The following is a 72089-nucleotide window of genomic DNA, read 5'->3' as shown; positions in this document are numbered from 1 at the left end:
CAGACCCCCAGCAGCCCGCACGGACCCCCGGCAGCCCGCACAGACCCCCAGCAGCCTGCACAGACCCCCGGCAAGGCGCACAGGCCCCCGGCAGGCCTGCACAGACCCCCGGCAGGTCCGCACAGACATGCAGTCTCCGCCCACGTACCGCCCACACTCCATTATAACGCATCATGATGACATCATAGTTCCTCAACGGGCTCATTGCATTATGGGAACTTCCGATTCCGGTATTCGATATTGTAAAAATATCGGAACTCAGTATCAGAATTCCGATACCGCGAATATCGGCCGATACCCGATATTTGCGGTACCGGAATGCTCAACACTAATCATTGATCATTATATTTGACTTTTTGAAGAATGATTCTCATTCTCATAAGTAATGATGACTGAACCCTTGAATATTTGTGTTCGCTGAGTTTTCAGAATATACAGTAAAAAGTTTGGTTCAGATCCGAAATTGACCCCAGACTTGAACCCAATCGAAATCAATGGGGACCCGAGCTTCAGTGCTTTAAAATGGCTATGAAATGGTGATAGTAGGGGCTAGGGGGCTGCAAAAATAATCTAAATGGGGAAGAAGCAGGACAATTGCCCTTCAAACAAATGTGAATAGGGAAATTACTTAAAGAGGTTCTGTCACCATAGTAATCATGGTAAAATAGGAAGTAAATTAATATCATAAAAATTTGTGCCCTCACAGAGACTGAGGCTTGCTACTGCCAGTCCAGTTAAAAATTTCACCCACAAAGCATGGGGCAGAGTACCTCAACTGAAGCAGCTTACAAACTTCGCCCACAGAGCATTGGGCACAATATCCCTTGTAAGGTCACTACACATAGTTCCTGGGAGGTATGTATCACAGAGGTGGTTGTCATCTGTGATGTAAACCTGGCATATTTCTCTAGCGCATAGTACTAAGAGGCTTATTTGGTGCTTCTGGGCCAGGTTTTTTGGGCAGCCTGAAAGATGGCCTGGTCTGGCTGCCCACATACCCTATCTCTGGGTGTGGTTCAGATGTTAAAATGGAGTCTGTTGTTCAGTACATGGTCTGTGTGGCTGCACGGGAGCGATTCAGACATGTTTCAGGTACATTTGCAATAGATATGGTCTTGCTTTTAAAATATTCAGGAGGCCGTAATGGCACAGTGAGTAATAAAAAATGTAGAGTAGGACCCCCCACATGAGATTGCCTTGGCGCGGCGGGGTGGCTCAATGTATTGATCAATATTTTGCCAAATGTCTCATTTTGATTACAGTTAGATGTCAATATGTGCATTGCACTTCATGTTATGCGTTCTGACCATCGGCAGCGCTGGCTTCTCTCTTTTTATATATGCATATTGCGTCGTGGCTGACCACCACTGTTGCCGTGCGTGCTGGGTTATGTTTGCCATTTTTGCTGTATTGAATGTGATGGATCTAGGCTGCTGTGCACACACACAGCAGCCCCGCCCTGCCCCAGGCTTTATAATTTGTACATCTGTGTCTGAGCCTGCATCGCCCTTCATCTGTGTTTGCTGGTTGGGCAGTGTGTGGAGGTTTAACCTGAGATGTCTGTGTTCAGACCTGGTTGGCCTTTATCTGCACTTGTTTCATCTGGCTGCATGGGAGCGATTTAGACATGTTTCAGGTACATTTGCAATAGATATGGTCTTGCTTTTAAAATATTCAGGAGGCCGTAATGGCACAGTGAGTAATAAAAAATGTAGAGTAGGACCCCCCACATGAGATTGCCTTGGCGCGGCGGGGTGGCTCAATGTATTGATCAATATTTTGCCAAATGTCTCATTTTGATTACAGTTAGATGTCAATATTGTGCATTGCACTTCATGTTATGCGTTCTGACCATCGGCAGCGCTGGCTTCTCTCTTTTTATATATGAAAGATGGGCTGGTCTGGCTGCCCACATACACTATCTCTGGGTGTGGTTCAGATGTTAAAATGGAGTCTGTTGTTCGATACATGGTCTGTGTGTATGGAGGTAGAAGACCTCCTGTGTGTTATCTCCAGACTGAGGTGGTATACTGGATGCTATCCAGCCTGTGTGACCAGTACTGGCTATAAAGAGACTTTGTCAAAAACTGTTTATTTTGTTTTACCTGCATGTTAAGGTCATTTGTTTTTCTTTTGCTTGTGGCTGGTTTAGGAAGCACCAATAAATCTGCATGGACATTAAAATGGAAATGCTTCCTGTGATGCCTCACTACGCACCTAATTGAGTAGCCATCCAGCACCCTACAGAATCTTATAAAAAATTTCACCCACAGAGCATAGGGCAGAGTACTCCTACATTAGAAGCTTACAAATTTTACCCACAGAGCATTTTTGCACATGTGCAGTGGTGACCAAAAGTTTTGTATTTTTTAAAAAAGTGTGATTACTTTGGTTGTTCTGATGCAATTTTCCTGGTTATTTTGGTAAACCGAAAGCAACTGGTTGTCAGCTACAAGGTTGAAAATTGTGTTTGGCATTGCTTTATCCCTTTGTGTTAGTTTTCAACATTTGCTGGACCAAATGTTCCGCATATTTTGACTTGGGTAGTCGAATTTTGCCTAAATTCTTTTTTTGTTGTTATTTATGTGTTTTTTGGTTAAAACATGGCAAATACAAAACCAAATTTATCACCAGATGTCAGGAAGCTTATTTTTCTGAGAAATAAGTCAGGCAAAAGCCAAAAAGAGGTAGCTATGTGTAATATCCACACGTTATGAAGAATTCAAGGTATTAAACTTTAGATATGTTTTATTCTTCGTCCTCCAGCACACAGCATAACAGTTGCATTCCCATGCTACACAGAAGTGAAACCGAAACTTCCCTTCTCATCCCTCTTGTCTCCACCCCCCAAGTCCCATAAGTCTGGCTTGCTTAAAGAGACAGATCTAATTATTATACATTACACTATGGAATTCAACTGCTCTCAGAGTCAAGTGTCACGTATAATAAAGAAAGAATAAGAAGATTATGGAACAGATGACAAACCTAGAAGTGGACGACCACAGAAAACGTCCTCTAAAGTTAGTATCAATATCCATAAATTGCTGTACAGATTTCACTCTAAATGAAAGAAGACTATGGGAACAAAGTAAGATGCCAAATTGTGGTGCGATGGCTAAGAGCAGTAGGGTTGAAAGCACGATTCCAGTCAAGAGGCCTTTCATCTCTGCAAAGAACCGGAAGGTCCGACTTGAGTTTGTCAAAGATCATAGCCAGAAACACAGAAAAACACAGTAAAACAAATGTGTAAAAACACCCTGCTGTAAAAAAGTAACAGTAAGCAGCAAGTGCTAGTAAAAAGATAACAAAACAGGGTATTTGGTTGATACGCTTTTTGCAAAAAATGTATACTAAGCCGCTCTACCAAACATCAAAGCTGATTCAAAATTTTACACGCAGACACTGGGGTACAGTACCCCCACAGACAGGGATGCAGGGTACATACAGCTGCTTAAATGTACAGTACTTACATAGATATGGCTTAAAGAATATACACAGCGGCTTTTGGCATGGTACTATCAAAGACATGGTTGCATAAGATTAGAAAAATATGTTTAGACACATATTGCTCACACCATCACAGTTGAAGATTATAAAATCTTTTTGCATGGTGCTATCAGAAACACGGGTGCAGAGAACACATAGAGAGTGTTTTTTTAAAACGCATACGCAAAGCATAATACTGGCCCTCACTACAGCTGCATCCTGTCCCTATGCTAAGCAGAGAGTAAATAAAAAATAAGAATCTTGAACCAAAAGGAACAGGTCCAAAAGGAGGAGGCGGTGGACAAGGCAGTATAAGTGGAATAGACAGGGCAGCATGGTGGCTCAGCGGTTGGCTTGGTGTAGTAGGGCGTCTGTCCCTGTGTGGTGCATATATTATAGTATTGGGCAGCCCGCCTGATAATACTATGGGAGTCATCAATAGGTTGTAAGCTGGACACATTCCATCGCACATACCTGTGTGACCTACGCAAGCCCTAATAGTGTGCAATTTTTTATACTAGGTAGCCAACCCCTCCATAATCTGGTAGATGTGTGGGTGGCTGTTTTTATCAGTAGTTTGCACCTGTGCTTCCCCTGCCTTTATTAGTGGAGGCCTGCTGCATCTTGCTAGAAGTGCATTTGTCATCAGACAGGTTTTGGAAAGGCTGTATTTTTATGGTATGTGTTTTTTTGAATTTTTCTATGTTAGTCGTTTTTGATATTAGTGTTAGAACTCGCAAGTATGAGGACCCTTGATGCTGGGTTGCGAGCTTATCTATTTTGGCCAAAATATTAACCAATACCTCATTTAATGTATTTATGGTATGCATTAATTTTTTCACACTTTTTATCAATTTTTGAAAGATGCAGCTAGGCCTCTTTTTGTTAGCTTGATGTAGTAGGGTGCCTGTCCATGTGTGGTGCATATATTATAGTGCTGGGCAGCCCGCCTGATAATACTATGGGCGTCATCATTAGGCTGTAAGCCGGACACATTCCATCGCACATACCTGTGTGACTATGAAAATAACTTGGCACTCAACTTCTAGTATTCATGAGATTGGAGAAGAATTTTATTTAGGCAGTCTGCAAAAATGTTTCGGCCAACAACCTGGCCTTCGTCAGTCCGACTGCTTAAGATAATTAGGTAAGGCGGTAGTGTAGTAAAGGATGTGTCAATTCCTTTTGTGAGGACTGTGATGGTGAGCCATCCAGCTCACTATTAAGGTGAGGTTCTATGTAATAGTCTCATATAAAGAAATATCCAACTCACTGTTTAGGCAAAAATAATCTTTACTTATAATTAGAGTTGAGCGATACCGTCCGATACTTCAAAGTATCGGATCGGAATGGATCGGCCGATCTTAAAAAAAAGTATCGGTATCGCCGATTCCGATACCGGAAGTCCCATTCAAGTCTATGGGACTTCCAGTATCGGAATAAGAAAAACCCTGTTTTTGCCTTGTACAGCCTCTCTGGGGTCTGTACGGGCCTTTCGGGGGGCTGTGCCGGCCTGCCAGGGGGTCTGTGCAGGCTCCGGTGGTCTGTGCCGGCCTGCCGGGGGGCTGTGCCGGCCTGCCGGGGGGGCTGTGCAGGCTCCGGGGGGCTGTGCCGGCCTGCCGGTGGTCTGTGCAGGCTCCGGTGGGCTGTGCCGGCCTGCCGGCCTGCCGGTGGACTGTGCAGGCTCCGGTGGGCTGTGCCGGCCTGCCGGGGGGCTGTGCCGGCCTGCCGGGGGTCTGTGCAGGCTTCGGGGGTCTGTGCAGGCATCGTCCGATGGGACTACAAGTCCCATCGGGCGATGCCTGCTACCATGACAGTGATTGACACATTAGCCAATGATGGGACAGTAGTAGTCCCATCATCCGGCTAATGTGTTGAATGTAAAAAAAAAAAAAAAAAAAAATTACATGCTACATACATGCTACATTCATACTACATACTACATACATGCTACATTCATACTACATATATACTACATGCAACATACATACTACATATATACTACATGCATGCAACATGCATACTACATATATACTACATGCTACATACATACTACATATATACTACATGCATGCTACATACATACTGCATGCTACAAACATACTGCATGCTACATACATACTACATGCTACATACATACTACATATATGCTACATACATACTACATATATACTACATGCATGCTACATACAGTCATGGCCAAAAGTATTGACACCCCTGCAATTCTGTCAGATAATATTCAGTTTCTTCCTGAAAATGATTGCAAACACAAATTCTTTGGTATTATTATCTTCTTTAATTTGTCTTAAATGAAAAAACACAAAAGAGAATGAAGCAAAAAGCAAAACATTGATCATTTCACACAAAACTCCAAAAATGGGCCGGACAAAAGTATTGGCACCCTCAGCCTAATACTTGGTTGCACAACCTTTAGCCAAAATAACTGCGACCAACCGCTTCCTGTAACCATCACTGAGTTTCTTACAATGCTCTGCTGGAATTTTAGACCATTCTTCTTTGGCAAACTACTCCAGGTCCCTGATATTTGAAGGGTGCCTTCTCCAAACTGCCATTTTTAGATCTCTCCACAGGTGTTCTATGGGATTCAGGTCTGGACTCATTGCTGGCCACCTTAGAAGTCTCCAGTGCTTTCTCTCAATCCATTTTCTAGTGCTTTTTGAAGTGTGTTTTGGGTTATTGTCCTGCTGGAAGACCCATGACCTCTGAGGTAGACCCAGCTTTCTCACACTGGGCCCTAAATTATGCTGCAAAATTTGTTGGTAGTCTTCTGACTTCATAATGCCATGCACACGGTCAAGCAGTCCAGTGCCAGAGGCAGCAAAGCAACCCCAAAACATCAGGGAACCTCCGCCATGTTTGACTGTAGGGACCATGTACTTTTCTTTGAATGCCTCTTTTTTCTCCTGTAAACTCTATGTTGATGCTTTTGCCCTAAAAGCTCTACTTTTGTCTCATCTGACCAAAGAACATTCTTCCAAAATGTTTTAGGCTTTTTCAGGTAAGTTTTGGCAAACTCCAGCCTGGCTTTTTTATGTCTTGGGGTAAGAAGTGGAGTCTTCCTGGGTCTCCTACCATACAGTCCCTTTTCTTTCAGATGCCGACGGATAGTACGGGTTGACACCGTTGTACCCTCGGACTGCAGGGCAGCTTGAACTTGTTTGGATGTTAGTGGAGGTTCTTTATCCAACATCCGCACAATCTTGCATTGAAATCTCTTGTCAATTTTTCTTTTCCGTCCACATCTAGGGAGGTTAGCCACAGTGCCATGGGCTTTAAACTTCTTGATGACACTGCGCACGGTAGACACAGGAACATTCAGGTCTTTGGAGATGGACTTGTAGCCTTGAGATTGCTCATGCTTCCTCACAATTTGGTTTCTCAAGTCCTCAGACAGTTCTTTGGTCTTCTTTCTTTTCTCCATGCTCAATGTGGTACACACAAGGACACAGGACAGAGGTTGAGTCAACTTTAATCCATGTCAACTGGCTGCAAGTGTGATTTAGTTATTGCCAACACCTGTTAGGTGCCACAGGTAAGGTACAGGTGCTGTTAATTACACAAATTAGAGAAGCATCACATGATTTTTCGAACAGTGCCAATACTTTTGTCCACCCTCTTTTTTATGTTTGGTGTGGAATTATATCCAATTTGGCTTTAGGACAATTCTTTTTGTGTTTTTTCATTTAAGACAAATTAAATGAAGATAATAATACCAAAGAATTTGTGTTTGCAATCATTTTCAGGAAGAAACTGAGTATTAGCTGACAGAATTGCAGGGGTGTCAATACTTTTGGCCATGACTGTACATACCACATACATACTACATACATACTACTTACATACTACATGCATGCTACATACATACTACATGCTACATACATACTACATACATACTACATGCATGCTACATACATACTACATGCTACATACATACTACATATATACTACATGCATGCTACATACATGCTACATACATACTACATGCTACATACATACCACATACATACTACATATATACTACATGCATGCTACATATATACTGCATGCTACATGCATGCTACATACATACTACATACATACTACATGCTACATACATACCACATATATACTACATACATACTACATACAATACATTCATACAATACATACATAGACATACAGTACATATAACATAGAGTAACATACTTACCAATACTTGTCACATTGTTCCCCGAAGCCATTGTCTTTTACGGAATAAATATTAACATAACAAGCCACAAAAATACTCACCCACGATCCGAAGCAGTCCACGAGTGTGTCCCACGACGATCTTGGGTAGAGAACTGCAGCATCAGCTGATGCTGCCGTTCTCTACGGGCTGCAGGAATCCAATGACGGAAGGTAGGTATCCTTCCGCACTGTATTCCTCCGCCACTTAAAAAAAAAAAAGTCCCTAGTCTCACTTTATGCCATTGCTGTGTGGGAATTTCCCACGCAGCAATGGCATAAAGTGAGACTAGGGACTTTTTTTTTTTTAAGTGGCGGAGGAATACAGTGCGGAAGGATACCTACCTTCCGTCATTGGATTCCTGCAGCCCGTAGAGAACGGCAGCATCAGCTGATGCTGCAGTTCTCTACCCAAGATCGTCGTGGGACACACTCGTGGACTGCTTCGGATCGTGGGTGAGTATTTTTGTGGTTTGTTATGTTAATATTTATTCCGTAAAAGACAATGGCTTCGGGGAACAATGTGACAAGTATTGGTAAGTATGTTACTCTATGTTATATGTACTGTATGTCTATGTATGTATTGTATGAATGTATTGTATGTAGTATGTATGTAGTATATATGTGGTATGTATGTAGCATGTAGTATGTATGTAGTATGTATGTAGCATGCAGTATGTATGTAGCATGCATGTAGTATATATGTAGTATGTATGTGGTATGTATGTAGCATGCAGTATGTATGTAGCATGTATGTAGCATGCATGTAGTATATATGTAGTATGTATGTAGCATGTAGTATGTATGTAGCATGCATGTAGTATATATGTAGTATGTATGTAGCATGTAGTATGTATGTAGCATGCATGTAGTATGTATGTAGTATGTATGTGGTATGTATGTAGCATGCATGTAGTATGTATATAGTATGTATGTAGCATGCATGTAGTATATATGTAGTATGTATGTAGCATGTAGTATGTATGTAGCATGCATGTAGTATATATGTAGTATGTATGTAGCATGTAGTATGTATGTAGCATGCATGTAGTATGTATGTAGTATGTATGTAGTATTTTTTTTTTTTTTTTTTAACATTTAACACATTAGCCGGATGATGGGACTACTACTGTCCCATCATTGGCTAATGTGTCAATCACTGTCATGGTAGCAGGCATCGCCAGATGGGACTTATAGTCCCATCGGACGATGCTTGCACAGACCCCCGGACATCAGCACAGCCCCCCGGCAGGCCGGCACAGCCCCCCGGCAGGCCGGTACAGACCCCCACAGGGTGCACAGACCACCGGCAGGCCAGCACAGACCCTGGGCAGTCCACACAGCCCCCCGGCAGGCCGGCACAGACCCCGGGCAGTCCACACAGCCCCCCGGCAGGCCGGCACAGCCCCCCGGCAGGCCGGTACAGACCCCGGGCAGTCCACACAGCCCCCCCGGCAGGCCGGCAGAGACCCCCGGAAGGCCCGAAATGACGGCGCATCATGATGCGCACACACCGCGCATCATGATGACGTCAGGCTGTCAATCAACTTTGAACTTCCGATTCCGATGCCGACTTCCGATATTGAAAAAATATCGGAAGTCGGTATCGGAATTCCGATACAGCAAGTATCGGCCGATACCCGATACTTGCGGTATCGGAATGCTCAACACTACTTATAATGGAGTTGCCTGTATGATATGCCCATGGAAAGCCAAAATCCTGTTATATGCAAGAGTGTAGAAAGTAGTACAGCTGGCTTGTTATAGCAATGAGCACTCTAGACAGGAAGATAAGGTGAGTATATGGAACTAAGTATTTGAATGGATACTGGCAGGGGAGGCTTTTACTTGCTCACTTCTTTTACATGGGTCTGTCAATACAGCAGGTCCTATTTAGGCGCTGGTGTGTAGGGATCCAGACGTGGTTTCCACCACTAGTCAAAGAAACCACGTGTCAAAGAAACCCATGTAAAAGAAGTGAGCAAGTAAAAGCCTCCCCTGCCAGTATCCATTCAAATACTTAGTTCCACATACTCACCTTATCTTCCTGTCTAGAGTGCTCATTGCTATAACAAGCCAGCTGTACTACTTTCTACACTCTTGCATATAACAGGATTTTGGCTTTCCATGGGCATATCATACAGGCAACTCCATTATAAGTAAAGGTTTTTTTTTTGCCTAAACAGTGAATTGGATATTTCTTTATATGAGACTATTACATAGAACCTCACCTTAATAGTGAGCTGGATGGCTCACCATCACAGTCCTCACAAAAGGAATTGACACATCCTTTACTACACTACCGCCTTACCTAATTATCTTAAGCAGTCGGACTGACGAAGGCCAGGTTGTTGGCCGAAACGTTTTTGCAGACTGCCTAAATAAAATTCTTCTCCAATCTCATGAATACTAGAAGTTGAGTGCCAAGTTATTTTCATTATCACTTCTTGGTTTGGGTAACCTACTTGTGCACCCTGCAGCAGTGCCACGCTATACTTCACAATACCTTTGTGACTGGCATCCAATGCAAGCCCTATTAGTGTGCAATTTACACACTAATCTGCTTACAGAGGCCTGCTGCATCCTGCTATAAGTGCATTTGTCATCAGACAGGTTTTGGGAAGGCTGTATCTTTATGGTATGTGTTTTTTGGCTGAATGGTTAGCACTACAGCTTTGCAATGCTGGCATTACAGAGTCCAAAGGGCATTACACGATACTCATAGTGGTCATCACTGTATTAAAGGCCATCTTACATTCATCCCCCTGGCATATTTGTATCAGATTGTATGTTCCCCGGAGGTCAAGTTTTGTGAAGACTTGGGAGCCTTTAAGATGATCAAACAGAAAGGAGACGAGGGGAAGCCGTTGTGGACATTTAAGGATGGTGCGGCTGGCCCCTTTAAGAAGGGGCGAGCTCATGCACACCCTAAGCACACTGCCCAGGGATCACCGTGAGTGCACCCTGGGCAGCAGCAGACAAGGAAAGAGATGGAAGAGTGGGACGGGGGCCGTGGCGATGAGTGAGTCAGCGTTCATGCTCATTGAGATACAACAAAAATCACACAAATTAGGGGACATACAATTAAACACCAATATAGTAGGGCTTAACTTGTCACTTACTAAAGAGACAACAAATAGCTACTGTCACGGGTTTACCACAACATAGAGGGGCCAGAAGACCACACCATCTGATTACTTTTACTCCTGCACTCATTAGAAGCACTTCTCCTTCATATTAAGCAGTGTAAATTTATTTTAGCAGTGCAGGGGTTAATCTGCTCAGTTGAGAGCTCTTGGAAGCTAAGGCTCTCAGCTATGCACTGTTAGCCACTCCTATCTCTTATATGAACTGCTTCCTGGCTTGCACTGATTGTCAAAGCGAGCTTATGCTGCATGGCTGGAGGTTGTCGGTGGTTGTTGTTCGAGAAGGTGGTTGGTGGATTTATCTGTGACTGTTGCTAGGTTTTGAGTGTGTGATAATTCCCTTTCTTCTACTTTGGTTTATCCCAATCCTCCACTCTAAAGTGTTTGTGTTTACCTCTGTTGTTTATGTGTGTGTATTTGTATGATTGGTATATTCCTTTATCCCTGTTAGTATTGCTTTGTTAATCTGGTTGGTGCATTATGGAACACTACTACTCCTCTATTCCCTGGGTGGGGGAAGGGTACACACTGAGGGCGTATTCAGGAGCTAAGGCAATGTATGTGGCCACGGAATTTTCCCCATCAGAACTAATCTGGGGAACAGGGCGAGCTAGGGTGCTCCTAGCGTTAGGGACAGGGAAGGAGCCCCTGGTCCTGGGACACTTACAACAGAGTTGTGACAGCTACTAGTTCACCATGATCTCATTGCTAAGATGGCAAACAAAAAACATATGAAACATATGATGTGTATGATTGAATGCTTCTATGTATAGGAGCATTTGTTCTATTCCCATCATTCACCAAACAAGCGATCCTGCATATGTAATAGTCATCTGAGATAGTTGTTGGCCAAACAGTCTTTAGCTGAAGGTAAAGAGCTGTGAATACCACCTCTTACCTGAGGACATCAATGACTGTTATTATTATTAGCCAGCCTGGTGTGATGTCCTTGTTGCGACATGACCCACATGTATTTTTGCGCCAGGCTGGCTAATAGAAGAGCTGTGGTGAATGCACACCTCCCCACCCACCTGACGTCATCATTACATCAGAGAAATCACGTGGTTCGGTCTCCTCACTTGAACCAACGTGACATAACACACCCCTTAGGGACACGTAAGGTCAGCTTGGCACAGTTTTAGACAGACACTCTCTGTCCCATATAGTCAACCTGGCTCAGCACAGCAAAGAGGCCAAAGCCACTGGCATCAGTCTGTACTGCAAATGACCGTGTAAAGTCAGCTGCTTGTAGTATGGGGATGCTGGAAAAGGTGGCCTTCATCACCCTGAAGGCCGTCTCACAATCATTTGTCCAGTCGACTGCGAAGGGTAGCTTCTTTTTGATGAGGTCCGTGAGGTGCTTCACCAGGCTACTATAGTGGGGGACAAACCTATAGCATCCGGCTGTGCCCAGAAAGAACATCATCTGTTTCGTGGTCCTGGGGCTGGGCCAGGATGCGATGGCATCCACGTTCCTGGGCTCCAGCTTCAGTGCACCCTTGTGCCCCATGTGTTATACCCAACAACTCCCCTCCTTCGTACAGCAAGGGGAATTCCTCCACCTGTGGCTTCGAGACCCAGATCTCAGGGGACTCACAACTGTCTGGACTCTGGAGTTGGAGCTGGAGTTTAAGCTGCATCATTTGTCTCTGGTGCTCATGCTCACACTGACGTTCTGCACACCCTCTTTGCCTCTGGGATGAGCCTTGTCCCCCTCCCCTAGGTGTTTGTAGCTAAAACTCCCAAATCCTATGGTTCTGGTGCCATAGGATCCAGCCGAGACCAAACACAGCTTTGCTCCTTCTACTAGCCGCTCTGTGTATCTCCCCACCCTGGGGTGCTGGAAGAGATCAAGACCCTGGAAGGTATTCTGACCGTTCCAGAGATCTCAAAAATGTAGTTGGTATGTGGTAGGGAAGTACAATAACTCCATATTCTCCTTAAATCTCCTTATGAAAGTCTACCTGACTGGAGGAGGTTTGAACGAAGCAGTCATACAGGGTGGGGCACCACAGGTGGGTATCCTGTGTGACTCTGGATACTAGATGGTGGGGCTGGATCACATGCTGAGCCAGGTGTCCTGTTACAGCTACACACATTGAAGGAGGATTGTAAGCTGCCATTAAATCCCCCCATATTCTTCACAAGAGCTATAAATGCCTTCAGGCATGAGCGGTTCTTACTTCTCCCGTCCAGATTACTGTGGCCAATGGACTGGGTTATGCAAATCGATTTGCAACAACCCTGACATACAAAAGTGAGCAAACATATTAGACAGGTTTCAAAAAATGCTGCAAAGTAAGAATGCTTTGAAAAAAAGCCACTTTAATAGTTTAGTTTTATCAATTAAGAGAATAAAAAATGAATTAGCTCAAGATCTAAATTAAATCAATATTTGGTGTGACCTCCCTTTGTCTTTGAAGCAGCATCAGTTATTCTAAGTATACTTTCACATAGCCAGCGATTTTGTAGGATTATAGTCAGGTGTATGAGTAACCAACTATGCCAGCTGTTGATTATGATAATCATTTTCATATGTAGATTAAAACACATGTTATTAACTGAAACAGAAACAAATGTGTAGGAGCTTAAAACTGAGTGAGGAACAGACAAACTCTACTATAAAAGTGAGGTAGTGGAGATAGTTTAATGTCCAAGGTCATACACTATGGCAAGACTGAGCACAGCAACAAGATGCAAAGTAGTTATACTCCATCAGCAAGGTCTCTCGTAGGCCAAGATTTTAAAGCAGACTGAAGTTACACAAAGTTACAAGTTCATGCTCTTTGGAAGAAGCACCAAAAATGGACAACACTGAGAAACAGTGGTTGGGAAAAAAAATCTTAGTGGATAAGATGAAAGACACATCATGCTTGCTTCCCTTCAAATTCAGAAGATGCTCAGGATTGAAATCAACAGTTTTATCCAGCTCCACCCATCTACTGTTCGGGGAATTCTGGCCAGAAGTGCTTTTCATGGAAGATTTGTGGTCGATAAGCCACACCTTCCATATCGGAACAAGATCAAGTATAAACAAAACATAGGAACAAGGGTCCAGAAAAAAGTGCAGCAGGTGCTCTGGGCTGATGAGTAAAAATGTGAAAGGTAGTTTCTTTGCCCAAAGTCTGAAAAGTGGTACAATAATGAATGTCAGTCAGCAGTGACGCATGGTATAGTCTCCTTACACGTTTGGGGCTGCATTTCAGCGAATGGAGTTGGGGAGTTGGTCAAGATTACTTGCATCCTCAACACTGAGAATTACAAGCAGATGATCATTCAAATTTATTCTGTTGCAGTACAACGACCCCTAACATACAGTCAATGTCATTGAGAACTGTCTTTGGCATAAAAGTCCTAGAAGTGATGAAATGTCCCTCCACAGAGCTCTAATCTCAACATCATTAAAGCTAGTTTCACACTTGCGTTGAGGAGGGCTGCGGATGGCTGCCTACTTCCTCCTTTCTTCCTACGTGACGCTCCGCCTACTGCCGCAAGCGGAGCATCACGGAGGAAGAAAGGAGAAAGTAGGCAGCCATCCGCAGCCCTCCTCAACGCAAGTGTGAAACCAGCCTAAGTCTGTCTGGAATTACATGAAGAGTCAGAAGGATAATAAATAGTCTATAAAAAAAAAATCTGTGGAACAACTGTTTGATGTTAAAGGGCAGTCATGCCAAAATGGTTTGATTAACATTTCTCTTTTGCTCATTCGCTTCGTGTTTTATTACTTGATAAAAATAAACTATGAACACTTCAATTTTGAAAGTTATTCTTGCAGCATTTTTTTTCACCTCTGCCTAAAACTTTTCTGCAGTACTGTGCATTTGTGAGCACAAGTAATTGACTGATTGTGTGCACGGTAGGAGAAGAGATGTCTTACATTCATAAAATGCTCATCTTTGGGAGATTGCACATGGTTTCTCAATAGATGCTACACTTCTATTCTTCCATGTCCCTGCATCACAGACAGGTTGACACTTTTTGTTAACCACGGCTAGGTCAATAAATAAGCATTGGATACATAATGGCATTAAATGCCCAAACAACAGGCGACATGTCGTATCCTTTTAGAAAGAAAAGAAATCTGCCTGGAATACAATCTGGCTATTGTTTCATTAGCTGCATGAGATGTACATTTATTGCTCAGTGTTCAGCATGGGGTTATGTTTCGGTATCATTTGTTGATTTTTTTGACTTACACTGTTACACAGTGTTTCATTTTAATAAGAGCCTCTAGGAATTGGATCTAGCTTGCTGGACAATTATAGCCACAGTTAATAATAATAAAAATTACCCTCAGGCAGAGTATACTGCATGGAAGAATGGAGAAGAAGCTCTCCTACTGTGTATTGATTCCTAAGCCATGCTTATAGCTGTGTGTGTGACAGAGATTTACTTCCAAGTGCTCTGCAGCTCTTCCAGGCTGAATTCTGCAACAAGAACAGCAGGGGGCGCCAGCATCTCCAGTTCTAAAGCAAGCTGCCCATAAGATTTAATATAGGGAGGTCCTTGGGGTTTTCTCAATACATAGAAGCAGAATTTAGAAGCCCACATTGTGTCACTGAGGAGGGAAGGAGCTAAACAAGAGCAAAGGAAAATCTAGTATTTATTTACTCGCAGATTTGTTTCCCATGGATGACAAAGAAACTTTTATCACAGTTATTTTCAGACAGGTAAGGACTTCAGTGTTTGTGTAATTCCCTTCTAAATCTTTAACTTTATTTTATTTTCCGCTTTGTAAACCTTGTTCCATTATGGATGGTAAACAGCCATGTGTCCTGCTACCTGAAATGATTGCTAATGAATACTTAGAGAAACGTCTAGGACAATGTATATAGATGTCCTGATTAATAGACATCTAGATAGATAGATAGATGACAGCTAGCTAGTTAGATAGAAAGGAAAGGATAAAGCAGCACTCTGTAAGAGCTAAGATGTATGCAAACATTTAATATACAAACTTTGGGCTGAATTACTGCTGTATAGAATATACTTATAAATTGAAGGTACTTAGCGCACAGATGGCCAAATAATGAGAACCCACCAGCAATGACAAGGTGTTCCTTTCTTGCTGGGACCCTGTCCCTAATAGTTAAAAAAGAAGGAGAGAGAAAGAAATAGATATCAAAGGGAAAAAGAAGTCAGCACACACCATTCTGAGCTTTTATTCCACTACTGTTCAATACACACAAGTCCACTTTTCTTAACTTAAAGATTCAGCACTGCTCAAATTTCTTTTGTATTATAATTCTCTACACAACTGGATAATTATTTAGAGGCGAGCACCCACATAAAGCGTATACCAGTGCTGCTTTAATTTGATAGATAATAAATATGTAGATCGATAAAAAGAAAAAAGGAAGGCAGCACTCCATAGACTTTAGATGAAAAAAATGGCATGGCGACATTTCGGCTGACACTGAGCCTTTTTCAAGCCTTGACCCGTTGAAGCGCTGAAGCGCAAAACAGCTGTAGTCCGTACCTTGCACATGTCTCCCGTGTGTGAGCCGCACAGCGTTTAATAAAGCAAGTTAAAACGGCATTGGTGAGTGCCATCCATCATTTTCTTTGGTCATTGTGGATTTCCTGCATGGTTTTTTTTCATACGGATTGAGCGCCTACAGCGGTGTTTTTGGAGGCAGAATGGCGTTCATGATTTATTCATCATTTAGTGTGGTTAATATCATTTTATTATTTTGAGGTAAAGGCGGCGCAGTGGGGCCAAACACTTTTCTGCTGTTGGCTTGTTTTGAAAGCCTTGAAAAAGGCTCAGTGTGAGCTGAAACGTCACCATGCCATGTGGGTGTGAATAAAATCCACATTTTTTTTCATCTAAAGTCTATGGAGTGCTGCCTTCCATTTTTCTTTTTATCTGGATTCGGGCAAATATTGGATGCTTTGCTGAGAAGGTTTGTGCACCCTCTTATTGGTATTGTGCTGCTGCATTTTTTTATATAGATAGATAGCTAGATAATAGATAGACAGATAGATAATAAATAAATAGACAGATAGATAGATAGACAGATAGATAATAGATAGATAGATAGATAGATGATAGATAGATATAGGATAGATAGATAGATAGATAGATATAGGATAGATAGATAGATAGATAGATAATAGATATATAGATAGAAAATAGATAGATAGATAGATAGAAATAGGATAGATAGATAGATAGATAGATAGAGAGATAGATGATAGATAGATAGATGATAGATAGATAGATAATAGATAGACAGATAGATAATAGATAGATAGATAGATAGATAGATAGATAGATAGACAGATAGATAATAGATAGATAATAGATAGATAGATAATAGATAGATAGACAGAAAGATAATAGATAGATAGATAGACAGATAGATAATAGATAGATAGATAGATAGATAGATAATAGGTAGATAGATAGATAGATAGATAGATAATAGATAGATAGATAGATAGATAGATATAGGATGGATAGATAGATAGATAGATAGATAGATAGATAGATAGATAGATAGATAGATAGATAATAGGTAGAAGTCTGTGCTATGTCTGAAATATGACTGTTTTGCCTCGGAGTCCGCACTGGTGGAGCGCTGCTATTTCTTTATTTTGCTATAGAATCTGCACTCCGATCACATCCTGCTCGCTGGTAATGGGACTAAATCTGTTGTTCGCTCATGAGCTGCTTTTCTTGTGAAGTAGTATTAGAGTTATAGCTGAATATAATGATGGACGTGAGAAGGACAGATTAGACTTTATTATAGGTAGTGTAATATGTGCCTATAAGGCTTGTCAGTTAACCCTTAGTAAAACCATTTTCATCATTTTGCGAGTTGTGCTAAAATGAGGAAGTCTGAAAACCCTATATGTGCTGATTGATATCTAGCACATATATACAGACTGGGATGAGTAGTAATGAACACAAGGAACTTTCTGTTAAAAGTTAATTAATTAATACATATGTACAAGCCAGTCCTAATCATTGTGTTCTATCCAGTTTTGTTTATGTTTCATTCTAATTTTTTCTTACAGCCAGAGATAAAGCATTGGATATTGTCAATCTAGATTTCTAGATGATAGATCCCATACTTGTAGCCATGACCATTACATTGTTTCGCCTGGAAATACCGATATTAGGATTTGATTATCTAGAGACTTTTAACTACCTGCTCCTCAATGCAATAAATCGACATCACTCCATGTTCTAATAACAGGATTATACCGTACAGCTTAGTACGGTGTATGTTTGTGACATTTGAGCAGCGTTTCGCCGTGACTGTCCTGTGCCTATAATATAACCCGTCGCCCGAGGGGAGCGCTTTATGAGGTTTACTAAGTGCTAGAATGCGAAGCTCAAATTGTATTATGTCGCCAAGCAGATTAAATGGGACATTTTGCTTCACATTTGGTTAATGTAATCTGAAGCCTTGTTATAATTATAATGTACAATCTACAAATTCTAGACAATGTAGGTACAAGCTGAGGGGCCACTATAAAGCCTTCTGTGTACCGGGAAATTATCTAAGTGGCTCCATGGTTTATAAAGAGCCAAATATCAATCTTATCTCTCCTATATGTATCTGCTAGCTTTATGTGTCTCATATTTGGGTAAGTCTGTATCATATCTGCCTGTCAATCTAGTTATCTTGGTCCATCTATCCCATATCTTGTGCTTACATGTCTCATATTCTATAATTCTATTAGAAATCTTTATAGATTTATCATTTCATATCTATTAGTGAATCTGTAAATAGAGTTGAGCGAAACGGGTCGAAAAATTTCATAAGTCTCCGACTTTTGGCAAAGTCGGGTTTCATGAAACGAAACCCGACCCTAGGATGAGGTCGGCCACGAGGTCGGCGACTTAAGCGCCAAAGTCGCGTTTCAAAAGTTTGTTTTGCGCTCTTTTTCAGCCAATCAGGATCCACGGACACTGTGGGCAACGTGATGACATAGGCAGGGGTCACCACCATCTTTAAGAAGGGCATGCAAGTGATTGGCTTGCTTTGGTGGGCGTCACAGGGGGTATAAAAGGGCATGCACGCCGACCGCCATGTTACTCATGCTGATCTCAGAATAGGGAGACCTGCTGCTGCTGCTGATTTTGTAGGAAGAGCGTTAGGCAGGGAAGAAGACACCAAAAACTGCTTCTGCTGCTAGTGATTTTGCCTGTACAACACACCAGTCACTGTGTGTGCAGTGCAAGTGGAGGCTATATTTTGCTGGATCAGCGGTGTTGGTTGTTAGGCTGCCTTCTAAGGCTTCCTGACGGCTGCATTGCTGTTTACCCATTGCTCTGCAAACTGCTTTTTTAAAAGCAATCCCAATTTTTTTTGTCCTGGTGAGGTACTGAGCGTGCATTTTTTCACACCATACAGCGGTGCACACTCCTCACACAGTACCATGTAACGGCTGTTATCACAGCCACAGTGAAGCTATCTGTGTGTCACTCTGTAAGGATAAGTCGAGGACATGTTCCGTTCTTACAGACTTGCACCTTCTAGTTTTGTCTAGCTTTCAAACAGTTAAATATATTTGCTGTTTGATCACATTCAATACTATAGAGAGACAGCGTGTGTCAGTCCGTATACTTAAAAAACACGGAGCTTGACAATTTTAGGTACACCGGACAGCCGTGTACGTGCACGCTCCTCTCTCAGTACCGTGTAACGGCTGTTATCACGGCCACAGTGACGCTATCTGTGTGTTGCTCTGTAAGGATAAGTCGAGGACATGTTCTGTTCTTACAGACCTGCACCTTCTAGTTTTGTCTAGTTTTCAAACAGTTAAATATATTTGTTGTTTGATCACATTCAAAACTATAGAGAGACAGCGTGTGTCAGTCCGTATACTTAAAAAACACGGAGCTTGACAATTTTACGTACACCGGACAGCCGTGTACGTGCACGCTCCTCTCTCTGTACCGTGTAACGGCTGTTATCACGGCCACAGTGAAGCTATCTGTGTGTCGCTCTGTAAGGATAAGTCGAGGACATGTTCCGTTCTTACAGACCTGCACCTTCTAGTTTTGTCTAGTTTTCAAACAGTTAAATATATTTCCTGTTTGATCACATTCAAAACTATAGAGAGACAGCGTGTGTCAGTTCGTATACTTAAAAAACACAGAGCTTGACAACTTTACGTACACCGGACAGCCGTGTACGTGCACGCTCCTCTCTCAGTACCGTGTAACGGCTGTTATCACGGCCACAGTGAAGCTATCTGTGTGTCGCTCTGTAAGGATAAGTCGAGGACTTGTTCCGTTCTTACAGACCTACACTCTAGGGAGATTCCTATTCTGCCCAATTCTATATACACCTTGTAGTTTGTCATACACTAGCCAATTTCTGCCTGTGACATAGCGCTGTGATATTCACTGAGCCTCACACAATCCAAAAGTGTCCAGTGTCCACAAGTGTGTGCTGAAATTCAAAATCTCCGTTATCCTCTAGTCACATTTTTCACACCTGCGACATCAAGCCTGTGACATAGCGCTGTGATATTCAGTGGGCCTCACACAATCCAAAAGTGTCCAGTGTCCACAAGTGTGTGCAGAAATTGAAAATCTCTGTTATCCTCTAGTGACATTTTTCACACCTGCGACATCGAGCCTGTGACATAGCGCTGTGATATTCAGTGGGCCTCACACAATCCAAAAGTGTCCAGTGTCCACAAGTGTGTGCAGAAATTCAAAATTTCCGTTATCCTCTAGTGACATTTTTCACACCTGCGACATCAAGCTTGTGACATAGCGCTGTCATATTCAGTGGGCCTCACACAATCCAAAAGTGTCCAGTGTCCACAAGTGTGTAGAAATTCAAAATCTCCATTATCCTCTAGTGACATTTTTCACACCTGCGACATCGAGCCTGTGACATAGCACTGTGATATTCAGTGGGCCTCACACAATCCAAAAGTGTCCAGTGTCCACAAGTGTGTGCGGAAATTGAAAATCTCTGTTATCCTCTAGTGACATTTTTCACACCTGCGACATCAAACCTGTGACATAGCGCTGTGATATTCAGTGGGCCTCACACAATCCAAAAGTGTCCAGTGTCCACAAGTGTGTGCAGAAATTCAAAATCTCCTCTGTCCTATAGACACCTTGTACCTTGTTTTACTTTACTATATAGTTTGTTGGATTTTGTCTACATTTCTACCAAAAATGAGGAAGGCTGGTGGAAGAGGCCGTGGAATCGGGCGAGGGTTGGCAGCTGGTAATGATGGTGTTGGTGGTGGATCTGATGGTAGTGGCAAAAGCAAAATAGGACCGAATGCAGGAGGTGTTGAGCCTGCGTCATCGTCTGGCTCCACAAGGCCTCAAAGGCTTAGTTTTCTAGGAGTTGGCAAACCGCTTTTAAAGCCAGAGCTTCAGGAAAAAGTTTTGTCTTACATTGCTGACTCAGCCTCCAATGAGTCATCATTGGAGGCTCATGTTCATGAACTACACCTTTCCTTGTGTCCTTCACCCCAACCATGATTGAAGGATGACGCAGGCCATACTAATGATTACTCCATGGAGCTGTTTTCACATACCATGCCTGGATTATCAAGTGAAATGGTGAATTACCCAGGCCAAGATGAATCTGACATGGAGTGCACTGATGCACAGCCACTGATAGATGATTCTGCTGGTACATTCACTCAGAGCACTACATTGTCCTCGCAGTGTCCAGAGCCAGATTCTGACCCTGATGAGACTCAGGTGCCCCTTCCCGCACACTATACCACCATACACGGTAACACCGAGGAAGGTGCACATGACATTGAAGAGGAGGTGATGGATGACCCAGTTGTTGACCCAGATTGGCATCCATTGGGGGAAGAGGGTGCTGCTTCCAATAGCTCAGATGAGGAGGAGGAGCATCCACAGCAGACATCGACATCGCAACAGCTGTTATCTGGCAGGCCCGGAGCACTCCAAAGACAGGTTCCAAAAATCAAAAGAGTTGCTGGACAGCTTGTCCAGAGGGTCAAAATATCACAGCGTGCTAGGCCGCAAAATGTCTGCCAAAGTAGGAAGAGTGCAGTGTGGCACTTTTTTGAACAAAATCCTCATGATCAGGCCAAGGTTATCTGTAAGAAGTGCGCAAAGACCTTTAGCCGAGGGAAAAATCTGAAAAATTTGAATACCAGTTGCATGCTTAGACATTTAACCAGCATGCAGTTGCAAGCGTGGACATAACACCAAACCTCAAGTACCACATGTGCAACTGATCACAAAGAAGGTAGTCAGCAACGCTACATTGTTTCCCCCACTGTAAGCCCACCGGTTAGAACAGCAGCAAATGTTGAGGTGTCGTTGCAAGGTCACAGCAGTCAGGGAATCCCACTGTTATATCAACGAAAGACTGAATCTAGGCCATCAGAAAGAACACCAACTCCATCACCATCATCAACCCTCTCTCAGTCCGCCCTGTCCACCACTACTTCCACCATATGCAGCTCTCAAGTCCAGCTCACCCTCCCAGACACTATGAGTAGGTCAAGAAAGTACTCAGTCTCTCATCCGCGTACACTGGGTTTGAACGCCCACATTGCCAAACTAATCTCGTTAGAGATGATGCCCTATCGGTTGGTGGAAAGCGCAGCTTTCCACGAACTCATAGCCTATGCAGTACCACGCTATGACCTACCCAGTCGCCACTTCTTCTCTCGCAAAGCCATCCCAGCCCTCCACCATCATGTGAAAGACGGCATTGTCCATGAACTCAAGCAGTCAGTGAGTGGAAAGGTGCACCTCACAACTGATGCATGGTCCAGTCGGCATGGCCAGGGCTGTTACGTGTCCATCACTGCGCACTGGGTTAATGTGGTGGATGCAGGGTCCACAGGGGACAGCGGTGGTGGGACAGTGCTGCCTAGCCCACAGTATAGGAAACAGTTGGCTGTAGGCGTTTGACCCTCCTCCTCCTCCTCCAGAAGCGAAAGTTCGTCCACAGAGCGCAGTCGTACGAGCACTCCATCTGCAGCTGCCACTGTTGCACACGAGGTGTCCCCCTATCGAGCAGCTAGTGGAAAGCGTCAGCAGGCTGTGTTGCAGATGATGTGTTTGGGCGACAGACACACTGCTGAGGTGCTGGCCGAGTACTTTCAGCGACAAACTGAGTCATGGCTGGGCAGTGTACATCTTGAGGCAGGCAAGGTAGTGATAACGGCCGTAATTTTGTGGCAGCCATAGCCCTTTCAAAACTCAGCCACATACCTTGCTTGGCTCACACCTTGAACCTGGTGGTGCAGTGCTTCCTCAATAATTATCCGGAATTAACAGCCCTGCTCCAGAAGGTGCGAAGACTGTGTGCGCACACCCGCCGGTCGCCTGTACACTCCATTCGTATGCAGAAGCTGCAGCGATTGCTCCACCTTCCCAACCACCGCCTCATTATCGACATTGCAACAAGGTGGAACTCCACCCTGCACATGGTTGAGCGGCTGTGCGAGCAGAGGCAGGCCATAATGCATTTGTGGGAGGATACACGGCCAGGCACTTTGAGAGCAGACATGGAGTTGACAGGTGTGCAGTGGTCGAAGCTGAAAGACCTCTGTAAAGTCCTTCAGTGTTTTGAGGAATGCACACGGCTGGTAAGCGCAGACAACTCCATCCTAAGCATGAGCATCCCACTTATGCGTCTGCTCATGCAAACTTTGACGCACCTTAAGGAGCAGGCGTCTGCAGCCAATGTTGACGAGGAGGAAGAGGTGGAGGGAATCCTTGATGACATTCAGCCATTGTCTGCTCAGGGACCTCTCCTGGACGAGGCGGAGGAAGAAGAGGAGGAGGATGATGATGGGGATGATTACTTAGGGGAGGAGGATGCATCTCGTGGGGCAAGTGAAAATGTTGGCGTGGCAAGGTCTGGTACAGGGTTTGTGCGTGACTGGAGGGATGTGGATTTGCCAGAAAGTGCTCCTCCACCCAGCACTCGCAGTGCATCATTGACACCGGGAAAATTGGCCCACATGTCAGTTTATGCCTTGCAGATCCTAAAAAGGGACCCCCGCATTGCCAAAATGATGAACGATGACGACTACTGGTTGGCCAGCATCCTGGATCGACGCTATAAAGGCAAATTGCAAAACATCATGCCACAGGAGAACCTTGACCTAATATTGGCTACTAAACAAGCAACTCTGGTTAACCGGTTGGTTGAGGCATTCCCAGCACACAGCAGCGGTGATGGTTCTCACACGAGCCGTACGGGCCGGGGGCAGCTTGGCAGAGGTGTTCATGGTGCACACAGCAGAAGTGGTGATGGAGACAGGGGTTTCATGACAATGTTGTGGACTGATTTTTCACGGACCGCTCACACAACTGGTAATACTACATCGATGGAAAGTTACAGGAGACAGCAGTTGTCAACTATGGTTAACAACTACTTTTCCTCCCATATCGATGTTCTCCCACACAGGTCATTCCCCTTTGACTATTGGGCCGCTAAACTGGACACCTGGCCTGAATTGGTACAATATGCCTTACAGGAGCTCGCTTGCCCAGCTCCAAATGTGCTATCGGAAAGAGTCTTCAGTGCAGCTGGATCAATCCTGACAGAAAAAAGGACCCGTCTGTCAACCCAAAATGTGGATGATCTAACCTTCATTAAAATGAACCATGCATGGGTTTCCAAGGATTTTATCCCACCTTCCCTTGATGACACATAGGTTGCCAGTAAAATGGCTTGCTTTGGTCCCCCTCCTATTCCGCGAACTTGACCTATTTCGCCTTTTGCAGCAGCTGAATGACCCACATCTACATATGCCACTTTGTAAACATCCCTAAGTGGGCGGCCCCCCCCATGGCCGGGGTCACCACCTAGCGCACAAAACCGTGCGAGTGCTGTTGCCCTGGACAGGTGGGTAGGCTGACTCTTGGGCGCGGGCACTGGCATAGGGTCCCTCATAGTGCAATCAAGTGTCTCTGTCAGTGGTGGTGCACACCCACCATCAGACACACCGCCGTACTATGAGGGGCCCAGTGCCAGTACCGCGCCCACGAGTGTGCCCACCTTGCGTGGGCAGGGCCCCAGCATTTGCAATGTTTACCTCTCCCTGCTCCTCCGCTGTGTAGTCTGGGCTGTCAAATCCTTCACTGGGACTGCCACTACAAATTGATTGAACTGAGAGATGATGGTTAAGATGTAGCTATGCCCTGTCCTGCTGGCCGGGCTCTAGCTTCAGATGATCAGTGGCTTCCATTTCTTATGGACGTCGACTCACAATTACATGCAGTGGTGGTTTATCATCAGCTTTCACAGTTTTCCTACTCACAAACGTGTGACATTCCGGCGCACATTTCAAAATGTGCCCTCTCATGCCAATCAAATAGAATTGCCTACGGCCTGTGGCTTCTGTGCACTCCAAAGTAACGTGACAGATCATGATAGCCAGTGAGCACCATGTTTACATCGCTCCCTGTGATAAAAATTGGATTGAGATGAGTAACAGTGATGGAATCAACGGAAGTGCGATACAGCAAGACTTTATTCACAAATTAATGTTTTCACTGTCTCAACACACAAATTAATTGAGGGTCAGCATCGCCTATGAGAATTGTGACGGAAGTTTTTCCCGTGAATAATAATTCCTAGATTTCTGCAATCAATAGTCTTTATCTCACTAATTTTATGCATCTCATTTCCTATTGCGGAGAGGCTGGACTGTATTACTGAGACAGAAATATATATGAAGATTTAAAAATAACACCAAAAGTATATAGTTGTGTACGCCTCAAATGCATTTCCTTTTTTCCACTTTTTAGATTGCTGGGTAATCCATACTGAGAACACGGAGATTTTACATGTTTAAACTATGCTATATATACCTGCTATCCAGTGATAAAGTACCCTACCTCAACTTTGTACAATCTGGTCAAATCCATACTGGGCCTGAGAACATCTGAGTCTGCCTCCTGATCTATAGACATATATTTTTAATGTGTAAACTAGGCTACATATATACATGTTATCCGGTGAAACTGTACCCTTTATCAACTTTCTACAATGTTGTTGAATCCTTACTGGGCCTGAGAACGGCTGCCGAGCTGTTAAGCAAGCTACAGCACCTGTGGTTTGGACACGTAATTTTTTCAGGAATGACGGTTAGGCCTAACTCCGGAATTGCGGTTGACCTGAACTTACTGGGAAATCATCGTTCGTGGGGAATAATCTGAATCCCAGATCCCCATCACTAACGGAGTTCAGCAGGTTATCTGCACCTGTAAGCGACAAAAGCTGGTCCTTTCAGTGTAGCGTGCATGCAGCCCCGGACATGTACTGGAATGCTAGACCTGTTATTGCTCGATCTCACGAGCCACAGCCTCGCGTATCCCTCCAGTAAGCTTGACGCGTACCGCGGGGCCATGCCGGAGTCTCGGTCGTTAACGGAATAAAGCTGAGAAATCGCTAGCACAACTACAAACGGACATACCACACCACACACAGAATCGACAAAGCTTGCAATCTGTCCATTTTTTCTGTAGCTTGTATGGTAGTGGTTTCCCGGGTGCAGTCCAATTAAGCCACAGGCTCCACTCCTGGTGGTGCCCTTTTGGACATTCATTTAAGGTTCAGCTTTGCAATCATACTGCCCCCGGAAACCAAAAACTTTGACTTCAGGGACGCTGTTTGGAGGTTCGTGGGAATAACGCCGCCCGATCAGCAGTCAGCATATGGGTCGCCCTCCCAGGTACTCAGTACCGGGCCGGTGTCAGTGGGATGTGTCACAGCAGCGGTGACCCGGACGGTGGCCCTGGGCGCCCATGTAAATGACGTGGTATAATGGTAAAGAGTTTATATAGATAGTTTGACGCCACCTGTGGTATTCGGCAACATAGATGTTAGGCCGACGCTGCATGCAGATCCTCTGGGACTGATGGTGTTGTGCAGCAAAGATGGTGAAGCTCCCCACAGGTGGAGCTGGAGTCCCAGGGAAGTGTAGATGTAGTGATGGGGGAAAGGCACAGGCGGTGTAGGTGCTGGTACCCAGATCTAGCGGTGCTGGAATAACTGTAGGACACCAGAGCGTACAGTTCCAAAGCTTTACTCACAGTCTGCAGGTTACACAGATGCCTGCCTCCGTGCTGTGTCCTCCGGGTCAGGACCTCTGCCAACCTCCGGGACCAGAATGGAAAGCTCCCTTCCAACACTCCGCCAACATGTACCTTCCTGAACGTCTCCTTTCTAGCGCTTGTGGGGGAAGCACTCACAGGACCGTGGTTCACTGAAACGCCTCCTGTCTAACAGATGTTCCTCAGACTTTACTTGTATGGCAGACAGCTGTAGCCTTTTCCTTCTGCCTCGCACACGTCGATGCTGGGGCCTCCGAGCCTTAGTTGGGTACAGAGCATTTATAGCTACTACTTCCCCCGGTTTCTGCTGCAGGAACATCAGTGTCCCTACAAACTCGGAGACCGGAATCCGGACCATGCGCTCCAGCTAGGAGTGAGCTTTAACTCTGCTCATCCTCCAGCTCCCCTTCTCACGTCCACACACTTCCCCTTCCCTGCACAGAGTGCCCTAACTTACCTCCTCCCGACCACAGAGAGCAGCTCCTCAGCAGTCAGGTTCAGAGGTCTCCCTGCTGGCCTGGAGTGGGAAATGTGTTGTGTGTTGGTTTCACTGCTAGAGAGATCCTTCGTTGCTCCCAAGCTTGACAACACACTCCCTAGGAGGAAGGCAATGCCACAGTGGCGACCGTACTCTTGGGGACGCCACAAGTGCACTGAGGCCCAGCCACTGCTGGATGATGCTGCTGGTACATTGACCCAGACCACTACATTCCCCTCGCACTCTACACAGCCAGAATCTGACCCAGAGGAAACTCATGTTCCCCTTCCCGCATACTATACCACCTTACACGGTGACAAAGAGGAAGGTGCAGATGAAAGTGCAGGTTCCTTGAGCAGGTGGGGGGGCATACTCATGGGCGATGGCACTGGCACAGGGCACCGCATAGTACGCAAAAGTGTCTCTGCCGGTGGGAGGGCCTAAACAGCCAAATGCTGTGAGATGGAAGATGGGGACGACAAGGAGTTCAGAGTACTGCAGGGATTCCCTAGCAAGGAGAGTTATGTAATTGTTTTCAATGTTGGGACAGCAATTTTTGGGGAGCATTATACACTGGTGAATGATATATGGGGCCCACCATACACTGGAGCATTCCAAAGGTGGACATCAGACACTGGAGCAGCATTTACAGGGCCCATTATACACTAGAGCAGTAGAAATGGGGCCCATTATATATGGAGCATTATTTGGGCCCATAAGACAGTGGAGCTTCATCCATTGGGACCAACATATACTGTAGCATTATGTGGAGCTCATCATATACGGTTTGAAACATTATATGGGAATAATGATTCCGTATGGAGAAATATATGGGCCTCATTACTCTGTATAGCGCTCTAAGCGCTGGCCATAATACTGTATGGAGTTATATACTGTCCGTTTTTGGAGGTATTGGAGAATTTAAAATGGATATCAGTCATGAGATGTAAGAAGTGAAGTATTTTTCATTGTACTATACTGCTATTTCTCTGCCGTATCGGAGCATCATGAGTTGTGGTATGTGTTAAAGGGGCGCTCTTTGGTCCTGGGCCCACGAAAACCTGGAGCCAGCCCTCCCTCCCCACAACTGTAGCCAAATAACCCCCATTTTTCAGTGCGTAACTAGTATTATGAAGTTAATTAAGGTTGACAAGCTTCAGTAACAAGAATTTATGCTTTTGGCACTCAAATGGGCACTGTTGGTGTGTTTCCTGTCCTCCTCTCACTGCCGACTTTAATTCTCCATTGACTTACATTGGGTTTCGTGTTTCGGGACGACCCCGACTTTTCCCTATAGTCGGCCGATTTTGCTCGACCCGACTTTTGGAAAAGTCGGGTTTCATGAAACGAAACTAAACCCTAAAAAAACAAAAGTCGCTCAACACTATCTGTAAAATTTCCAATTCTAAATCTACTAATCACTAAATCCATCTATCTATCTATTATCTATCTATCTATCTATCTATCTATCTATCTGTGTATCTTAGTGCTTACAGAGGCTTTTGCATTCTTTTGTTTGGGTATTGTGCAGTCACCAGTTTGCACCTGTTCACACTTGCTTTTATTTTGTATAAAGTAGCAGATAAGGTTTTTTTGCAGTGTACCATTAGAGATGATAACTTCTTCCATATTTGGATGAGCTCTTCCTCCTGTTTTTAATTAGTGCTGGATCCCACCTGCCCTTAAAGTTAATAGGATTTTGCCCCAGGAGAGTCATGCTTGATAAATATTAGGTTTAGGGTTCCATCAAAGAAAGGTATGCCTTGTCATGGCTGGTGGGCTCCCAGGAATTGGTCAATTTGTGAGCTATGTACCTTCATTTTATCAGTATATTCTATATAGCAGTAATGCAGTCTAAATTTTACATATTCAATGTTTTCATACATCTTAGTGCTGTTTCTCAAACTTTAGTTGTTTGACGTCAGTTGCAAACCGTCAAAGCGTGAAATAACAGATCCGTTTCCGCTTATTAAAAAACAGATGCAGCGGATCCGTTTTCTGGACGGATCCGCTGCAGCCGCTAAGTGCATGAAATTTAAAGGAACAGAGTTCTGGAAAAGAAGAGAGAGAGAGAGAGGGAGAGGGAGAGAGAGTTTTTCGCCACTTCCAGAACGCCGTTTAGGGTTAAAATACATGAAAGGAAAAATCTTGCGCAGTTTAAAATAGCGGTCCGCTGCTGGAAAAAAACGCTCCTTTGTCCGTCTACTCCAGCTGGCAGACGCTAAAATTCAAACGGATCCGTCAAAAAATGGATGCAATGGACGGCCATCAGTCATAATCCGCCGCTAATGCAAGTCTATGGGGAAAAAAAAACGGATCCGCCAAGGGAATGGCGGATCCGCTTTTTTCTAAAAAAGGGCGGATTTTGACTGACGTCAAACAACTGAAGTGTGAAAGAGGCCTTAGCGCTTACACGGAGTGCTGCTTTATTTTTTTGTATCTATCTGTTTAGGTCACCATATATACACACTGTAATAAAATAATTCAGATATTGTATTTTTGCAATTACAAATGTTTTTGAGTTTTGCTCATTCACACTATTGGGCCATGTTCACACGCTCAGTGTTTGGTCAGTATTTTGCATCAGTTTTTGGTAGAAGTCCAAAGCTGGTTCCAAAGTGGTGAAGAAAGGTCTAGGTCCTGAAGGCTTGCAGGGTACTCTGTTTTAATTATTGTTGTTAATATTGTCTGTTTTTGTATTACTATTATGCTATTTTTTTATTCTTTCCTATCTGTTCTGTTTCTTATCATGATTAATTCTTTTAAACAAGCAGAACACCATTTTAGATACAGACATCTCGCTGATTATCTTATTTATTGTGTTGCTCTGTAGAAAATCGAACTCCATCAGTTCTGTCTTGGAACGATGGCAGAAGCAATAACCTTCCATAGGGCTTCCCTCCGAAAACTGTAAATTAGTGCCAAAAGCATAGTCCCCAGATTTCTCCTACAAACCGTTAGTTTGCTGAACGCTGTTTTCCCATGTATAGGGATTGGAACTATAATGATCACATTCCTTGTGCATAAAATTCAGACTTGGCCCAGGTTATAACAGTAGTCATATAGAAATAAAGCAAAACCATACGTGTTATTACAAGCCACAGTAATGGCTCAATATTATAATGAATAATTTCTCTGCTAAATTCAAGCCAATTGTTGATGTCATCTATTAAAATAAATACGGTAATTAAATTTGTGTTTAACCCAATTCAAAAATTTATCCAGGTGAATTTGTGCTTTGGCAAATCATTGCATCTCATGGTGGAAAAGAACAAAGCCTATGAACAAATGGTACCACCTTTAACTGCTCCTGTTCTGCATCCCAAAAACGTGTCTACCTACCAGCTCCTGACTGTAAACACCCAAAAATACCACTTGATATGCTCCTGTGCTGCCATGTAAATGAGGGTGGTCCGGCCCGATGGGAATTCTCTCTGCGGCATCAGTGCCTCCTCTCTGGTCCTAATCACGTCCTCCTGCTTTGATTGATGTGGACGCGTCATCCACATTGTAAACTGAGATATTGCATTTGCTCAGTAACATCACTGGACCGTGCAGGCGCATTCTGCTCTTCCCTACTGTGATCAGAGCATAAAACAGCACTGCTCAAGCGCCTAGCTTTGATTGATGTGATTGATGCCAATAATGTCGCTATACCCTTGCGCGGTGCTGTTTATGCTCTGCTCACAGTAGAGCAGAGCAGAGTGCGCCTGCGCGGTCTTGTTCGCAATGTGGAGGGCGCTTCATACACATTAATCAAAGCAGAAGGATGTCATTAGGAGAAGCGAGGAGGGACACACGTAGCAGCAAGGCACGTTTGTGGGATGCAGCACAGGAGCAGTTAAAAGTGGTGCCATTTGTTCACAGGCTCAAAAACTGGTTGCAGGTTCCCTTTAATGAGTGACAAATCTTACAGACAGAGGTTAGTGAATGAGGTCGCCAACATTTTCCTTATCATTGGATTCATTGTTAATGAGTTTCTACTGCAGTTGCTTTCATTACTTATATATATGGTCAAAGTTAGTTTAAGGGCTTGAGAATTTTTTTTAATTATTAAGTCCTAAAAAAAAATGACAAAAGATTGGGACATACAGTTACATTCAAAATTATTCGACTCCCTGTCACGATGACCCGTCCTGTGTGACGCGACCAGCAGGCCGATAAATAGAACAACAAGACGCGGCATGTGATACTGTCCTGTGTGACACGGCTAGCAGGCCGGTAACTAAAACGACAAGACAAGGGGTAGGGAAACAGTTACAGCGGTGGGCCCTGCAATAGGAAAAGGGGACGTGGAGACCTCCTGCACTCCCCTGAGTCAGTGTCCCTAACGCTCCTAACGTTCCCTATGCCGTTTCCGCACCGGATGCTGCTCAGGATACCTGACGCCCTAGCACACCCTACACCTATCCCTTGCTAGGGAGCTGGGTGGTGCAGGCACTGGCCCCACCGCTGTACTAATACACACTAAGGAAAAACACAAACGGGGAAACACAACTTAGCTTTACTCTGTTGCACTTGCTTCTGGCAACAGAGTCCACCACCAGAATGCAGCTCTCCTCCTGAATCGCTGCCACCAAGGTCTGTAAGAGCTACAAGGAAATCCTATATGACTCCTTCCACACCAGGGCTAAGACAGTGCTGCAAGGAACGTTCTCCAGCTCCTTCCTTCACCAAGGATGGTTGAAATGAACACTATCACCAACACTGATTGCAACACCTGTGACTCTTTTATAGCAGAGCCAGCAATCACACCTGCATTATAATCATGTGCACTTAACTAAAGAAACTAGAGTGCAATGACGCTCACCACCACCGGGGCAAACTTAGAACAAACGACACCACAGTGCAATAATCCTAATGGCCACTGGGGGCAAAAACCACACTTAAGCACAGAAAAAAAAAGGTTACCTGTGCTTTTTATCAGTCATGATCCAGCATGGATCATGACACACCCATTGCAAATTCGGATTATTAGCAACGTGTGCATGCAATAAGCTAATCAAACAATAATAAGTTAAATAGCCGAACATAACTAATATAATGAGCGGTTTCACTAAATTCAGCATAAATTACACTTTTAATGATTACTTCTGTCTTTGCATTATTTCTCCCTTCATGACAAGTATCTTTTAGTATTTAGTTGAGCACCTCTGGCTGTTGTGACCTGCTGCAAATGTAATGTCTAGCCAGGCCTCAGCTTCTGGCAGCGTTCCTGAAAATCTTAGTCCACTCCTCATGATCATTGCCCTCCAATTCACTAATATTCTTGTTTTTCGTTCCTTCTCCACAATCTTGCAGGACATGTTCAGAAGCCAATGCTTGGCAGACTTTGAGGAATGCTTGGGATCATTTTCTTGCTGGAAGGTCTAATGAGGCCCTTGCTTCAACTTCCCCACATTAAGGCAGGATGTTTTCTTCTAGAATTTCCTGGCACCTGAGAGAATCCATCCCCCCCCGCCACCATTATTGCAGATTTTCAGTGGCTGAGGAAAAATGACATTTTGTGTAAAATTTAGAGAAACCACTTGTTATTAGTTTTGCTAAGGTATATAGAGGGAACCTGTCACAAAGTTTTCCCCATATAAAGTACAGCTGCCACCATCAGGGCTTTTATTTACAGCATTCTGGAATGCTGTACAAAAAGTCCCCAATCCCAAATGCTACATCATCCACACAGCATCCTCCATTGCGTTCCTGCACATGTGCACTTCTTTCTGCCCTGCCAAGGGCAGAGCAAAGTACTGTAATGCGCATGCGCTGGCTTTGCTTCCGGGTCATGGCCACTCTTTAGCCTTTGTCAGCGCATGCGCACTACAATACTTTACTCTGCCTCGGCAGGGTAGAGAGACGTGCACCTGCACAGGAGCGTGATGGAGGATACTGTGTGGATGACATAGGGAAGGAACAAGGGAAGGAGGATGGCAATCATAAGAGTGGAGGCACCGCTTCAAAACCAGAGACACCCATCGGACCGGACTGCACCATCTGTAAATATAATAAGCATGCTTTTTTTGGGATCGGCAAACTGGATTGGTGACTTTTTTTGCAGCATTCCAGTATGCTTTTAAAAAGACGCTAATGGTGGTGGCTGTACTTTACATAGGAAAAACCTGATGACAGCTTCCCTTTAAATTGTTCTTGGTCTATAACTATTATTAGAAAGTTAGTACATTTTGGTGTTAAATCTAATTTGCACAAGGAATTGTATAATTTTGATTGCAACTGTACAAATGCAAACCCATTCATTTATTTGCCCATAGAATGAAACTTAAAGGGAACCTGTCACCATTTTTAACTAAAAGAGCCACCTCCTATACTTCATAACACACTGCGGGGCGGGATCTGGGAATTCAGAAACACGCAGGCGCGATAGCCTGATGGCAGTTCCTGGGCAGCGCGCACTGTGCATGCCCGAGAACTGTTGTCACAGTGCAGGCGCCTGACAACATGTAACGGCAACAACACGGGAGGAGGCGGTGCAGGGACGCTATAGAGGGGGGTTGATGGACAGCTGGGAGGCGACTTAAACAGAGGGACACTCCATACCTCTGTGACGGAATGCAGGTATGAGGACCTATTTATAAAAGTCTATATTTTGGCGTTAATGGGGGTCAGAAACAGAAGAGCCACCTTCACAGAATGCAGCCTTAGTGGTGCTGAAGGTGGCTCTTTTAGTTAAAAACACCCTGGGGGGATGACAGGTTCCCTTTAATATGTCTTTTTGGCAAATGATCCTGTCTCATGGAGGAGACAATGTTTAATAAAAATTCTACATTCTAATTTGAGATTTAAACACCGATTTGTTTCCCTTTACATAAAACTAGAAATCCCTTTAAGCTGACTTTTTTTTTTCTTTATCTGTTATAGGAAAATGGAGGTAAAATATCATGGTATTTAGGTGCATGGGGAGATGTAGATTGCTATATCAGTAACTTGTATTTTTCTTTTACTCATGATCATAGGTGACAAATGCAATTAACTGATGATTTTTTTTACAGATTATCTTCAGATCAAAATTCATAACTCTGGTATTTCTCATGACGTTCACTAAAGAAATGATCTGGAATTTCAAGACTGCTCCCAATCATCTTTTATCTCAATCGAAGTGACTACTTGTGTCTTCTTCAACCAATTCTCCATACACTAGGCATTGCTCCCATGATGTCTCTTACTATGGACTACAACAAAAATTTAACCCCACTACCAGATTACAACTACAGTGACTACGAATTAGACGATGATGATGTCACCAAAACCAGGACTTTTTACGCTGCTAAAATTGTCATCGGGGTGGCTCTTGTCTGCATTATGCTGATATGCGGCATTGGGAACTTTATATTTATTGCAGCATTGGCAAGATACAAAAAACTCAGAAATTTGACCAATCTTCTGATAGCCAACCTGGCCATTTCTGATTTCATCGTAGCCATAGTTTGCTGCCCTTTTGAAATGGACTATTATGTTATAAAACAGCTTTCTTGGGAGCATGGTCACATCTTATGTGCCTCTGTAAATTACCTAAGGACTGTTTCCCTCTATGTCTCGACCAACGCTCTGCTGGCAATAGCTGTTGACAGGTAGGTCCTACCCATCTTTTCTACAAGCTTTACCAACGTGTACAATAGTAATGATGTGGATTTTTTGGTTGGGTGAATTTACCCCTGTGTGTACTGTGACCTGTCCTGATTAGACAGAGTCTTGTTGAGCGCTCAAGGAAGGAAAGACGCCACACATTGTTAGCAGCAATACCTTCCAGCAGAACTCTGGACACTTTATTCATATTCATGGTCTTTTCTCAGTTCGTATAAAGGAGTGGTTACTCATTAACATAATGGCTTTACTTCTTAGCTAATTGGTCAGTTTAAATGCATGAACATATATGGGTGTCCGACCTGGGGTTACTTAGACACCACCTGATTTACTGTCCGGAGTCTTGCACTTGTCAGCAAGTCTCCAATATCGGCCTTACCACCTGGCCTAAGTTCCTCATTCCCTATGTCTGCTAGATATTTCTCAAGTCACAAGACAATGAGATGACTGGGTAGCAGGTTATTTCCACCAACTAGTTATAAGGTTCAAACTGTAAATATGTATCTGTGTGCATATAAGAATATATAAGAGTACATAAGTATATAGCAGTATATGGAGTATATAACCTATAGCAGGCAAGTGAGATCTATATGAAATACATATACTGTACATATATATTTCCATAACAATCCCCCTTTAGATAACACTTGCCCTAAAATCCTGCTCCTGGCCCAAAGCGCTGCAACTCTTTTATGCTGCCAATGGACTGACATATGCCTAGTGCATACATCCTCCTCTGTACAGACTTTTCGCAAATGGGCGGTCAGGAGATCTGTCCCTAAAGGGGGTGTGGTGCAACGTAATCAAAGTCTCTTAGTTAGCAGTCTATGCAGTCAGTGCATGTGTATTCTCTGTCAGGTAGGTAATTTATTCAGTCAGGGAGGTCATCCACAGCATCATTCCAGCTCAGGTGTATCTTCTGGTATGAAGGCTTTTTCCTGCAATGCGGTGCGTGGATCCAGGTGGGGGTTCTCTCTCCAGGTTGGTGGCGTCAGCACTTGGTGAAGGGCCATCAGATCTGGGATTGAGTGCTTCTCTTTTCAGACTTTTTCCACCCACACTCAGTCTCCTGACTTCAGGTCGTGCATACCAGGCACCGAATCTGGACCTGGCAATGAAGGAGAGAAACTCGAGAATGGACATTAGCAAAATTCTTGATAAATTCAATTACACATGCAGACAAAGTATCATATTGCCTAGTCAACTGCTAAGTGAAGAATACCCCTAAACTGGGTCTTTTACCCAAATAAAGTTTCATATTGGTGACAGCTTTTTCTGAGCCTATGGGAGTGTCTAATGCCAGGGTTTGTCTGTCTCTTGGGCAAATTTTTTTTAGGATACTGCTCTTAAGTGTCCCACCTAGTCTATGATGCGGGATGGTGGGAAGTGTGTTGGCCTAAGTCTGACCCTACTGCTGATCAGGTCCCTTGTGTCAGGTTTGCTGTGTATGCGGGTCCCTGATCACTTGCTATTGCTTCTGGAAACCCCATATCTGCACACTATTTTTGAGAGTATCTTCTTCGCAGTAGTCTTCGCCAACTGGTTCCTTACTGGGAAGTCTTCAGGCCAGACGATGTGGGGGAACTTTTCCTGCTTGTCCGATGTTGAATTTTGTCGGAGGCCAAACAGCTGCTGGGAATCCTTGCTGTTAAGGTGTGAGTTGAGTCCAATCAGGTCATCATCTGTGTCTTCAATTCTGTGTGGGGGCCATGTGCCCATTGAACCACCGTAGGGTACACACTTTGAGATAGACTGGGTCTGTCTTGAGGTAGACGGTTTGAGGTAGACTAGGTCTGTCTTGAGGTAGACATTTTGATGTAGACGGTTTCTTGGAGCCCAGTGCTTTTGGCCTTCAGCATCCAGCTTTCCTTCTCCTCCTTCCGAGTCTGATCCTGTTACTTCTTGTACAGGTTTCAGGAAGTCATTTTGTCAGGTTTAGTGACTAGGTTGTGGTAATTGACATTCTCTGAGCTGATAATGGGATTTTAGCTGAGGTTTCGTCTATGTCCGCGCCTCCCTCTGTATGAAGACTCGGGTTAGACTGTGTCAGAGGAGGACTTGGGACTCTTTGCATTAGTACAGATCCAGCTGGTATTCTCCGGTAATGAGGGGGAAAGGTCAAAACTGTTGTAGCCTTGGGATGCCTTCGGGCTCATGCAGCTCGTCTCGGGGAGTGTTGCCGTGGACTGCCAATCATAGGACTGTGCTGGAGAAGAAGCTTCCCCATGAGAGAGTGGTGGAGGACAATCTTCTGGAATGTTCTCCATCAAATACGTCCTTTCTGGAAAGGTGGGCACCATTCTTCTGCCTCAGAATTCATATCCACGTCAGAGTCTTCATCCTGGAAGTGATTCAGCTTGTTGGCTGGTGAAGGAAGAGGCAGCACTTCTGTCCAATTCAGAGATGGCATCTTCAACGGTTTTCCCATTGACTTCTGTTTGCCAGGTTTTCTCGTCTTCAGTCGTCATGTAGTAGCCGTCCGGCTCTACGACCTCTCCCATTTTCCATATTGTCTATATCTATATGAAATACATATACATATATATTTTCATAACAGTAATAATCACATCAGTATTTAAAAACTGGAGGTTTACAAGATGAAGACAACTTCATTTTCGTATAGTCCATTAACGCCAAAGACATACTGACAGGTTATTTAGATTGCGAGCCCAAATGGGGACAGTAATGATAATATCTGTAAAGCACTGTTGAAATATGTCGGCGCAATAAAAGAAAGTAAAATAAATAAGTTATATGGACGTAATGGAGGGACGTTTACCTGTTTGGGATTGCCCTCTATTAGGCTATGAACAGACAAGCTTATGTTTTGTCACCCCAGAAAATTGGATCACCGTTGATTAGAGTGTCAGCATAGTGTAATTCGATTCTCTCAGATGAGGAGAAGATGGAGAATAAAAATTCTCCATCTTCTCCATTGTGTCGGTCCATGGAAATCAGACTAAAAATTCTCCATCTTCTCCATTGTGTCAGTATGTGGAAATTGGACTAAAAATTCTCCATCTTCTCCATTGTGTCAGTCCGTGGAAATCGGTCACGTTCAGATGTCATCTAAGTGCGGTCCGATGATTTAAATGGACTCATAGACTTGCATGGTGGAGTGCAATCCAAAAATCGGATCCAACTAGGGCATGTAGCAATTTTTTTTTTGCTTGGACAGACCGAGCCAAAAATCGCACATGAGCACGGCCCCTTACTATAGCACTGCTTCGTGCGCGATCCGATGTTTATCGAATCGCACTTGGTCTGATAATGTAGTTGTCTGCATGAGCCCTTAGCTACTGTAAACAGCCAGTAAGAAAGAATGTCAGTTGCTTTGACCAGCTCGCCAATTTCAAGTATAATTCTTTTAAGGTATCGTATTGTCAGCGCAATGTGTGGCAGAAAATGAAAGAATTTCAATTTTGGCAAAGAAAGTTATTAAAAGGGATTATGCGAATATTTTGTACAATCGCTATACAAAACAACTTAGTCTCATCAGATAATGTTATAAATAAATAATCTGTAAATCTAAAAATATATGTTCCCTTAATCCCGAAGAATCACTTTGAAGTGATGACCTCTCTCTGTCTCCCATCTTTTTCACTTGCTGTCTGTTGTTAAAGAAAATCTATTGAGGTAGACATTTCAGCGATGGGTCTCTTATTGAGCTGCTTGTTGAAATTCCTATAAAATCTTTTTTTTTTTATCAGCAGAAGATTATCAATAGATGACTAGTTCTCTTGTGTCATGCCCTGTATAACCTCACCCCCAGCACTGATTGGCAGCTTTCTGCCTATCCACAGTGTACACAGAAAGCTGCCAATCAGTGGTGTGTGCGGGATTATACTGTACAGGGCTCAGCAATCAGTAGATCTGCCATAGAGAAAATAGTGATTTCAGTAAAATTGCATAAAGCAGACTAGTAATTAATACATAACTAGAGTCAGGGTATCTGTCCCTACATCATGCTGCTCTTGGATTACAAAACACAAGCCTGATTACAGATTCCCTTTAAGTGTAATTTGTCATAAGCAGCAGAGACTTTAGAGACCGATTACAAGAAGTGAGGAGGGGTCTTTGTCCCTTTACTGAGAGTGGGAGCAGCTCTTTATCTTGCTTCTTCTGGGCTCCTGTCTGTTAAATTACATACCAGCATAACACAGGGATGAGCTTTCAGTTCAGAACAGGCATCTCTTTGGACACTGATAGGAGCAGTGCATGCGGGGAAGTGAGGAAGATGGCATTTCCAGCACATGTAGTGCTGACGGAATGCTAAAGAGAAGATTCCAGCTAAATAGAGTGGATGCAAGTTACACAACGGAAGAAGCATTGCCCCTAGTGACATCCTGTTGTGTCCTCAGTATGAAACTTTCCTATGCAGTATGACACCCCACAGAGCTTTTCTAGAAACAGTATTATATCCCCATAATATGATGCCCAATACAGTATGACACCGCCAGTGCCCCAGCACCGTATAATGCTTCCACTGAGCCCCCAGTCCAGTAGGATGCAACCACAGTGCCCCAAATACAGTATGATTCCCCCAATGCAGAATGATGCTCTCACAGGCCCCACAATATAGAACAGGGTCTCTCCTTCCATCACAGAAACATGCACTGAAAAATGCACTGACACAGTAATAAAAATGCACTGACACTGTAGTAAAAAAAAAATTCACCTACCTCTAGTTTCAAGGTTAACCCTCCATGGACCCAAACTTACAGCTGTATTAAATTCCCCTTCCTACAACTGAAAGCCAAAAAAAAACAAAAAACATTTTTTGGCTTACAGAATACAAATAAGTAAAAAAAACATGATGAGGTTATACAGTGACATCATATCAAAAGGACAACCTCTCACTAGGATTTGTAAATGGGAACATTCACCACCTTAAAAGGGGAGTTGGGAATATTGGTTACACCCCTTACATGTACATACTCAATTATTTTATTGTTGTTTCCTTTTCATGTTTCTGCCATACTACTCCTCACTTATCCTTTTCACTAGATTTTGGAACATGGTTGTGTGAATTAGCATTAAACTGCATAAATAGTGAGGAGACCCCTCATGGGGGAACGATGCCTGGGGCTTAGTTTAATACTAATCATTTAATGTAAGGGGTGACTATCTTTTTTGGGAAATATATTTTACATAGATGCAATCAAATCATCAAGGGCATCCAGCTTGTTAAGAAGGTCCCCCAAAGATGTAACCAAGGCTGGATTGTCACCTGTCATTACAATCTTACATATCATAGTGGGTATTGCCACCTGCTGGCAGTATATGCCAGGCACAAGCCAGAAAAGAAAGCAGCCGACAGCACATTCAGAATGAAGGAGATGCACGCTCCCAGTCCAAGGACCCAATTGGACATAAAAAATCCAGAGAAATAACGTAAAGGAGCAGCATCCAATCCGGATGAAAAAATGTACAAAAGTTTATTCTGCCATTAAAAAGACATACAACGTCGATTGGATGTTCCTCTCTATATAAGGCCGCCATAGATGCTGTGTGCTATACTTGAAAAAGACCAATTGTTGTGGAAATGTTGTATATGCCAGGCAGTCAGTATCATACATCAAACACGATGGCATCACGCTGCAGTGCTCGATGACAAGACACAATTATAACTATATACATCTGCAAGGATAAAAAAGAAATTGTACATTCCTATGGGAGAATCATGTTGCATGTAAGGCCTAATAATATACTCATAGTTTGCTTAGTTAAATCAAAAGTGCATTGGTCATGAATTGTGGTTTTGTGCTGTAATGATAAAAATCAACTTAAAGGGAACATATCACTATAAAAAATGCTGTCTAATCTACTATCATCAAAAAATAGAGCAAGGGAAGCTGAGTCGATTGATATATAGTTTTGTGAGAAAATATTCAGCAGAACTTGTGTTTTCAATCATTTAAACCTCTGCTGTTTCTGGGATCACTGGTCCAGTGGGCGGTCCTATCAGTGACTGACAGTTATCTCTGCATGCACACATATAGAAAGAAAGCTGCCAGTCACTGATCAGAACGCCCACTGGACCCAAAATCCCAGAAAAAAAACAAAGCAGAGGTTTAAATGATTAACCCCTCCATTACGGAACCCCTTTTCATTTTTGCGTTTCTGCTTTTCGCTCCCTTTCTTCCCAGAGCCATAACTTTTTTATTTTTCTGTCAATATGGCCATGTGCGGTGCTTGTTTTTTGCGGGACGAGCTGTAATTTTGAACAACATCATTGGTTTTTCCATATCATGTACTTGAGAACAGGAAGAAAATTCCAAGTGTGGTGAAATTGCCATTTTGGTGCAGATGCGATCTTTTGATCGCCTGTTATTGTATTTCATTGCAATGTTGCGGCGACCAAAAAAAAAGTAATTCTGGGGTTTTGACTTTTTTATTCACTACGCCGTTTGCCAACCAGATTGATTCTTTTTATAGCTTGATAGATCAGGCGATTCTGAACGCGGCGATACCAAATATGTGTGTGTTTGATTTTTTTTGTTTTATTTTGAATAGGGTGAAAGGGGGATGACTTGAACTTTTCTATTTTTTTTTTCATATTTTTAAAAACATTTTTAGTTTACTTTTGGTATGCTTCAATAGTCTCCATGCGAGATTAGAAGCTGCACTTGTCCGATCGGCTCTGCTTATATACAGGCGATGATCAGATCACCTGCATATAACAGAAATACTCACTTGCTATGAGCGCCGACCACCGGGCAGCACTCATAGCAATCCTGCTATGACAACCATAGAGCTCTGCTGGAGACTTCTAGTTTTCATGCCAACCCATCAGTGGCCTGCGATCATGTGACGGGTTCACCGATGACCAGGATTTCCGGCGAGCTTCCTGGAAGCATGAGCTAAATGCCGCTGTCAGAGATTGAGACCATTTTCATAGAGACAGGTTCCCTTATAAGGGGCATATGGCATTTAAAAATACTTTTTGTTGCTTTTGTCTTGAAATCGACCCATTGATGTAAAACGGTTTTGTCTGGTATTGCAACCCCTTTCACTTAAAGAGAGATGAACTAGATTGTCAGTCAAAACTCAATTTGAGAATTTTCTGAAAATAGTAAACTATTTTCTTTTAATTCCAACAGTATGTTATATAAAATGTCATCCAGACATGGTCTACTGTTTAAATGTTTTTTACGTTCTGTGATTTTTTTTCCATATCATAAAAAAATCATGAAATCTTGCAGTTTTCACAATTAACACTGAGCTGTCAATTCTCAGAAATTACTGTATCTGATGGATATCAGAGGGAGGAATACAATGAAGGGTAAAACCTCCATATGCGTATCCATAACAATGGATCCATCTTTTAAAATCTGTAATGTCACATCTCACCTCCTGCCTCTCCCTGCACACTGGCCTCTGCACAGGTCACAGAGCATGCCCACAGTACTTTCCCATAAAAGTTAATGAACATCTCCAGACTATTATTTCAAATGGTCAATGTAGCTGATGTAAAACACATTGGACCATCCCTCCAAATAAAATGAGTCTGAACTTTTGAAATTGGAGGCATGTGGGTGTACAGTGCCAGTATGAAAGGGGTTGTCAGGTCTAAAATGAAAAGTCGTCAGTCAATCTGTCACTGTGTACTGCAAGGTTTCGCAGACCTCTGCCCCGGGAATGTAGGTCAGGTACGTAATAGGCATACTCCTTGGCAGAATCTGTCTAGTGGGCGCTGCCTTGCTCAAAACAAAATTATTGAGCAAGGCCGTCTAGTGGGCAAATCCATCTACACTGTGTGCAGTAGGGTGACCACAAAAAATCGATGTCGGAATTTTGTCCGTCTGGACCCCACAAAACGATTCCCCTTTCCACATATTGAGATAGCCAAAATTTGAACTCGATCAAACGATGTTAACCCATGCCGCTCGCTGCTCAAAGTTTGAAAAAATCCAAATTTTTGGACAAAAAGCTGACATATGGAGCCATAACTCCAGAACGGTAAATAATAAAAACACGCTTAATATCTCAAAAGAAAGCTAATGTTGTTCTTCAAAATTTATATTTTATACATAATTGTTGTTATTTTAAGTCAAACTGAGTTACAACAGCTTTTAGCCCCAAGAACGTGACCTGGTACCACTAGGAGCAATGGAGCATACTTCGTATATTTTGTTATTAAGTGATAAATTTTGTTTTTTTTTGGTATATTTTTGAGTTTAAAGTAGAAATATAACAAAAAAACAAGTAATACTGATAAGTCTAATGACATTTTTTATTTTAAAATAAAAAAATGAGGTATATAATACATACAAAACAGACACAGAAAAGATACAGACGTAGTACCTACATGAGTTGATAATTTTACATAGTTATCTAATCTATTCTAGACCTTTTGTTAAAGTAGTTTTTGAAACGTCAGAATATAATGTTCGGCATTTGCTTACAACTTGCAGGACATATTGCTTTTGTTCTTCATCTTTTGTCAGAAGGTCGTTAAAGTCGGTTATTAATTTAACACCACGCTCAGCCATATCATTAACTACTTTTAATGTTTTGACAATTTTCAATCCTTCTTGGAAGTCATTATTTTGAGGCCAGGTGTTTGGATTTTGTCTTAGGAAATCTGTTTTTATATTAAATCGGTCAAAGAATGTAAATGTTTCTTTGGTAAGTAAATTTACCAATCCTCCATCAACTACCTCTTTTAATTTTTCTTTCCTAACTTTTGGATTTACAACCCTAGCATGCTCTGATGGTTCATCTGTGCTACTGAGCAATTTATTAGCCATTAACAACTTTTCATCGTCTGTAATGGTGGGATCAAAAAACGATAATCCCACCAACTCTGCATTCAAATACCACAAATGGTTTGAAAATTGGGTCAGGGCTATTTCTGCAATGTCATTGTCACATTCTATATAGTCTAACAGACTATGCAAAATACCTAAATCTTGCTTTGGCGCAAGATGAGCTTTTGGAGCATTGAACCAAGCTTTACAATAAATTTTAACTAGGAAAACAGAAATGGCACGCACAGAACTTTCTTCTTCTTTAGACATCTTAAATTGACGACGAAAAATGAACATTTTTAAGCAGTAAATAGCCTTTGCCATCCACCTAGCGTGATGAATGGCTCCGGGAGTTCTAAAACCCACAACATTGCCGTCTAGTGATCCAACAAATACGAGAACCAACTGCAACAGTTCCTTGTAGTCATCTCTGGGGTGGCTCTCAGTTAATTTGGTCTCGAATTCAGCAGTAACATTTGCAATTACTTCTGGAGTTAGCTGCTTTTGTATTAGAGTGTCACTGATACCTGTGTCGTATTTTCCTTTGTCTATCTTGGGCCACGCAGTGAGGAATCTTTTGAAAATGTCTCGATGAGGTCCAGTGGTTGATCCCACTTTTGTGTCGAATACGCCTCTTAACACAATTTCCAAGATATGGTGACGGCAAGCTAGGTGTAGCAATTCTCTTCCTAACATTTGCTCCAATAGGACGCATGCTCCTTTGAGTCTTCCCGTGTTCGATGCTGCAGTGTCGAAGCACATCGCCTTGACGGTGTTGGGAAGACCCCATTCCTGTAGGCATTCATATACGGCTACGGCTTGCTCTTCTCCAGAGCTGCTTGCTGTTACAGGAACTCCCAGCAGCTGTTCCTTTTCGCCATATGAAATAGCAATAGCTATTCGCTCACATTGCTCATGTTTTAAAACACCCGGTAAAAGTTTACCATCCCAATGGACAACCACGGGCTCTTTTTCAGGAATCTTTACTTTATCTAAAAAAAATTTAGTATATTGTTCTCTGAACATTTGCCTTCTAGAATGTAATAAAGTTTTCGAGACTTTGTACTCAAGAGGGTCAAGGTTTAGTGCTTCTAGAGTAGCTATTAAAATTCTTGTGGCATTTCTGTCGGATACCTTACATCGATCTAACACAATGGATAATTTCATATTTAAAATCTCTTTAACGCCCCTTGCAAATGAAACTTTCATCCTCTTGCTCTCAGATGGTCCTGGATCTTCTGCAGCTTCTTCAGGGATGTCCATTTCCTCCAAGCTCTCAAGTTCCTGGTAGATGCTGTCCTCTTCAGTATCTTCTTCTTCGTTTCCTTCTTCGAGCTTGTCTTCATCATCCGTCTCTAAGAAGCAACAAAAGAAAGAGAAAAAAAAGACTATAAAAACTTGTCGTTTTAGCAGAATAGTAATAATACATAGGTACTAAATTACCTACTTCTAATTATCAATAGGTATTATTTTAAGAATATAAACTCAATCATAAAGATGCCAAATGATGCTCTCATGTACAATTTTCTTTCAATTATAATGAAACTATTTACTTATTTGTTTATCTAATTTTTAGAATAATAATAATAATAATAATAATAATAATAATAAAATAAACTCACCAATATCAAAAGTTTCTTCTTGGATTTGTCGGTTCATTTTTGCAAGTTCCTTTTGCGCCTTGATTTCTTCAGCTCGAGACAACTTGAGATCCACTCCAGCCATGGAACCTGGGCGGCCCTTCTGCCTCTGTTTCACGAGAAATGCCTTATCTTCTTCCAATTTCATCAGAGCCAAGGCATCTTGTTGAGCAATATCAAAGAGATCATTCAACTTTTCAACAAACTGTTTAAATTTGTTCTTGGCCGTTTCCGATGTTTTCTTCCGGTCTTTTTGAAGACTTCTCCACTCGGCGTGAAGTTTTTCCAGCTTAGTAATTGCATCTTGCTCATGTTTAGTCGGGATTTCCCCCAAAAAATGAACACTTCTCGTATGGTCAGTTTTGCTGATTCTCTTACAGTTAATTTCACAGTACGTAAATTATAAAATAAAGCACATAAGACTTGACGATTTGAGGGTAGTTTACAACCGGTGATCTGGTGAATGGGATAGCCCACAAGAAATAATTTATCCTTGTTCTGGCTTTGTACACCTGATGTGAATGCCATTTCAGAGTCCAATAGGTAAATAACAGTTAACTAGAAAAACGAAACAAAATATATTACAAACTTTAATTTCAATAAAAAATGTCATTAGACTTACCAGTATTACTTGTTTTTTTGTTATATTTCTACTTTAAACTCAAAAATATACCAAAAAAAAACAAAATTTATCACTTAATAACAAAATATACGAAGTATGCTCCATTGCTCCTAGTGGTACCAGGTCACGTTCTTGGGGCTAAAAGCTGTTGTAACTCAGTTTGACTTAAAATAACAACAATTATGTATAAAATATAAATTTTGAAGAACAACATTAGCTTTCTTTTGAGATATTAAGCGTGTTTTTATTATTTACCGTTCTGGAGTTATGGCTCCATATGTCAGCTTTTTGTCCAAAAATTTGGATTTTTTTCAAACTTTGAGCAACGAGCGGCACGGGTTAACGTCGTTTGATCGAGCTCAAATTTTGGCTATCTCAATATCTGGAAAGGGGAATCGTTTTGTGGGGTCCAGACGAACAAGATTCCGACATTTTTTTCCCCCCATAAGAGATCTGGTCACCCTAGTGTGCAGAATTATTAGGCAAATGAGTATTTTGATCACATCATCCTTTTTATACATGTTGTCCTTCTGCAAGCTGTATAGGCTTGAAAGCCAACTGCCAATTATATAAATCAGGTGATTTGCATCTCTGTAATGAGGAGGGGTGTGGTCTAATGACATCAACACCCTATATGAGATGTGCTTATTAGGCAACTTCCTTTCCTTTGGCAAAATGGGTCAGAAGAGAGATTTGACAGACTCTGAAAAGTCAAAAATTGTGAGATGTCTTGCAGAGGGATGCAGCAGTCTTGAAACTGCCAAACTTTTGAAGAGTGATCACTGAACAGTCAAGCGTTTCATGGCAAATAACCAACAGGGTCGCAAGTAGCGTTTTGATAAAAAAAGACGTAAAATAACTGCCCATGAATTGAGGAAAATCAAGCGTGAAGCTGCCAAGATGCCATTTGCCACCAGTTTTGCCATATTTCGGAGCTGCAACGTTATTGGAGTATCAAAAAGCTCAAGGTGTGCCATTCTCAGGGACATGGCCAAGGTAAGGAAGGCTGAAAAACGACCACCTTTGAACAAAAAACATAAGATAAAACGTTAAGACTGGGCCAAGAAATATCTTAAGACTGATTTTTCTAAGGTTTTATAGACTGATGAAATGAGAGTGAGTCTTAATGGGCCAGATGGATGGGCCCGAGGCTGGATCAGTAAAAGGCAGAGAGCTCCACTCTGACTCAGACGCCAGCAAGGTGGAGGTGGGGTACTGGTATGGGCTGGTACCATCAAAGATGAACTTGTGGGACCTTTTCGGGTTGAGGATGGAGTGAAGCTCAGCTCCCAGATGTACTGCCAGTTTCTGGAAGACACCTTCTTCAAGCAGTGGTACAGGAAGAAGTCAGTATCGTTCAAGAAAAACATGATTTTCATGCAGGACAATGCTCCATCACATTCATCAAAATATTCCACAGCATGGCTGGCCAGTAAAGGTCTAAAAGATGAAAAAATAATGACATGGCCCCCTTGTTCACCTGATCTGAACCCCATAGAGAACCTGTGGTCCCTCATAAAATGTGAGATCTACAGGGAGTGAAAACAGTACACCTCTAGGAACAGTGTCTGGGAGGCTGTGGTGGCTGCGGCACGCAATGGTGATCGCAAACAGATCAAGCAACTGACAGAATCTATGGATGGAAGGCTTTTGAGTGTCATCGTAAAGAAAGGTGGCTATATTAGTCACTGATTTTTTTTGTTGTTTTTGAATGTCAGAAATGCTTACTTCTAAATTTTGTGTCATTATATTGGTTTACCTGGTGAAAATAAACATGTGAGATGGGTATATATTTGGTTTTTATTAAGTTGCCTAATAAATCTGCACAGTAATAGTTAGGCTGGTTTCACATTGGCGTTAAAACAACGCTGCACCCTGCGTCGTTAAACCCCGCCCCGATCCGGCTCCCTGCCCGCCCCATCCAGGATCACCGCCTACTTTCGCATTTGCACGCATGCGATCGGCGCACCCTATCTTTAGCATAGGGTGCGCAGATCATGCGCTGCCAGTGTGAAAGTAGCGTGCTGCGCACTTTTGACGGTGCGCGCCGAAATGCAGCATGTTGCGGATCGGGGCGGGGCTTAACGACGCAGGGCGCAGCGTTGTTTTAACGCGAATGTGAAACCAGCCTTACCTGCACAAACAGATATCCTCCTAAGATAGCCAAATCTAAAAAAAAACCACTCCAACTTCCAAAAATATTAAGCTTTGATATTTATGAGTGTTTTGGGTCGATTGAGAACATAGTTGTTGTTCAATAATAAAAAGAATCCTCTCAAATACAACTTGCCTAATAATTCTGCACGCAGTATAGTTGACGCGACCATGTAGAGGACGTGGCCTCTCCATAAGAAGTGCATTGAGCAAGGCTGTGCCCACTAGACAGTTTCTGCCTGGGAGTATGCATATCACATGCACGACTTCCATTCCTGGGGCAGAGAATGGCGAATCCTTACAGTGCACAGTGCGTGTGTTAGAAGGATTCATAAGTCTGCATGATACAATAAATAATAAATCAAATGAAATCTACTCTCAGAAACTTAATGATAATGCTTTCTCTATCACTGCACAGTGAAAAGTGACCACAATAAACCTGCAGATACTTACCGTATTTTTCGCTTTGTAAGACGCTCCGGATTATAAGACGCACCACAATTTTTGAGGAGAAAAATAAGAAAAAAATATTTTTTAATAAAATGGTGGTGCCTCTTATAATCCTTGCATCTTATTGCTTACCAGGGTTGGTGGCTGCGGTGTAGCGGGGTCCCAGGCTCGCTGCTGGAGGAGGCAGGCGTGGAGTGATGCTGCAGGCCGCATTCAGGGATGAGGGGGGGCTCCGATGTGTGCCGTTGCTGCTGCAGAGTCTTGTGCTGGTGTCAGGTTTCTCCACTTGTCCGGCGGTTGGAGGCCGGTGCTGCGGGTGCCTCCGGTGCGGCGTTGTGTGCCCATCGATGCCCAGGGCTCTGCCGACATTGTTCGACAGACCAGAGCCCCAGCATTTCCTCAGTTCCCTGTATACGTGCGCTGAAGTGCCGGTAAAAAAAAAAAATGGCCGCCGGCGCGTGCGCAGATGGGATCTCGGGACCCAGTTCTCGAGAGATGAGATCTGAAATCTCATCTCTCGAGAGCTGGGTCCCGAGATCCCATCTGCGCACACGCGGCGGCCATTTTTCTGCAGGCACCACCGCGCGCACACAGGGAACCCAGGGAAAATGGCCGCCGGCGCGTGCGCAGATGGGATCTCGGGACCCAGCTCTCGAGAGATGAGATTTCAAATCTCATCTCTCGAGAACTGGGTCCCGAGATCTCATCTGCGCACGCGCCGGCGGCCATCTTTTTACCGGCACACAGGGAACCGAGGAAATGCCGGGGCTCTGGCCTGTCGCACAATGTTGGCAGAGCCCCGGGCATCGACGGGCACACAACGCAGCACCGGACACACCCGCAGCAGCGGCCAGCAACCGCCGGACGCCCCCGATCACAGCCTAGGTAAGGCATGTCCGCTTTGTAAGACGCACCCCTGTTTTCCCCCCAAATTTTGGGGAAAAAAAGTGCGTCTTACAAAGCGGAAAATACGGTATTTACAATCTTTAAACTTTACTTTCATGTTGAATTGACAGTCATTCCAAAATTCCTGGAGAGTCTGTAAAAAGAGAGCGCTTTTTTTCCAGCACCAATGAAAGAAATAAATTATTTTTACGAGGCTGGTGTTACTTGAGTAGCTCATTGCTATTGTAATCATTGGAGAGGTGTAAATTCTCTTTGATTTTATAAATAATTGGATTTGCCAAATTCCGAATATATTTTCCAACTTGCTACAGATTAACCCAGTAAAATAGTGAAGCTTTTACTTAATTAAAGCACCACTCCATTGTTTTTTTTATTGCACCGCTGGAGTGGTGCTTTAAATGTTAGTCCTCTGCCTTATGCCTCATATTCACCTGCTTTCATCATTTTCCAGCGTCAGTCTCTGGCAAAAAGTGTCCTGCCTGCAATTCCAGTGCTTCATGGAGCTGCACGGAGGTCACTTTTCAATACAAGTCTATGAGAGCCTCGTTCTGGCCCCATAGACTTGCATTGAGAGATTGTGATGTAGCTTCTGTGTTACGGCTAATCCGAAGCTGCGCTCACAAGATGGCATTGTGTGACTGGAGTGGTGCCAAAAAAGGTGAAGATGCCGAGGGGGAGTGTATGATCGGGGGCAGGGAACTTACATTTAAAGCGTCACTCCAGCACTGAAATAAAAACTGCTGGAGTGGCGCTATAAAGAGGAACAGGAGGGTGTTAAAATGATCTTATACTTACCTCTCTTATGGCCTTCCTGTATATTTCCAACCCTTGTTGATCCTCCAATTGGCTCTTCTGTCTTCCAACTTCTGTTTTATATCTTTGTTCTGGGCCTTCCAATCACTTCTGTCAACGTGTATTCCATTGAATAGGCCCCATGCCATACGTGAATCATGTCCTATGCGACGACATGGGACCTAATAGATGGAATTCCCGGATGGAAGTGACTGGAAGTCTGGAATGATAAAAGAAGATAGAAGAATAGAAGAGCTATTCAGAGGACCAACATAGGTGGCTCAAGTACAGGGAAGACTCAAGATTTTTTTTATCTTCCTGGCCATTTCAATTTGCTTCAAACTTGTTCAATACAAATCTAATTTTCTCTTAAATTTAGCAAATCTTCATTACTCGCATTTCAGGGGATTTTTTCAACTCACTGGGCAGCACGGTGGCTCAGTGGTTAGCGCTGCAGCCTTGCAGCGCTGGGGTCCTGGGTTCGCATCCCACCAAGGACAACATCTGCAAGGAGTTTGTATGTTCTCCCCGTGTTTGCGTGGGTTTCCTCCGGGCACTCCGGTTTCCTCCCACACTCCAAAGACATACTGATAGGGAATTTAGATTGTGAGCCCCATCGGGGACAGTGGTGAAATGTGTGCAAACTGTAAAGCGCTGCGGAATATGTTAGCGCTATATAAAAATAAAGATTATTATTAAAAACTCACTCAAATCAGTGTATTGCGCTACAAACATGGATTATAATGTTTGTTAGTCATCATGATTTTTCATTTTGCCCATAAAAAATTTATTATATTCATAGAATCATAGAATGGTAGAGTTGGAAGAGACCTCCTGGGTCATCTGGTCCAACTCCCTGCTCAAAGCAGGATTCACTAAATCATCCCAGACAGATGTCTGTCCAGCCTCTATTTGAAGACTTCTATTGAAGGAGAACTCACCCCCTCTCGTGGCAGCCTGTTCCACTCATTGATAACCCTAACTGTCAAAAAGGTTTTTTTAATATCTAATTTGTCTCCTCCCATTCAGTTTCATCCAATTGCTTTTAGTCTTTCCTTGTGCAAATGAGAATAAAGATGATTCTTCTACAATGTGACAGCCCTTGAGATATTTGGAGACAGCCATTAAGTCTCCTCTCAGTCTTCTCTTTTGCAAGCTAAACATTCCCAAATCCTGCAACCTTTCCTCATAAGACAGGGTTTGCAGACCGGTCACCATTCTGGTCACTCTTCTCTGAACTTGCTCCAGTTTGTTGATATCTTTTTTAAAATGTGGCGCCCAAAACTTGACACAGTATTCCAGATGAGGTCTGACCAAAGAGGAGTAGAGGGCAATAATGACTTCACGGGATCTAGACTATATGCTTCTGTTAATACATCCTAGAAATATATTTGCCTTTTTTGCTGCTGCATCACACTGTTGACTCATATTCAGTCTGTGATCTGTTAGTATAACCAAGTCTTTTTCACATGTGCTGTTGCTTAGCCCTAATCCTCCCATTCTGTATATGCTTTTTTTATTTTTATTGCGCAGATGTAGTACTTTGCATTTTTCCCTGTTAAAAACCATTCTGTTAGTTGCTGCCCACTGCTCCAGTTTATTTATATCTTTTTGAATCCTCTCTCTCTTCTCTAGTATTAGCTATCCCTCCTAGCTTTGTGTCATCAGCAAATTTAATCAGTTTACCCTCAATTCCTTCATCTAAATCATTGATAAAGATGTTGAACAATACAGGGCCCTGGACAGAGCCCTGTGGTACCCCACTTGAGACATTCTTCCAACTGGATGTGCAGCCATTTACGACCACTCTTTGGGTCCGATCACTAAGCCAGTTATGAGTCTTAGATGAGATGTTCAGAAAAGGAAGAAAAATTCATGTTGGCAACTCTAATGTTATGTATTTCTTTGTGTCGTCCTTTTCTATTCATTTTCTAACCTCTATCCTATTTCATTTTTGCTATAACTGTGCATGGTAATTTAGCCGGAAAAGTAAATGGAATCATTATTCAGTATGTTAAGCAATGAAATGTACAGAGCTTTCATGCTTCATGAACAGCAATATGGAATTACCAGTAGTATTGTCATTTACAAGATTACTTTACTTTTGATCCATAAAAATAATTCCGGGTCATTTAAACAGAATATATGGGATTAAAAAAGAAGTAGGCTTCTTTGCTTTCGATAGAACATTTTCTGTTTAATATCTTTGTGCTTGTCATAGTTTAGTGATTGATTAAAAATTATTTTGAGGTTTTGAGGGGTTTTTTGTAGTATTTTCCTTTTTAGCAAACTTTATACTGTATTATGTCAATTCATACAATTACTCTATGTGACTCAAACTCTTTACAAGTTACACGATCATTCCGTTTGTCGTGTTTACCCCTGACCCCTTTATGACTATTGGTATGCCTTATTACCGCCGCCTCTAATGTTCTTTATTCTAAAATGCCATATATTTTTAATATAAAAGCTGAACAGGAAATCACTCTACCATGGCTCAGGAGCCTGACTGTCTGAAACAGCATTTTACCACTAATTAGAATTGAGTTGATGATTTGCAAAACCTTGGTCTAGCTGCCACATCGGTATCCCATGGTAGACAGAGCACCACGAATTTCCTACTTCCTGCCGACATGTTAACCTTGTACTACCAAGGTCATGATTCTGCAGTGTCCTTCTAATCAGAAGAGGTATTCAGAACCCCAGGGCACCACTTTCAGGGAGTAGAAAGTACGTAGTCCTCTGCATATCATTTTTCTCAACTCTTGTGCTTAATATGCAATGAAGGCAGCTGTACTAACAACTGCCTTTATTAATTCCAGTGGTCATAATCCCAGCCAAATCGCATGTACAACTAGCTGGGTCTGAAAAACAATTGAAGAGAAGATTGTCAGAATAAAATATTAATTTTTACTTCATTTTTTTGTTTTTTTTATATTTTTTCATTTCATTTGTTACATCATGATGAGAAAGGAATTTGGTTAAAACTTAATAATGCAGTATTGGGGCCACATGATTTACGTGCGTGTCACTGCTTGTGATTTCTGTACAGTAAAAACAAGTACAGGTGTGATCAGTGGTCTGTGTCTGTGTGCCAACCATGTGACAGTGTGCTCCATCCGTGTGTCTGTATGTCCGTGTGACATCCGAATGTCCATGTGCAATGTCTGTGTGCCATCTGTGTGGCATCCGTGTGCCCATATGTCCATATCCATGTGCCATCCGTGTGTCCATGTGCAACATCTGTGCATGATAGCTAAACAATTGATTTCATCTGTGTAAGCTGAGGGAAATTGCATAGGAATTGTGTGGGTTTTTTTCCCTCTACTTGAATTTGTTAGATAAATCAATATATTTACATTAAAAAAACACGGTGTGGGTTCCCACATATTTTTCAAAACCAGCAGAGAGAAAGCTGACTGCTGGGGGCTAATGTTAATATTCTAAGAAAGGGGCCATTAGCCATAAATGTTTCCAGGCTATTAATAACGGGTCACGGCTGTTTGCTTAGCTTTTACTAGTTAGTTTACAGGGGACCCCAGAAAAAAAATGATGTAGGATCCCCCTATAAATTCTAAGCAGCAAAGGCTAAACAGACAGTTGTGAGCTGATATTAATAGCCAGTGAAGGGGCAATGGATATTAGCCACCCCTCCCAGGCTAATTGCATCAGCATTCATCGGCCACAGAAATGGCGCATCAACAGGATACGCCCAACCAGTTGAATAGCGTCGCTCTTCCCACTTGCCCTTGGGCCATGGCAAATGGAGTTATAGGGTTGGGGTTGATGTCAGCTTTTGTATGGCCGCTGACATCAAGCCAGGGGTTAGTAATGTAGAGGAGTCTATAAGTCACCCGCATTACTAGCGTCATAGTATTATTGCAAAAAATACACAGCCAGAATAAAGTCCTTTAATTGAAAGATAGACAGAGACTCCGTTATTTGAAATAAACACTTCTCACCCTTTTTCACCTATTTATTAGTGTAAAATTAAAAATAAAAAAAACACCATATTCCTCACCTGTCCAACGATAATCCATTTGTCCTGAGAATTCCTCACGGTGCTAGTGGTGGTCATTCAGGTCACCGCAGTTTATCGGACCGCTCACAATGAGCTGCCCGTGGGAACCACAGCTTCAGTGACCTGCAGTTACCTCAATGACGCTCAGCTCAGTGTCTCCTAATGTCATGCTGAACGGTTGCATCATGCCACCGTTCAGTGAGGCATACAGATGAAGCAGAGATGGATTACGGCATGGGACAATTGGATTATCTTTGGACAGGTGACGAATATGGTGTTTTTTTAATTTTGAATTCTACACTAATAAATAGGTAAAAAAGGGTGAAGAGTGTTTATTTCAAATAAAGGAGTCTGTGTCTTTCTTTCAGGTAAGCTGCTAGAGTCCTAGCTCTAGAAGTTAGATGTCATTTTCTCTGTGTTTGTAAAACTGGCACAGAAGGGAAACTGCTGAAATGTGTAGTATTAAGTCCTATTTGATTTGGCATTAAATTTTAAAACTTTTTTTTCTTGCAGGTACTTGGCCATTGTACATCCTCTGAAACCTCGGATGAATTATCAAACGGCCTCATTTCTGATTGTGTTGGTCTGGATTATATCTTTGCTCATAGCCATCCCATCGGCATACTTTGCTACAGAAACTGTGCTCTTTATTGTTGACAATCAAGAAAAGATATTTTGCGGTCAGATTTGGCCAGTCGACCAACGGATTTATTATAAATCGTATTTTCTTTTCATTTTTGCCATTGAGTTTGTTGGCCCAGTTTTAACAATGACTTTATGCTACGCGAGGATCTCTAGAGAACTTTGGTTTAAAACAGTTCCTGGGTTCCAGACTGAGCAAATTCGTAAACGTCTGAGATGTCGAAGGAAAACAGTTTTGGTTCTGATGTGCATCCTCATCGCATATGTCTTGTGCTGGGCACCATTTTATGGATTCACCATTGTTCGTGATTTTTTCCCGACTGTTTTTGTAAAAGAGAAACATTTTCTTTCGGCTTTTTACATTGTGGAATGCATCGCTATGAGTAACAGCATGATTAATACCATGTGCTTTGTGACTGTCAAAAATAATACCATGAAGTATTTCAAAAAGATAATGTTTCTGAAATGGAGATCCAATTACAGTGCAAGTAAATGTAGTACTGAGATTGACATCAAAACTAGTGCAGTGCCTATTACAGAAGAGGTGGATTGTATCAAACTAAAGTAATTTATTGATAAGGTTATATTCACTAAAAGGATAACATCACAAACATTACATTTGATATATTAGATGGATGGATTCAATAGGTTGTCTCCTTCAAATACTGTTCTCCTTTTTTCCAGTAATATTAATTACAGTTGAATGAATCAATTTCGCACAAATTGAGTTTGATACAAATTTTTCAAAATTTGTTGAAGTTTGTTCATCTGAATAATTTGTGATCTGGTGACACCATGTTAGAGACAGTATAAGATAGAAAAGAAGGATCACATAACCTTATGTGATACCCAGCAAGCTCCCCCATAATGCCTTGCAGTCTCCCACCGCATCCACTTATGAGGGACCATAGTTCAGAGATCACAGATGAGTTACAGCCACTATAAAAGTCCAAGCAGGAAATGCTGGTGCCATTTTATAAGAATTATGGATAGGAGAGAGTACCTCGGAGCTTAGTGAGTGACATGTAGTACACATTATGATGATGAGAGGGTGAGAAGAATAAAATTACAAGAAATTGATACAGAGTGAGTGAGATAGAAGTTTGCTCACTCAGTGTTTGCACCTGTCCAGTGTCTGCTTTACAGCACCCGATGTTGCTGTATTTTCTCCATCAAACTACTAACATTTAAAGGGAAACTGTCACCTCATTTTTGGCCTATGAGATGAGGCCACAGCCATCAGGGGCTTATCTACAGCATTCTGTAATGCTGTAGATAAGCCCCTGATGTAACCTGAAAGATAAGAAAACCGAGTTAGTTTATACTCACCCGGGGTCCGGTCCGATGGGTGTCGCGGTCCAGTCTGGCGCCTCCCATCTTCTAGTGATGACGTCCTTCTTCTTACTTCTAGCGTAGTTTATCTGCCCTGTTGAGGGCAGAGTAAAGTAATGCAGTGCGCAGGCGCCGGACCTCTCTGACCTTTCCCGGCACCTGCGTACTGCAGTACTCTGCTCTGCTTTCAACAGGGCAGATATAGTACGCCTGCACAGAAGTAAGGAAGAGGACATCATCGCTAGAAGATGGGAGGCACTGGACCAGACCGTGACACCCACCACACTGGACTGGACCCCCTGGTGAGTATAATCTAACTCGTTTTTCTTATCTTTCAGGTTACATTGGGGGCTTATCTACAGCATTACAGAATGCTGTAGATAAGCCCCTGATGGCGGTGGCTGCAGCTTATATGCAAAAAATGAGGTGACAGATTCCCTTTAAATACTGCACAATTGGTTACAGTTGGTTCTAGTTCAGTCTGTGAAAAATTAGTGCAGTACTGCACTTATTGTTTTCACCTACGTAGTATTTGATTTTGTCACATCAAATACTACTTTATTTTAGAGTCAAATTAATAGCATTAAAACACCATTGTGTCAATTATTTAAGTTCGGTTTGTAATAATTTAGTAAAGCAGCACACCCAATAACTAACGCACGCTCAGTGGTGCCTCATGAAAAAAATGGTTAAAAAAATGGCAATGGCTGTGTTAAAATAAAGGAAACATCCTACCACATCATCTGAGAAGAATGTGGGAGGCTATAGCACAAAGAGCAGCAATTTCAGCACCAGCCATCTGGCCAGTAGTAGCAGGCACAGGCAACAGTTGTCTGTGGTATCCGCTAGGCGTATTATTTAATAAAAATGTGATATATTGAAAAATGTACATTTTGTTTAGAAAAAGTAAAAAATTAATATTAGTTACCAGTTTAATATTTTTAATTTAAAATTTTTTTAAAAAAAAATATCCGACAGTGCATTATATTATAAAACAGCCTGTTTGTTACCACCTATTTACCCATAACTATATATGATGACATCCCTTTGACATTACTAAGGATGTCTTGACATAAAAGAGTTTGAAATGAGTTGGAAACAGTCATAGAAGACCTTGAGTGTTATACTTATCTTGTCAAGGAAATTGGAGGCTTTGGAAAAGTTCCCATTCGTGACCAAGAGATTAAAGGGAGTTTTACACATAGCGATATCGCTAGCAATATCGCTAAAGCATCACCGATTTGGTGACGCAGCAGCGATATCGCTATGTGTGATACTTACCTCCGACCGGCTCCCCCGCTGATCGCCCGAGCTCACGCAGCTCCATTTCTCGTCGGGCGCTTCCTGCTGGGCTTCCTGCTGGCGCCAACGAGCGACGTGTGGAGGCGGGCGGGAGGACGTCCGGATCGCCGCGTCTGAAAGGTAAGTATCGTCCGTTGTATCGCTGCTGCATCGCTATGAGATCTGCCTGTTTGGCAGCTCACTAGTAGCAACCATTTAGCGATGCACCAGCGATCCTGACCGGGTCGTATCGTGGTCGGGATCGCTGGTGCATCGCTAAATGTAAAGGGGCCTTTAGACCAAATTTAATTTTTCAGACTGGTGAAATGACACCGGAAGAAACTTCAGGAAATTCGTTGATCTTGAATATTCTGCCTTTTTTGAAGATGCATGTGTCAGAAACAGCTTACAAATCCATCATAAAACCTATCAATCACTGATGATTAGTTGTACGCTAACAATTTTATTAAAGAAAAAGGTCAAATATGAATGTAGGGTCAGCATAGGGGAACAAATAAGGTAATTAACCTGAAACACCATCCTTAAATCGCTCCTCAGTCTTTTCAAACCAGAAACTAAACTGATAATGCCAGTCCTGCATGATCAATCCAACTTCCAATATTAGATTTGTAGAAGCACCTCAGGTGACGTCAGGATCATCTGACCAACTTCTAGAGTATAGAGAAACTGAAGGGAAAACAGACTAAAGGAACAGAAGAGAGACTTGTATGTCCTCTACACTCTTTGTTTGTGAGTATCTTAGCGTGTGTGGGTAGCATGCAGTGTGTGGATAATGTGAAATGTATATATGAATTTTTTGTTTGTTTGATATGAAGTGTGTGTGTACTATACAGTATGTTACATGCAATGTGTATGTATATATGTTTGTATGAGTGTACCATGGTGTGTGTGTGTGTGTGTGTGTGTGTGTGTGTGTGTGTGTGTGTGTGTGGAAAATGCAGAAAAGTATATGTAACATGCAGTGCTTGTGTCTAACATGATGTGTGTGTATGCAGCAGCAGCAATGTGTATGTAACATGCATTGTGTGTGTCTGGCTTGCAGTGTGAGTAACATGTAGTACATTTAATATACAGATGTTTTGTGTGACGTGCAGTGTGTGTGTAACATGTAGTGTGCATGTGTGGCATGCGGTGTGTGTGTGTGTATATGTGCATTCATGTAACATACAAGTATGCACCTTTAAGCATGAGCGTAACATAAAATGTGCTAACCATTTAGTGGGTGTGTTTCTGTGTAACATGTCATCATGTGTATATGTATGACATACCGTGTGTGTATATAACATTCAATATGTGTTTAACATATAGTCTGCATGTTTGACATGCAATGTGTGTGTAACATGTCGGGTATGTAATATGCAGTGTGTAATATGCAGTGTGTATGTTACATGCAGTGTGTGTTGTGTGTAACATACAATGTGTTTGTGTGTGTAACATCCACATTTAAAAATACCGACACTGCAGATGAAGGTTTGTAGGAGCAAATATGTTGGCCATCGACCAAAAACCAAGTAAAACATTTATGTCGAACAAAAATTTATGTCGGCATCAAATCACCAAGTATATACGGGACATGCGCTTCCGATAACATGTAACTATATGAGGTCAGAACAAGTATATTAGTTATCTTTCTGTCGCAATCATTCTTCATCAGCTTGTCTAAAAAGGCTGATAAATGCTAAAAGCGCTGATCGACCTGAGTGTAGTAAGACGGTGCTAGTTTGAACATCTAACATCGGCCCCTGTAAATGTACCCTAAATGATTCTATGTGATGATGCAATATGTTATCATTTGAGGCCCCTTTTCCTTGTCTAAAACTGGCCCTGTGTGGAGATCACGGTCTTATTGTAATGGAGAATTGTGAAAATCATCAGCATACAAAAGAACAGATTTCCAATAAATCTTGAGGAACATCAACCAGGTGCATCTCAGATTTTTGCAAGTTCTACTTGTAGACATGAACCATTAGAATGAATTGTATGTCATGACCTCATGATCCATGAAGAATAGCAGTAACGCAATCGATAATAGTAATCTGTGAAGAACGTAAATACATTGCTATGTAGGCCATTAAAAGGCAAGTTTCGATGTAATTTTATGCCCCACAGTGTTGTTCCATTGAAGAGAAAATCCACACTTAAAGAGATTATCTGTGACTTTGGTTATTTTTTCCCCCTGGCACTAAGAACTGACAGGTACTGATAACTACTTTCCTGTTTTGCCAGTTCAAGCGGTGACTATTCCACTTCATCTCACCTCACGTAGACGGAGCATCACTTCCAAAATCTTGGTGATTCAAAGCCAGCTCCCCACAGTTAAGCAGCAGGGAGCTGGCCGTCAGATAGCATGACACTGGCAGTGAAGCCCCGTTGACAGCGCAGAGCAGAAGAGAAGAAGCTGGTCTGTCATGTGACATCACTGGAAGCATGAAAATAGTTAACAAGATTGCTCTAAGCCAGCAAAGATCGTCATTGGGTAGAACAGGTAGATGATTAGCGACTACAGTACCTTACTGCAAGTTCCATAGAAAAAAATATCTAAAGTGATGGATAACTCCTATGACCATTTTGAAAATAAGGCTGGAAGTGCATCGACACTGGGTCAAATCACTCTTAGAGCTTTGATGCAACTCAGTCTTTACTAACCATTATGTTATGTGTATTGGCTGTAAAATTTTGCACATTACCTCTTACAATCTCTTCTTGGGGAATATGCACATGGTCTCTTCAGAGAGGGAAGAGGACTAGAACTCTAGCGCCACCTATAGGAAGTATCAATCCTAAAAGTCAATGTCTACCGTTTAACTAGCCTTGTCACATGACAGGATAAAAGACAAAACCAGAATAAAATATACCGATACCTTTGCCCACAGAAGGTAGAGCAATATATAGACAATGCCTGGACAATACCACAGACATAATGGTAGTGATAAGATGTCAACGAAAAACTTAGGGTATCGTCACACTTGGCGACGCACCAGCGATCTTGACAATGATGCGACCTGGTAGGGATTGCTGGTGTGCCGCTACGAGGTCGCTGGTGAGATGTCAAACAGTCAGATCTCAACAGTGGCGCAGCAATGATACAGAATGATATGACGGTAGTTGGGACCCTGTCTCTCAGACCTGTAACCTGTAGTATTGAGGTCGTTCGTCGTTGTCCCTGTCAAACACAGCGATGCATTGCTGGCCAGTGGGACACCAGCGTTCAAAAAATGGCCCAGGACATTCGAGCACGATCAGCGACATTGCAGCAGGGGCCCGATTGCCGCTATGTGTCACACGCAGCGAGTTCGCTGTTGCGTCACAAAATCGGTGACGCAACAGCGATCTCGCTATGTGAGACGGGGGCTTTAGATGCAGTGAGAAGACACAAATATTGAGACAATACAAAGCAATAGCTATGCATCAGCATATTCTCAATTTACTTCCACCTTTCATCCATTTACTCTATCAGTGGAAAATATCTTTGATGCAAGAAAGGTACCATGGAACTTGTCATTTAATACAGTATATATCAATGCATTTAGTTTCTAATTCTATATTTATTGATTGTGTTCTAACATTTAATAAATAACAAATCAAATGCAATATGAAATATCTTCAATATTCAGGAGCGCACCGCTTCCCTGCCTTCCGGCCCAGCTTCTTGCATGCCAGAAAACGGTGCGCTCTTGAAGATTAATTGTTTTGACGAGCTGCATTATTGAGCTGCTGGCCAGAGTTGCTCACTCTCCATTGATGCTAGCAGAGGTAACTTTGCCTCTAGAGTATTGGAGAATTATAAGGACTGAAGACTGAAGCTGATCCATTCAGCTTCATAGCGGCTTTTTCAAGCTGTATAGCAAACAGCTCACACGCACGCGCTCTTTACCTAGGAAACCTATGGAGGATTGTGGAGAGGATTTGTAAAAAATAAGTAAATTGCAAAGTTGCTTGTTTTGTGCTCTGCAATTTTAAACATGTATCATATTAATAAAAACACCTTTAGAAAGCTTAAAGAAGCACTCCTATCAAAATTGTTATCCTCTTAATATATTGCAATCATATTATACTGCACTGTGTACTCCCAATTGCTTATTTTGCCTTTCTACCCAGATAATTCTTCTCTTTTCCATTAGATTTCTGACATCACATGATTAAATACTAACTAGCTGAATCATTCTAAGCTCTATGTAGAAACAGGAGGTCAATTTTTCCTGCGTGAGTCATCACTGCAAAAGTCCATGGCAGGGAACAGGAGTGGTGCAGCTGGGTCAGGAGTTGAAGAGGGGGATAATAAATGAAGGGACAAGAGATTTCCTGTTTCTACATAGAGCACAGAAAAGAGAAGAATTATCTGGGTAGAAAGGAAAAATGAGCAATTGTAAGTACACAGTGCTTTATAATATGATTGCAATATATTAAGAGGATAACATTTTGATGGTAAGAGGGCTTCTTTAAGGACTTTTATATTTTTGTACCTCAGTGGATTATACAAAAAAGCTACACTTTTTTTGTTAGGAATAAAATTATTTTTTAATGTAAATTGTACAATATACAGTATTATATGAACTTTTATGGTGTGCCAAATGTAAAAAAAAATTGTAATTCCACACTATGTACATTAAATGTCTAAAATGTCTATGTGTAACTTGCACTTTGCAAAATATATTTTAAATATGGTATTTTTGCTGCACATTCACAAACCATGATAAGTAAATGTGGTCTGTGCTGTACTTCTTTTACATTAATATAAATGCCGTTATTTCGATGCTTAGGAAACATGCACACTGGGACTTGTTTTAGTGCATGAAGGTTAAAACAGGTTTCTTGAAAGGGTTAGACTGATATAATGGTTTACTACTGTAATAAAATGGACAATTTTCTAATTAAATATGAAAAAACACATTGTCTATTGACCTTTTCTTTGCCACCCCCACGGTTTATGCTGCTGAGCTGCTCGTTGTAGGAAGGATGGATTGTAGCAGCAAGAATAACCATTCTGATCATGTTATGTATGATCTATTTCTCTCCTGTCACTGCACTCTTGTCTTGACGGGAGATTTCCACACACAGAATCACAGCAAGATGTCAAACCGTTAAAGATCTAATTTACTTAAATGATAAGTTTAAAAAAAAATCAGCAGCAAAGTACAACTGACTCCTCAGTTACACCCCCCATATATCGGCTCCATATACAGTACTATGCACAGAGCTCTCACAAAAATGCAAACCATATGTCACAATGTGCCTGAATATTGCAAGTCAAAGAGCCCTAATAAATTGACAATGGGGCATTATCATTCCCATTGTTAAAGTGATTGTTTTGTGGATTTTTTGGTTGGGTGAATTTACCCCTGTGCGTACTGTGGCCTGCCCTAATTAGACAGAGTCTTATTGAGCGCTCAAAGGAAAAGAGGAAGCTACACTTGGTTAGCAACAACTCATTCCAGCAGAACTCTGGAAGCTTTATTCACAGTCATGGTCTTTTATCAGTTCATACAGAAAGGAGTGGTTATTCATTAACATAAAGGCTTTACTTCTTATCTAATTGGTCAGTTTAAATAAATGAACATATATGGGCGTCCGACCTAAGGTGACTTAAGAATCAGATGATATACTGCCCCTTGTATTCCAATGTCAGCAAGTCTACAATATCGGCTGGACCATCTGGCCTAACTTCCTCTTCTGTGTGTCTGGAGACATGTCACAAGACAATGCTATCATGAGATCACATCAGCTCCCCAGACTCTCTCATGGGGGGGTAGCAGGTTATTTCCACCAACTAGTTATAAGGTTCAAACTGTGAATATGTATCTGTGTTCAGTATGGCTATATAAGAATACATGAGTATATGGAGTATATAGCAGTATATAGCCTATAGCAGGCAAATGAGATCTATATGAAATACATATACTGTACATATATATTTCCATAACAATTGTCCCTACACAGTGCAGAACTGTCTCACTCCTATGCAAGGTGAACAGCATCACCAAATTGTCAATTTATTCAATAGTAATGAGTGAATGTGCTCGGATAAGGTTTTATCTGAGCATGCTCGGGTGCTAACCGAGTGTCTTCGGCGTGCTCGAATAATATGGTTGAGTCCCCCCAGGTTTATGTCTCGCTGCAGGGATTGCCTGTTTGCTAGGCAATCCATATATGTGTTGCGGCTGTCACACAGCTGCCAAACATGCAGCCACGGGGACTCGAACATACGCCGAAGTCACTCGGTTAACACCCGAGCATGCTTAGATAACACCTTATCTGAGCACATTCTCTCATCACTTTTATTCATAAATGACTTAGGAGGACTTGTTCCGATGAATTTGGAGTATCCATTTAGAACTGTTCATAAATAAACTATAAAATGAAGTCACTAGGCCTTCACATAGAATATACAAGAATGACATATTTTAACGTACCCTCTATTGCATCAGTCCACATACAGTATTGTTGATCCAAGGCATTTGAATTACTAACGTTGGTAGGTAGAGATTACTAAAATGTATCTTTCTATGATGCCGTATTACCATTTTTAAATAATAGAAATTAAAATGTAATAGTATTTTTAGGTATAAGCAAATGAAAAATATATGCATCTTTTCATTATTAGATCAAAAAAGTTATAAGGAAAGCTTTTATTTTTGGGTAGATTAATCATATACGACAATGGATTGCTCAAAAAGGTCTTCGTTACAATATTTGAGCTTAACTTTGTAGACAATCCTATAATATTGAAAGACATCTTGGAGAAACAGGATCTGATGATAAATGATTTACCCAATGGGCAGAGGAGTTGGAAATAATGAGTTGGAAAAGAAGGAATGGGACAAAGAAATAAGGATATAATTTTTTCTTCTTCCCTCTTTTTCTTTCTCTCCTCCATCTGAGAATTAAAGAGAATGGTCGGGGAGAATTATGAGTTCACACGTTTGTATCGGTACTGAATAATGTTTTTATATTGTTTTGATGTTTACATAATTAAGATTAAAAAAAGTCAAAAATAGAAAAAAAAATGGATTATATGATGGATAAACTGTATATAAGTAAAACAGATCTCATAAGTCATCACAAGATTTTAAAGGAAGTGGACAAACATTTGAGTGCACCTTCCCAGCTTAATATCTTCCATCTATCTCCACCCTTCTCTATAGAGCACCGAGCGCCTGTAGTTGGTTTGAACAACCATTCTGTGCTGACAGATTCTCTTGGCTTCAGCGGAAAGCTAACTATCACCATGGCTCTAATACTGTATGCCTACAGGTTTTATTTTAATTACTTACATTTAGAAAATTCATACATTAGTGCATACCTATTTTTTTTAAAAATGGTGATAGTTCTTCTTTAACAACATCTGAAGTACAAACTGTAATCTCCAAGTTCTGTACAAGTCATATAAAAGGATGGGAAGAATTCAGCCGCTAGCCCCTATACTATCATTGGCAGATGACATCAAAACAAAATTCTGCAAAAACAAGTTTATGATATCAAGTTGCAATCTAATAAACATTTTCCATTTATAAAAAAATCATAAAATGCCTGCCTTTTTTCATTATTTATGGTCTGAATAACTATTTTATTTTGACAAATACATGAAGTTTATGTAAAGGCTAAAGTGTTGACCCTTATTTTTCAAGACTTCTGCAATTCGCTCTGGCAGCTGGATATTATCTTCTGAGCCATATCCTAACTGATGACAACACATTCTCACCTAATCAATGCATGTAGGGTCATCAAAATTTCTGTGTTTTTGCTTGTCCACTCACTTTTGCTTTCCCCATGACTCACAATTCAGAAACGTCAGTGGCTGGATGAAAGATACAAGAGTCTGTCTGGATCCCAGAAATTCACTCAGCTTTTATGCACACAAACTGATTACAAGCAAACAGGTCACCGGTGAGGATGTTACCTTTATTAGCTATTCAAACCTGTTTGTGTTAACTTCTGTGTATGTTATCAGGCCAAAATCAACAGGGCATGTGAACTTTTGATCAGGGTCATTTGGATGTTTTGGGTTGTCATTATGATTTAAAAAGAGAAAACACAGTCGTTTGACAATAAATGGCTTCACCCAACCACTAACCATGAGTGGAGAAAAAGTTTTTGTGTTATCATTCATATTCTCTGAAAAAAGGCCAAGAAAGCAAAAATTCTGCTGGGATGTGTAAACTTTTGAGCATAACTGTAGTTAACACTTTTGCCTTGACATGGTGCTTCTTCATGCTGGAGAAAGCAAAGATCATCACCAAATTGTTTTGGATCACTGAGAGAAGTTGCAGTTGGATGATGTTTAGATACCATTCTTTATTCATGGCAGTGTTCTTAGTGAAAACTTGTGAACGAGCTAATTACCTTGGATGAAAAGCAACCCGACCCATGAATGGTCTCAGGATGCTATACTGTTTGCATGTCAAAGAAAACTAAAAAATGCCGAACTTTCTAAAAAAAAATAGAATGTGTGACCATTTTCTGAGACCAGTCACTTTTTTTTGTTAGTGGAATGATATGTTTTAGGGCAGGTAACATTTCTGGATGTTGCATGATTCCTTTAATAATAAACTAATTTGCGGAATCATATCCTCTTCTTACTTACACTATATGAACAAATTTACTATGCAAAAACAAACCAAAAATGCCCATCATCACAAACCATGATGAAAAAAGTGATGTTTAAAAAACAGAAGAATGATCAAAATTAGATCACAGTTGAAACAATATGGTACAGATACTGGCAACCAAACAAAGCTGTAATATAATAGCATTATTATAAATAAGTAACCTAACAAATGTGATATCAAACCACCAAATAGATAAGCCTGTACTAACATGTTACATAACACACATCAATTGTTGTCATTGAAAGAAGAAATTGTCACACAATCCGTCATTCCTGCTGGTGCCAATTAACTATACAAAGATACTAATTTGTAGATTTAATTTCCAATATTCAACCTCTAATGAGCATCTGCTACAAAAACACATGAATAAATCAATGAACGACATGACACCATTACATTTTATTCAGGAAAGAAAGGAAATCCCCCAGCGATGACACAAATTGTGGATTTAAAACTTAATATTTATTTTTGCATTAAAAAATGTCAGAGATACAAAGCATTAATCATGGTTCAAGTATTGCTGAAAATATACTATTTAATGATGTTTGTTAAAAATCATGTCTGGTTAATAGCCAATGCGAGTAAAGTGCGCATTATGCATTTCACCTGATGACAAACACATAATACAAACACATGTTGTAACAATAGGTTCAACAATCCTTGAACCATGACTAGGCTTTGTAACCGAAACAAGTAGGCTTGTTCTCACAATGGAGGCACCGCCATTTTTTTAAAGCAGAAATAAATGTGAAGTTTTACATCTACAATTTCTGTCATCGCTGGACAATTTCCTTTCTTGCCCTGCTGATTGTTACACCTCTTCGGTGGCTGTATACATTGTGAACACTGCTCCAGTCTTATATAGCCAAATTATTCCTTACCTGTGTTACTTTAGCATGCAACGGGAGAAAAATGAATGCGAGATCTCTGCCAAGTGTTATGCATGATGTAAGTTGTTTCTTGGCACATGGAGCTATTTATACACTTTGTAAAAGAAGTATTTAAAAGATTCCTCTATGTCTGGAAAGTTTCCTTTCCAGATTTTTCTTGCAAGTTTTTTTTCAACTACAGTATTGTATGTTGTGTATAGCAAACTAGTTAATGTAATTGGTAGAGATGGGTAGACACCTGGATGTTCGGGTCTAGCGGGTTCGGCCAAACGGTTGCAAAAAGTTTGGGTTCGGGTACCACAACCGTACCAGGACCTGAACCCAACCCGGACAACATTCACGTGAATGGAGGCCCTGAACATCCAGTATTTGCCACGCTGTTATGCAAACACCACTTCTGATTGGCGGTAAAATCATCACCGCTGGTCAGACAGCCGCGGTTCCCATACTGTCAAAAGACAGCATGAGCGCACAGCTGTGATCGGAGGTATAAAGTTTACCTCCGGTCACTGGTGTCAACTGATGGGTCTGCTGCTCACATCAACTGACACCTGTTACCACTAATAACAGTGAGAGCAGGAGCGGCTGATGGGAATATTCATCAGCCGGCGCCCACGCTGTAAATAAATAGCTTTAAAGAAAAACCGGCGTGGGTTCCCCTGTATTTTTGATGACCAGCCAGGCAAAATTCACAGCTGGGGGCTGGTATTAAATATTTAAATAAATAAAAAAAATGGAGTGGGATCCATCCATTTTTGACAACCAGTCAAATGACTCACAGTGCAGAGGCGAGTTCACCGGGAGAATTTCACTGTTGTGAATTTGAACTGCGGTGAACTCGCCTCTGCACCATGAGGCTATTTCTGACAGTGCCAGCCGTGATCTCACCAAGGTCACTGCAGTTCATTTGCCAGCTGGGACGCAGCCTCAGCGACCTCGATGATGTCACCGCTAGTCACTAAAGCTGAGCTCGCAGCAGCTCATCCCCAGTGGTTCTCAGCCTGGACGGTCGTATCTTGGCACCATCCTGGTTAAAAACTGTTCGTCCCTCAGACATGGATTACGGCGTGGAACAGAATGACAGACAGGTGAGGGATATTGTTGTTTTTTTATTTTTGTTTCAGTATGGAAGACCAGGGATTCAATGAAATGGGTGTTAGGTAAGTATAACTGTGTTTGCTATTTTTAAATAAAAAAGGATAAGTGTGTTTTGTTTTATTTCAAATAAAGGACTTTATTCTGGCTGTGTCTTTATTTACTATACAATTATAGGATTAGTAATGGATAGGTATGTTATAGATGCCTCTCCATTACTAATCTGTTAGATAGCAGTAACGCAGGATGCAATGACGAGCAGAAGGCAGAGCAAGAGTTACCGGGTTTATTACAGGGGATACTCCATGCAGTGAGAAGATATGAGATAGGGGAGGTAAAGCTTAATATAATAACAGGAGGAGAATAAATGTTCATATATCAGGTAAACTTATCAGTCTCATGTTTCTGGATGGTGGAGACTTGAATTCCCACTGTGGCGCCGCAACTGACACGTGAAGTCTTTGGCCTGGTCCTGGAGGCACTGTTTCCTGATGGCAGCGGCATATCCTGGCTCTCTCAGGTGAAACTTTGCGGTACCAGGGCATATTTCTTGATGGGAAGTAGTCTGTTGGGCCGCCAGAGAGTGACTAAGTACAGAGGTGGGGGACAGGGCCCTGTTAACTGGCTCTGCATGTTTCACTCGGTCAGTACTAGGCTGCACGACAGCAACGGTCAGCGGAGCAGTGCGTGACATGCACTCTGTGTCAGGAGTGAGCGGGCACACTGCTACACTCAGCTCACAGTTAGTATGCGCAGGGGCTGGTGAAATGCAGCGTGTGCCTGTACTCTGGCATCGCTGTACGGAGAGTTAATCAACCTTCTCCTGCTGCGCTGTCTGTCTTCCCACCAAGTCTCTCGCATAGGCGCGCTCCATCCCATTTAAGTCTTACCCACCCCCTACAGTCAAGCGCAAAGATCTGTGCAGGCCAAAAAGCTCTCCCCCTGGGAACAATGGTGACAGCTCCGATAATTCCAGCCCTGACACGAGAGAGGTACTACTGGCCCGATCCATCTCCCTACAAATCCATGGGCTTAATGTCACTGGACAATAAAAAGGTGACATCAACCCCACAAATATGAACCTCACTTGCCACTGTTACAGGGCAAGTGGGAAGAGCCAGGCAAAGTGCCAGAATTGGCACATCTAATAGATGCACCTTTTCTGGGCAGCTGCGGGCTGCTATACTTAGGCTGGAGGGGCAATATCCAAGGCCCCTTACCAGTCTAGGAATACCAGCCCCCAGCTGGGCAAAAAACAATAAAAGGAGATACAAGCACCCACAGAAAATATTAACTATGATAGTATATATCCAAAAACATACAAAATATGAGATATTAGTCTGACAATGATGAGGTAACTCAAGTTTTTTCTTGCCAAAATTAATATCACGTAGTGCTGCAAAATAGGGGAGCATTTAAAAATGCATGTGCAATGGCTCAAATCAAGTATAAACAGCAGCAAACATCTGAAAAAATACCTCATATCAAAGTTATTTACTGTATATACTCGTGTATAAGCGGACTTGAGTATAGGCCACAAAAAACTGGGAAAACTTATTGATACCAACAAAAGTAAAATTAATTGAGACTTCAGTAGCTTAAATGTTTTTGAATATCTATATTGAATCAGGAGCCCCATATAATGCTCCATACAGTTCATGATGGCCCCATAAGATGCTCCATACAAATTAGCCACATATAATGCTGCACAAAGGTTAATAATGGCCCCATAAGATGCTCCATAGAATAATATGCCCCATATGCTGCTCCATAAAAGTTATGGCCCCATAAAATGCTCCATAGATTATGCCCCCAAAAGATGCTCCATAGATTATGCCCCCATAAGATGCTTCATAGATTTTGGCCCAATAAGATGCTCCATAGATTATGCCCCCATAAGATGCTCCATAAGATGCTTCATAGATTATGCCCCCATATGCTGCCCCCAAAAATGCTCCATAGATTTTGCCCCATATGCTGCCGCTGCTGATTAAAAAAATGACATACTCACCTCTAGTTGCTGGGGGCCAGGTGCCGGTGTCCTGAGCAGGCGGGGAAAGGTGCCGGTGTCTCCGCTGGCTCAGGGCCCAGGCACCTGTGATATTCACCTGTTCCCGGTCCATCGCTGCACCTGCTCTGTCTTCCGGGTCCTTCAAGGCTCCTTGAGAAAGCCACGGTAGGCGAAACGTATGTTGGAGGGAGCTGGAGACACATTGAGCCACTGATCACGGGTATTTATGATCCTATTACATTTCCTATGCACTTTATTTGCGCTTTCAGACTTTAGGTCTGTTCATTATATGCACTTTATATTGCTTATGGATTTTTTATGATCACTATATTTATTCAAGGCCCATGTGTTCACTATGTAACTATCTCCTTTTGCTATGATATATTATGGTATTGTATTACGTCCAATTGTTTGGTTTTCCTTTTATTGTGTAATTAAATAAAAACTTTTCAAGTCTTTATTAATTTGGACTTTATTTTGGCTTATTCATATTTATTTGAGAAAGTTTTTATTGTCTCCTATGAATATCCATATACGCGATTTGAATATTAAGTGAGTGATTCTCACTAGGTTGTTGGTCTGTATTTCTGAGCAAACTTCATCTTCAGCTTAAAAAAGAAAAAATGTTTACAGTATCTTCTCGGTTCTTCCAACTCTCAGTAAGGAATTTCTTACAACTAATAAGTGTAAAACCCAACACATTTCTATACTCAAACTACACATATTAAAGAAGCACTCCCATCAACATTTTTATCCTCTTAAAATATTGCAATCATCATATTTTATAGCATTGTGGACATACAATTGCTCATTTGGCCCTTCTACCAAGGCTTATTCTTTTCTTTTTCATTATGTTTATGGCATCAAGTGATTAAAAACTGACTAGCTGAATCCCTCTAAGCTTTTTGTAGAAACAGGGGGTCAATTTTCCCTGTATGATTCATGAGTCATTGCAAACTCTGGCAGGCAGGTGGGAGGAGGGAGCAGCTGGGTTAGGAGCTGAAAATGGAAATGATAAATCCAGGGACAAGAGACTTCCTGTTTCTACATAGAGCAGAGAAGAGAGAAGAATTAGCTGGGAAGAAAAGCAAAATGAGCAATAGTAAGCACACAATGCCACATAATATGATGATTTCAGTATATTAGGAGAGCAACATTTTTATTAGAGTGTTTCTTTAACCCTTTCATGACCATGTAAGGAGGTGGCAGGACCCCTCATTTGCCCCTCCCCCACATAGGGGCCTACGCGGTCCTTTAATGACTGTACATAGTTAAGGACAGAACTAGTTTACTAAGGGTGTTTACTTTGCAGCTTCGATGGAAGAGGCACAGCTTCCCAGATGGAAGCTCAGGTACGCTAACCCAGAGCAGATGTGCTGAATAGATGGGGCACTGCCAAACTCCCAGAGGGGAGAGATCTGTTGCCCCAAACTGAGGACTAAAAAGGCCCCAAGGACTAAAAGGCCCTAAGGACTAAAGGAGGACTAACGACTGCAAGACGAGCCCCAGGACTCAAGAAGGGCTCCCGCTGAAGGGGTCTCAGGTACCCAGATTCCAGCAAATGGACTACTGGAGATCTTCGGCTGCTGCAGCTGTTGTGGGTTGGGTTGTGTAGAGTGCAGGGAGAGATCAGGAAATCCAGTGCTTTACTCTTTTCATTCTATGCCATACCTGTTCATTAAATGTTATTCCCTGATGGACAACAGTTGCCTTAGTGGACTCTATTTCGCCTGGACTACCATGGCCAGAGAAAGAACAAGGTAAACTGGTGAAAGCTGTGTCGGTTTCGTCTATTTATGTGCAAGGGGCCAGGGGTGCTTGCTGACCGTTTACTCAGTGGACTCTGTCTGTAAACTGTGCCTTTAAATAACTCGGCCACAACTACCCTT

General features: G+C 42.2%; 2 protein-coding genes across 2 annotated transcripts; one reads left to right on the top strand and one right to left on the bottom strand.

The window, feature by feature from the left end:
- Positions 1-11997: 11997 nt before the first annotated feature.
- LOC141057224 (uncharacterized) lies at positions 11998-12369 on the bottom strand. The gene has a single exon (XM_073553755.1). The coding sequence runs from the start codon at positions 12367-12369 to the stop codon at positions 11998-12000; it is 372 nt and encodes a 123-aa protein (XP_073409856.1).
- Positions 12370-15427: 3058 nt separating this feature from the next.
- PROKR1 (prokineticin receptor 1) lies at positions 15428-55532 on the top strand. Its single transcript, XM_073553797.1, has 3 exons — positions 15428-15529; positions 34393-34971; positions 54836-55532. Exons 2-3 carry the CDS (start codon positions 34553-34555, stop codon positions 55530-55532), a joined length of 1116 nt encoding a protein of 371 aa, XP_073409898.1. The 5' UTR covers positions 15428-15529; positions 34393-34552.
- The last annotated feature ends 16557 nt before the right edge of the window (positions 55533-72089 follow it).

The sequence above is a fragment of the Dendrobates tinctorius genome, unplaced genomic scaffold, assembly GCF_039654945.1.
Source record: "Dendrobates tinctorius isolate UK_male_01 unplaced genomic scaffold, ASM3965494v1 ptg000203l, whole genome shotgun sequence".
NCBI lineage: Eukaryota > Metazoa > Chordata > Amphibia > Anura > Dendrobatidae > Dendrobates > Dendrobates tinctorius.
This window is presented reverse-complemented; position numbering and strand designations above follow the sequence as displayed.

Bases quoted from the DNA above. Each gene is read 5' to 3' on its own strand.
- LOC141057224 (XM_073553755.1), bottom strand. From the start codon at position 12,369: ATGGGGCACAAGGGTGCACTGAAGCTGGAGCCCAGGAACGTGGATGCC.
- PROKR1 (XM_073553797.1), top strand. From the start codon at position 34,553: ATGATGTCTCTTACTATGGACTACAACAAAAATTTAACCCCACTACCA. The intron at 34,972-54,835 runs GTAGGTCCTACC...TTTTTCTTGCAG, and splicing joins CTGGCAATAGCTGTTGACAG to GTACTTGGCCATTGTACATC.